Source organism: Aquarana catesbeiana, linkage group LG05 (assembly GCF_042186555.1).
Source record: "Aquarana catesbeiana isolate 2022-GZ linkage group LG05, ASM4218655v1, whole genome shotgun sequence".
Taxonomy (NCBI): domain Eukaryota; kingdom Metazoa; phylum Chordata; class Amphibia; order Anura; family Ranidae; genus Aquarana; species Aquarana catesbeiana.
The window spans coordinates 578,602,512-578,674,600 of NC_133328.1; the positions used below are offsets into that span (position 1 = coordinate 578,602,512).

General features: G+C 43.0%; 1 protein-coding gene across 4 annotated transcripts; it reads right to left on the bottom strand.

The window, feature by feature from the left end:
• Nucleotides 1-9,592: 9,592 nt before the first annotated feature.
• ANKRD46 (ankyrin repeat domain 46) lies at nucleotides 9,593-56,622 on the bottom strand. 4 transcript variants are annotated; one of them, XR_012244554.1, is made up of 7 exons: nucleotides 56,468-56,622; nucleotides 50,271-50,358; nucleotides 47,024-47,351; nucleotides 35,942-36,175; nucleotides 35,812-35,841; nucleotides 13,578-16,791; nucleotides 9,593-13,538 (listed from the first exon to the last, which is right to left on the bottom strand). XR_012244554.1 is itself a non-coding variant. In XM_073632043.1 (6 exons), the coding sequence occupies exons 3-6, from the start codon at nucleotides 47,332-47,334 to the stop codon at nucleotides 16,575-16,577; spliced, it is 792 nt and encodes a 263-aa protein (XP_073488144.1). In that variant the 5' UTR covers nucleotides 47,335-47,351; nucleotides 50,271-50,358; nucleotides 56,468-56,622; the 3' UTR covers nucleotides 9,593-16,574. The 4 variants fall into 4 exon arrangements, 3 of the variants coding, with proteins under 3 accessions (XP_073488144.1, XP_073488147.1, XP_073488148.1); XM_073632043.1 differs by having other exon boundaries at nucleotides 9,593-16,791; XM_073632046.1 differs by lacking the exon at nucleotides 50,271-50,358 and having other exon boundaries at nucleotides 9,593-16,791.
• Nucleotides 56,623-72,089: the final 15,467 nt, after the last annotated feature.

The window sequence follows — 72,089 nt, forward strand, 5'->3', positions numbered from 1 at the left end:
GCATCTCACCATCCTGGTGCTCTGTGACTGACATGTAGCCCCTCCCTTAGTATGGGATACAGGTCCCGGTGGTTACAGCCCTACCTTCCCTGGGCTTCATCCCTATCCCACCCCCCCCACCATAACCATCCTCCCTGCCCCCCTCCTCCCTTTCATATCCCCCACCCCCCTTACCCACTCTCTTCCCCCCACCCCCCCACGGATACCTCAAACGTATAATGGGCCCTCATAAACACCTCTGAGACGCTTTTATGTCTCTGCTGTAATTGAGGTAAGCTGGTCATCCGTGCCCGTGACTATATGGAGATTTCTTCCTCCCTTTTGGGGAAGGGGGAACTCTCATGCATACGAGCAGACTCTTGGGAGGTCTGGTAGGCCTTGAGCCCCTGTGTACATCGGGTTACATGTCGGGGATGATCATACCACCTGTTATAGTTAAAGTTACAGTTTAAGTTACTAGATGTGTTATTTACCACATTTGCTGCTCTTAAGTTAGGATACTGCATATGGTTTGTGCATGTTGATTTTTAACCATCAGATTTTCAGTTCAACTGTTTTCATTGATTTTCAAGGTTGGGGTGGGTAGGGACAGCCGTTCCCAGTTTTGTCTGTCCACACCCCCACATAGGCCAACGCTCAGTCTCCAGTCTCGGACTGGTGAGCGTAATAGCAATAGTTTGCTTCCATCTTAGTGATCTATTTTTTCTTCTGCTCAGTTACTACTACTCTTATTTTCTAGCTTTTCTACTCTATTTACCCTCCCCCCCTTCCCCCTTCTTTTTACCCCATCCATCCTTACCCTTGGAGGTTAGCAATGTGATTTTGCTCAATGCTAACAGACTTAATGTACCAGAGAAAAGACGGATGCTCCTGCAAGACTTACATCGTCTTAAATCAGATGTAGCTTTTGTACAGGAGACCCATTTTAGGGATGACAAATTACCCATACTTAAGAATTGGTCCTTCCCGATGGTTTACCATTCCACCAATCCGACGGCAAAGTCGCTGGGGGTTTCTATTCTTTTTTCGAGCAGAGTGCCATGGTCCTGCATAGAGTTCATTACGGACCCTGGAGGTCGCTTGCTGTTTTTAAAAGGCATGATTGGCGGTGTCAAAGTTACCTTGTCAAATCTCTTCGTCCCTAATGACCACCAAGATGTCTTTATAAGTAAGACGTTAACTAGCTTGACGGATTTTGCTGAAGGCCAATCGAGTGTAGGGGAAGACCTGAACGTCCCCTTGATCCTATCTGAGGATACCTCCTCAGGTATGTCCTCCGTCTCCCCTGGCTCTTGTAAACGCATTGCCCTTTCTTTACATAAGAGCCAACTAATTGACGTGTGGCTCTTTTTACATCCCACAGAAAGGGATTTCATTTCTATTCCCTGCCCCACAAGGTATACTCGCACATTGACTACTTTTTAATACCTCACGCTCAATTACATGCAGTACGTGCCTTCACCATAGGCTCCATTACATGGTCCGACCATTCCCCGGTATTAATGGCCTGTGCTCTCACTGACACCATGACATCCAGGTCCAAAAGCTGGAAGCTAAATGAAAGCCTCCTGCAGGACAATGAAGTGCTTGCAGATGTCACTAGGGAACTAGATTTTTACTTCAGAACCAACGACACATCAGACTGTGACCCCAGTATTGTTTGAGAGGCAATTTAAAGCTAAAGCGGCGCTGCAGATCTGTCGGAAAATATCGTATGAGTCCGGAAATAAATGCAGCAGGATGTTAGCTAGATCCCTGAGAGAACAGAAACTGGCCTTATCTGATACCACCATGCGGACCCAAGGTTATAAAGGCTCAAGATGTAGCACGGGAGTTCCAGAAATGTTATAACTCACAATACAAGCTGACAACTAGGTCCCCACCACAGAAACACATAAATTCCTACCTGTCCTCCTACAAGACCCTATCACCACAGAGGAACTCCAGGGAGCCATAGGGGCCACTAAACCGGGGAAGGCGCCGGGCCCAGTTGGCCTTACTATCCATTATTATAAGGTCCTACTACCTTCTCTTGCCCCATTCATGGTCAAACTGTTTAACGTGATAGGCTCTACCGCATCATTTGCAGTAGACACCTTACAGGCCCATATATCAGTGATCCCTAAGGAGGACAAAGACCCAACCTCCTGTGGTAAATATCGGTAGATTTCGTTGCTCAATCTAGACCTCAAACTCTTCACAAAAATCTTGGTAAATAGGATTCAATGCCTTCTTCTAAACCCAGTCCATTTAGATCAAGCAGGCTTCGTCCCCATCCGAGAAGCTAGTGACAATACCACCAAGGTCCTAAACTTGCTACATGTAGTCAACAAATCCCGCACTCAATGTATGTTCCTTAGTACCTATGCAAAGAAGGCCTTTGACAGGGTGAATTGGAGCTTCATGCTTTCAGTTTTAAAGTATGCTGGCTTCGGCACCAATATGCTTCAGTGGATTTCCACAATTTACTCTCACCCCTCAGCTTGAGTTTGAGCCAATGGGGTTCTGTCGGAACCCTTTATAATTACAAATGGAACACGACAAGGATGCCCACTGTCGGCCCTCCTCTTCGCCCTGTCACTGGAACCTTTTTTATTTACCGTACGTTTAAACCCGGACGTAACTGGCATAACGGTTGGAGATACCCAACACAAAGTCTCGGTCTACGCTGACGACATGTTATTCTCCCTCACGAACCCCTTGATCTCACCAGCGGGGACATTATTCAGCTTTCCTTAACGTTCAGTTCTCAGTTTTCCATGACTAATTTTGGAGCTGATATGTATGTAAATTTGGGGGTGTCTGGCTCTATTCCTCCCCCCTTATCCTTATTTTATTTGAGTAATTTGGAATATCCTTTATATATTTTTTTGTAGATGTGCATTCTGCATTTGCTTCTGAAGAAGTGGAACTATAGCCACGAAACGCGTCAAGCTTTTAATGCAATTTTTTATCAATTATGCAATTACATCATATCCCGCATATGGATTTCATCCACCATGTGCAATTATGAAATTTCGATTTTTTTATTGTTGTCAACTATATGCACATTAGCTCGTCATATCTGTAATGTACTAATTTTATGTGCAATTCCTGAATAAACTTATGCAATATGTATTCATTTTCATTTGTGTAAACACACATCTCATTCAAAGTTCCAACCCTCCCCCTTTTTTATTAATCAACAGGGATGGAGGCGTATGCTCGGTTTGACCATATGCCTCATTCAAAGTCCCAAACCAACCCCTTTCTATAGAATTTGAGAGCTATGGAGCCCTCTCCAATCTCCAAATTAATTTCTTCAAGTCTGAAGCAATGGGAATCAACCTCCTGCAGCCGACTCTCTCAAAACTCCAGAGCAACTACATACTTGGGCACACTTATCCCTTCCAACATATCCAAAATATTTGAATTAAACTTTCCTCCACTACTAAAAAAGTCAGAGCTCTTCTGGACAAGTGGAACACCAGACGCCACTCGTGGTTTGGCCACTGCAACATTCTCAAAATGAGTATCCTTCCTAAGTTCCTATATCTCCTACAATCTCTACCAATCCATATCCCATCTAGCTACTTGAAACAGATCAAAGAGGTATTTTTTGCATTCATATGGGCCCATAAATGCCCACGATTGAGACGCAGCCAGCTTACACTACCTAAACAATATGGGGGACTGGCAGTGCCAGACATACGCAAATACTACCAGCCTATACACCTAAGTAGACCCCTTGATTGGAATAGACATGGCGAATTCAAGTTGCGGGTTCGGGCAGAGCAGGCTCAAAGCGTCATACCCCTCTGTAAAGCACTTTGGTGCTATGTCTCTCTACCGAGGGAGGTAAAAAGCCACCCCCTGATTGGCCAAACAGCGAAACTCTGTTCGACCTTGCTTACACACACAACTCTCTCATCCCTGACCTCGCCATTATTCTCAATATTGGGGAACCCGCTTTTCACCCCGGGATTTCGGGATCCAACCTTTCGGAACGTGATGAGGTCGGGACGTTCGCAGGCCTCTCACTTCTTGATTGAGGGGCGTTGGCCGTTGATCTCAGCCCTTGCCAGTCCGGCCGGTGTCTTCTGTTTGGGATTTTGGAAGGCTCTTCAACTCACTCATATTCTCCGCTCCCTCCCGTCCCCGAGCAGCTTCAGTAGACCCCTCACAACTTTTGAGGAGTACTGCTCGGATTTGGGAGTGATGCCTCACACGCTCTCAGACAACTACAACCTACTTATCACACCTTCGGAACCCCGTTCCCTAGACTGCATCCGCGAATGGGAGCGGGATCTTGGTAACTCGTTCAGTCCACAACAAAGGCAACATATCCACCGATTTACGTACAAATCCTCTATCTGCACGAAGGTGCAAGAAACTAATTTTAAAATTTTAAGCAGATGGTATAGAACGCCGGAGAGGTTACAAATTTTTTTTCCTGCAACTTCTGATTTCTGCTGGAGATGCCAGGAAGAATGGGGCACCATTCTCCGTATTTTTTGGACCTGCCCTAAACTAGAACACTATTGGAAGGAGGACAAACGCATTGCCCAAAAATTCACAGAGTGCCCGATACCGGATGACCCATCCTTTTTCCTCTTCCATGCCTCCAACACCCCTGGGAGAATCTACAAAAAATCAATCATTTGCCATCTCCTTGACGCAGCCAAGGCATGCATTCCTCTTAGATGGAAATCCCCACAGCTGCCGACCATAGAGATGTTGCTTAAAAAAGTAGGGGAAATAAATAAGCTAGAAGACCTCATTCTCTTGGCACACCACCAACAGGACCGCTACTCCAAGACTTGGTTGCTGTGGAACATGTTCGTCTTCTCTGATGAAGGTAGAGCCCTCCTTAACTGTGACCCTGCCGACTAAACCTATCTTACTTGGACCTCGACCCCACTTGGTATTTTATAAATACCAAACCTGAATCCCATCTGCCGTTTATGCGTTCTGCGACCTCACATTTCGTATCTCTCCATTCCTTCCCTGACCCCTCTCCCTCCCCTCCCCATCTTATCCCCTGTTCCTCTCCCTCCCCCACTTCTTACTCTTCTTCCCTTTCTTACACTCTTTCTTTTCTTATATTACACTGTTTCTTCTTCATGGACCAGTGTCCTTATGGCTCATGTTACTCTTTTTCTATATAAAATCAGAAAACTGATTTGGGCTGGTTTCGATGCCTCAGCCTATCGGAACATATTAGAATTGTGGCTATGACTCACCTTAATCATGCTCGGCTACGAGGTTCAACCTTCCTCACCACTAGCCTGGCATATACAAGACACCTCGGGTAGCCAATAGACATAATGTCATCCTGGGTTTACAATGTTTCATTTTATGTAATACATATCTGTTATGATGTATAGTATACCAAAACTGTTCATAGCGTTTTGTATGTTCTTGAACCATGTCCTATGACTAAATAAAAAATTTGAAAAAAAAAAACCTATACTTGAAAAAAAAATGTTGCTACCTTTACTCCCAAGAGCCTACCTACACACTATGTATAGGGAAAGGGCTATTGGGAGATGTAGTTATGGAAAGTTAGCCCACATTATTAGGAACTGAGCTGCCAGTAACTACCAATACAAATGTGGCGATGATGTCACAAGAAGTAATACAGAACATTCCTGGTGATTTATTGTTATTATTTTCTGCCCAATAAATTTTAAATTTTCCATCGCTTTCTGTCCTGGAGATAGCACCCCCCAAAACAAATAGAGAGGATGGATCTCCCCAGCAGTGACAAGACATCAGTAACACAACAGGGGATGGTATCGTTTCATTCTCTATTCAAAACAATGAAACAGCTGGAAATCTTCTTTAAAGCTGGACTCCAGGCACATAAGCTTTCATTTACATTTACTTCTTTACAAACACGTGGGATATAAATCCACTTTGTGTGAACTATTTGCCTTTGCAAATCCAGTTATCAAAAGTAGCAGTGATATTTTTACTGTGCTGTACATAGACTGTGCAGAAAGCAGAATTGTGGGAGGGGCTTAGCAGGTCCACCCACTACAGGCTGCCTGCCAAAAACTACAGGAGGGGGCGGAGACAAGACCAGTCACCCTGCACAAGGAGAGAGAACAGCAGTGACCGGCCTGTATTTCAGGAAGATCCTGCACAGAGGTAAAGTTTCACACTGGATTACGGCACAGATCTAAAAAAAACATCATGATTCACACAATAATACCAATCATGAATGTATTTAGACAATATTTGTTTATCATGAAAATTGTATAGTGTGTATCCAGCTTTATACAGGACGTGTCCAAAAACCACACAAGTCAATCTCCTGCGCTGTGTAATGTGCTTCTACATGACCATATGCTCTCTGAGCATCTTCTCTAAAGCTCTTTTATGTTTTGTGCTTCATGTTTTATGATCTATGTATCTTTCGTTTGAAGCCCTGGATGTACATTTTACCATTTGAGTCAATATGGCTAAATATTGTTGATTTGATCATATAGCGATGTACAGGTTTTGATTATTGTGACTATGGTGCATTTGGCTAGATAGGGGTCAGTCCACACCCATGTGTTAGGGGTTAGTCCACGCCCATGAAACAGGTAGGGCATACCCCTGGGGCTGGTTCCATCAACCCAGTACACCATATAAAATCAGGAAAGATAGACATGTCTGTTAAGCCTCGTACACATGGTACAATTGTTGGCAGGAGACTGTCTGTTGACAGACTGTTGTCCTAAAATCTGACCGTTAGTACGCTCCTTTTGACAATTGTTGTCCAACTTTCGGCCAACAAATGTTGGATGACAGGCTAGTAAATTTTCGGCAGACAATGGTTTCACGTCAGATTTTTGTATGGTCAGTACACAAATCTGTCACACAAAAGTCAAAAGTACAAACACGCATGCTCGGAATCAGTGCTCACCAAACACAAAATTAGCAGAAGGGGCCCAAAGGGTGGCGCTCAAGAGCTGAAATTTCTTGTAGTACGTCAATTTGTTTGTGTTTGTGGCACGGAAATTGTGTAACGTTAGTATGCAAGACAAGATCCTGGCACACGCCCTTTTGACAAAAATCAGACGCTGGGTTGGCAAACAATCGTACCGTGTGTACGAGGCTTTAGGCTCTGAGGAAGAACGTGTTAGCTAGTCTATGCCTCCATGGAAGCAGTCCCATGTCATGTGGATAGTTTTTATGGACCTATGTAGAAGAACTTTATGATATGCCTTTACCAAGTCTATGTTTGTAAGTATGATACTTATCTTATACAGGACGTGTAATGCTGGGCAGATCATCAGGTGAAAACAGAGGGAAAAAGCCACCACATCCAAGGATTGGTAAACTGTGGTATATTACATTTTTTATTTTGGGTTTAAGGCTACATTTACACCTATGATTTAGGCCGATGCAAATTGTAGCGACAGGAGTTAGAAACTCCTGCTGTGGCTCTTGGCAGATAAGTGCTGTCCACACAGAAATGCCAGACTCCAGTGGGTGTAAAAAGATGTCTGCTTGCCACTGTATCCTTACTGTGGGCGAGTACAGGGTGTATCAAGATGGCTGTGATGGATCACCACCGTTACGAAATCTGACGGAACACAGGCAACCTGTCAAAGTAAACAGGTCCACCAGCTGCACCTAGCCACTCAGAGCAGGAATCACTGATTTCTGCCGCTACAAATTGCACGGCCCTAAATCGCCAGGGTGAATGTATCCCAATACAACTTTGGGACATATATTTTACCGTTAGTGATAAGTTTGTTGGTGCAGTACTGAAGTTAAATCCATTGTAAACAATAAAGTGTATGCATGGTAAAAATCTTATATTTAATCTCAAATTGTAATTCCATTATTTCTAGCCTGCTCTTATTAATCTCAATGTTCTTGAAGTTTGTAACCTTATTTGTAAGCATTATGAACTGAGTAGGCACTGCTGTGTAACACATTTCACAGAGCCTGCCTTCTGATCTACAGAGGTGCTGAGGAGTTTTAGGAGGCGGAATCACTGCATGCACGCAGCAAGGTACCATGGGATATGTAGTCCTTAGAATTTGGAAAGTAAACAGCAGAGGAGAAGCTGCAAAGCATGCAGGGAATACAGGAATTTGTGGAAAGAGATGGCCAGCAGACAGGCAAAACTTACACAATGAAAGGAGATTGTTTTTTATATTGGATTACCAAAAATAACCATATCTCCCAACTTTTTGAGATGGGAATAAGGGACACTTATTAGCAAAAGTGTGAAGGCATAGGACACACCCCCTTAAAGGAGCATTGTACAAAAAAAAATAAATGATTGGTTAAACCCACAGGTGCTTTTTTTTTTTACCACTTCTATTTCTTTATATTGGCTTTTAGAATTTACAAATGCAACAATTTAGAAATCAGATGAAAGGTTTAGCATAGTAAATTTTTTTTGATAGATTAGTAGTGCATTTTATATACAACTATATAGTTCAGACCAAAATGAGGGACAAATGAGAAAAGAGGGACAGATGGACTTTGTTCTGAATGAGGGACAGTCCCTCGAAATCAGGGACAGTTGGGAGCTATGAATTGCTTGTATTGTTATTATAATGCTGATGTTATAATATGAAAGTGTATGCTATGACCTTGAGGAAGACCAAAATACAAGTGTGTGTTTTTTCTTTTTTGCTTATCATGGAATTAGCTCTTGGTTGATTAATACTTTAATCTGCAGCACGATGAAAAGGATACATTGTGAATGAAATACTGTAAATGCTCATAAGAGATTTACCCCCCACTAGTGATCAATTAGAAATGCTGTATGTAGCTGAACGCCTGGCTTCCTTACATCAAATGGAAAATGTCTTCTTTAGAACATCCTAATAGAAGTCAATTTTTGACAATGGATAACCCAGTAGTTAAATGTTAATATCATCTGCATCCCCGGAGTCTAGAAGGGTTTAATTATTATCAGTGTAAATATACATTTTTTCATTGATAGCCCTGAAATGCTATTTGGAACAAACTATTAAACGAAATCTAATGTTTACTAAAGTTAGATATTACACTAAGTAAACACAGTGAGCCTTAGTAATAAATCAATTGCTGGTTTCCAGCAAATTCAGCACAGTGTGTACTGTGAGCCACCAAGACTGTCATCCCACGTACTGATTATCACATCCTTATAACACTGCCAAGCATGTCATTATTTTTGTAATTATCTACTTCATAAGTGCCTGGCTTTACAGACAAACTGTACTAAGGGAAATATAGTAGGCTGTCAATGCTTTATAAAAATGATAGTTGCCTGGCTCTCTTGGAAACCCAATATCTATAGCACTTAAACAGTGTGTGTTTAGTATCACTTTAATTTACATTGCCCCTTCTATTTCTGTATGTACATGACACTAATTATTTTATTTAAAAAAAAAAAAAACATCCGAGTACCTTTTTCCTAATCGATAAATCGATAAACAGCTGTCACATGACCCAGATCTCTCCCAGCCTGTCTGCAGGGAAACAATCAGGGGGAGCTTCTAGTCCTCTGCTGCTGGTCACGTGTTCAAAAAAAAAAAAAAAAAAAAAAAGAGCTTTTGGAATACAGAGTAAAAATAAATAAATTAATATCAATAAACCATTTTAAATCAGACAAATATATATTTGAAATCAAATCTTTATTAATAAATAAAATGGCGTGGGTGGATTTCTGACAGTCACAGGCTGTGTCATGCCCTTGCAGCCTGTGTCTTAGAATAAGAGGGAGGTGAAGCTTCTATCAATCTACATGTAATATCCCACCCCCATTCTGTTTAGCTGGTTAGTGAGCATGGAGGAAGGAGGGAGTGAGTGGGCTGTCATTTACCACTGTGTATACGCCTACACGCTTGACTTTATAGTCACATGGGATGTAATAGGGAGGGAATGCTCAGCATAGAAACTCACTGAGAACTGAGCATGTGCAGAGTTGCCACCACAGCTGCATAATCCCCAGCTGAATTAGGGACATGATAGAAGGTGGAGATAGGGAGCAGCAAATGCCATAGTGACTGAGTATGAACAGCATGTAAGACACCATTTATTGATGTTTTTTTTTTTTTATAAGGGGAGAGATCGAGTTCAGCAGTGCTGTGGGCTGGATCTGAAGCGTGGGGGGATAAAAAAAAAAATCTTCATTTTGCAAAGAATTGTGAGAGAAAATTACAACTTCAAAAAAAAAAAAAAAAAAAAAAAACTCACCATGCCTCTTACTAAATACCTTGGAATGTTACTTTCTAAAAAGGGGCCATTTGGGGGGGTAATTTGTACTTTCCTGGCTTGTTAAGCTGGCCATACATTATACAATTTTCTTGCAGAACTTACCAAAAATATAAATAAATTTACCAAAACCATACAACGTGAGGTAAAACCTAAAGACTTTCAATTTGTATGCAATCAGGCAGGTCCTTGCACTACATAATGTAAGGTAAATCTAAAGGAAATGGAATAGGAAAATTGTATAATATAAGGCCGGCTTTAGCGTCTCAAAAATGATAGGCCGTAAGTGCATCAGGTGTGATCAATTTTCAGTAATTGGCACCATAGCTTGTAGACACTATAAACTTTCACAAAGACCAAATAATATACACTGATTTGGGTTATTTTTTACCAAACATATGTAGCAGTATAAATTTTGGCCAACATTTATCAAGAAAAATTACTCATTTGCAAAATTTTATAACAGTAATTGTCATTCAATATGTGAGCACTGAAAGCTGAAAGGGGTTAGGAAAGGGGTTTAAGTGCCCAGTGGTCAAGTGGTTAAAACTGCCCAGTTTGGGAAAATTTAAATGTAATAAAGTCATGTGCGGAGGTTCACTGACGTGAGATCACAACTGAAGGATTCAACACCTTTATATATTCTTAAGTTTTTTACAGAGATACATAACATAACTGAAAATTGAAATTTGCAGCTACAAAACAAAAAGAAAATGCAAACACCTAGTAAGCAAAAGTATTTTTCATACATAAGGTTTATAGTTACAATATCAGAAAAAAATCAGGAATATATAATAACAACTAAAAACAACACATAAATAAATACTGCTGACATTTTCTATACAAAAACAGTTATCCTATATGGGCTGTAAAACTGTGGAAAAGGCTTTATATACATAATCTTTATTCAGTGAGACCCTTACCAAAGGTCCCATTTTACAGACAACAGGAAAGTGAAACCTGATTGACTATTAAGCTTCATCAAAAAATACATTTGTGTTGTAGAAGCAGCAGATCTGATTAAGGAAGTTGGAATGGGGTCCGGACACACTGCCGACCTGCAATCATGTGTTTTATTGGTATTTTCTTGCGCTCATTCAGTACTGTGGAATGGTGGAAGGATCACAAAATGTTAAAAGTCTACCTGTTCTAAGGAACACTATACAAGGTGTATTATCTTGGACAACCTATCAGAATGAATTTTACAACTTGTATAAGGTTGTGTTTTCAATGCACTGCGACTTTATTATCAGATGACATAAAACAATAAGTATCAGTCAACCCAAAAGGGCATCTCCCAAGCTTTAAAAAAGCACCACCGAAGCATCAAAAACACATGTTGAAGAGGTAGGTGCTTTCATGAGTGTTGAAGTTGAAGTGTAAATGAGCCCTTAATGCTACACTGGCCAAATCTGGGAACGATAGCAGGTAGATGTTTCTGCTGGAGACCCCAAGAGAGGCCAGCAGATAAATCGGGCCACTAAACTTCATCCACACCTAGAATACCACTTTTGGTTAGACTATTCATTTTCAGGGCTGCTATCCTTGGTCACTTGACACGTCAACTCATGATAATTAACAGCTATTGATGGTAAGTAATCCAACTCCAAAGGGTAAAGTCAGATGAGTAACACACAGCAGTCTTTTTTAATAAAAGCAGGTTTGTTAAAGCACCATGTATCTTAAATAATTGGCTTTTTTTTTTTTTTTTAAATAAAATACTTGTTTTTACCTTTCTTTCATTCTTAATTACATCATAAGTGCTGCTGATCTCCTGCAGCCTTTTTCTGCCTACATGCACTCCAGTGACAGCTGGCTATATAACATTTCTCTGGATGGGTTAACTGATGCTGACAACAATGGACCATGCCTGCATAATGTGTGCTAAACCAGCCACATGTAGTCTCCACCAGAAGCCTATTTGATAGCGTGACAACATAAGAGCACTATTGGGAGACAGGGAGAAAGTGTTGTCGCCCTAAACCAGGAAGTGCCTGAAAAAGGACTACCCAGGATCACCAGGCATTATTTTAATAAAAAGCTACAGGATTAAAAAAAAAAAAGTATTGAAAATAACTTTTTAAAACTACATAAACATTTTAAAGCTTATGTGGTATTGTAGTGATTGGGTTTACATAGACTTTAATATGATTCATTTTATATTGCTATTATTGTATTGTATGCAAGGCTTCTCTGCGGAACTGCTTGAACGTGGTAAAAAACCATCCACTGCAATATGTTGCTTTAGTTGCAGTGGATCAGTCACCTTCTATGTCATAAATCGGGGAAGAGCGACTGGCAAAGAATGCTTTAGCAGTATAAAACACTCCATAAGTCACCTAACTAATGACACGCAATGACTAAATAGAACACACCATTCCCAATTAGCTGTTCAAGAAAAAGCACACTGTTAGAATTGAAAGGGGAATTCACTTTTTGCAGGTTATCGATAGGCTGGAGACTGGGAGTGTTCTATCCCAACCCCCAATCATTGGAAATTTTCAAGGTTTCATTATTGATTATCGCTTGATGTGACATGGAGGTAAATACTCCACAAAGACCCTATGTTGAGCTGAGCCAAGCTGTTGAAATGGTGCAGGACCCTGCATGGCCACAGTCCTTCCTGATAATTACAGTAAATGGTACATAGTTTGAATACGCTAAGCTAACAGAGTACAAAAGCAGCCCCTAGAGCTGTTCGTACATACCTTCCAGGAAAATAATTAGCTGCTCAGAAGCCCTGAAGTTAGGGCATAGAATTATGGGCCTCTGATCAAGTGACCACTGTGAGAGCCAATCACAGTGGTCACGTGACCGAGGCGCTCCTCTACTTTCTGGTATTAATGTACACTTCAAGGGCCACCAGGAGATGGTAGGAAGAGGCAAAAAGTCAGCAGCTACAGTACTTGTAGCTATGGATTTATTTTTCACTCAAATTAAAAAGAGAGATACCACGCAAATGGTGAAAAATATGTTAAAATTTGTTTTCTCACAGCCAGGTGAGATTCCTCTTTAAATGAGAAGTATGGGTTTAAAAAAAAACATCCAAACTCACCCCTATGCTGCAGCTGTCCCACGCTGGCTCTAAGCCCAAGAACTGAGCAATTACATGACCGCTGATCACTCAGTTCTCAGTCTACTCTGAGCGGAGAGCAGTGACTGACATACAGAGCCAACAGTCAATCAGGCAACTAGGGGGGTCTCGACAATATTGTCAGGAGCCAACCAGAGCCTGGAGCAGCTATGCTACATCAGAGGATAGCAGGCAACAGCCCCCTATCAGCTGACTCTGAGTCACAGGAGAGCAAAAATAAGTACACTCCTGTGACCCACAAGAGAAGTATGGCCTAAAAATCTTTGGCCATACTTCTCTTTTAAAGTATAACTATAGGCAAACCTTTTTTTTCATTTTGGATAAAGTATGGGAGGGTTATAACCCAGGTCTTTTTTTTTTTGCCAGTTGTGTCCCATTGGGGTGATTCCTGTCTTATAGCCAGGTCCCCCTGGTCACCAGAACTAGTGTCCCCATTGGAAGACTTCCCCATTTTTACTGCTCTGGGGACAACCCGCAGTTTGAGATTTTTGTTTACTTTCAATGATAATGGTAAACCGGACAAATGGAGAGGGTGAATCTCCCTAACGGGGGCACAGACAATAAAACCTGCCAGATGTTCTATACTATGTCCACTTATGCAAACCTAAAAAAAAAAGTTTTTCCTTTAGTTACACTTTAGTAAATATTGACTTCAGTTTCTGAACTTGGAATCTTGGTCTCCACTCCCCAATTTCTCAATGGGTTATCACAGTAGTGGCAAACCTGAAAAGACAGGCAAGGGTGGCAGAACAGACCTCAGATTTCAGGTACCATTTCCGTATCTTAGCAACCCAGAACTCAGGGTTCCTAAGGAGCTCATACAGACATCAGAAGGTACATGTGCAGCTAGATCTAGGTGCTGCTTTCCCCTTTTACTGCTGGTTCACTCAACTGATCACCAGGCAAACTTCTAAATATATATATGAGTGCTGATTTATATGTCAAAGGATTTGTATTTTTATCCAACTAGTCCTGAGATTTTTACAGGCCTATTGGGCAGCACTGTCAGACTGATGACTTGAATTTTCTCTATTGTAGTTAAGTACTAAAGTTTAGGGGTCTCCAAACTTCAGCCCTTTGGCTGCCTTTATCTGGCCCTTGGGGCACTATTCCTCCCACTGACATCAATAATGGGGCATTATTCCTCTCCCTGACACCAACAATGGGGCACCATACTTCCCGTTGGCTCTGATGGGGAACAATTTCTCCCACTGACACCAATGACGGGGCACTATTCCTCCCCCAAATACTAAAGATGGGGCATTGTTTACCCCCACTATTGCCAGGACATTTCTACACTTACTGGCCACACTCTGGCCCCCCTAAAGTCTGAAGAACCGTAAGCTGGCCCTTTGTTTAGAAAGTTTGGAGATCCCTGTGTTAGATCAACAAGCTTCACTCAGAGAGAACATGGCTTTGGACATTTTTTCAATACAGTTGTGATTTATCTTACACTTGCTTGATTAGTTTTGCAGTTCAGATCAACAGGGTTTTTTCTCCTCATCGCTCATGGATGTGCCAAAACTGCAAGATCTCCAAGATTCTGTTCCAGTCTGACTCCTGCTACAACAAGGTCCTTCACAATTGTTTTCCATTCTTTGTTCTTAATAATATAAAATAAATTGAAGATCCAATGGCGGGAGTGTTGCCCCCATGCAACTGCTACACCAGGTGTGAAAACCTAAGAACTCCCTGACAGTCTTAAGAAAGCATATTGTGTTATTACTGTAAAATGTATCTAAAAGCAATGTATTATGCTATAAGGTTTGCTGTCCTGTATTATAATTTTTGTACAAATTTGTAAATCATCCCTCTAGTGGAGATATATATATATATATATATATATATATATATATATATATGAAGGTTATTAGCATGCACAATATTTAATCCCAAAAACAAAAAATTTACACACTGCAACTTACCAGTACTCAGCGATGCATTAGCATTGTATTGGTGTTCTTTTTCCTTTATTTTCACCTGCTAATCGTGCCAGGACCATACTTCTTGCATAGGATGACAATGCAGATTACTTGAACTGTATCTATGAAGGAGCAGTGTGGTCACACTAGACTGCTCTCCTGATATGGACTATAAGCAGCTCATCTCCATTATACAGAGGAAGGGGAACTGTAGTTCACAGAAGAAGATAGCCAAGAAAGCTCATACTATTATTTGAGATTTCATTTCAGTTCACAGGAAGTTACAAGGACTCAAGAGATCAATTGGTATTTTTCTGTACTTGCAGAAAAAAATAAAGCAAATGCAGCCACCACATTTAGGGATCGGCAAGTTGCAATATATAAAATCTTTATCCTAAGGCCTAGACATACTTTAATGACTGCAGAAAAAAAAAACTGTTATTCTTATAGGTGTGCTGAGCCAAGAAGCAAAGTTATTAAGAAGGAAGCAGAGACCGCATACATAAACAAATATGGCTGCTTCCATGTCAATATATTTAGAGACCGAGAGAAACAAGTTGTTTTTTTCTTTTTACTTTGGCCTCATTCACAAAGGCAGCAAGGGTGGTGGCAAAAACAGTTTTATTGCTCCCTCAAGAAAAACATGAGTCTGGTCAGGGCTGTACACATGCCGTGGCAAAAATGAAACCCTCTGTCATGTTTGGTGAGCAGTACCACCACCAAATACCAGTAAATGGTGCTACATTTTCAACGTTAAAGAGGCAGTGTGGAGGGGACATATCACCTCCCAGGCGTCTGTCAAATGCCCTCTGCTGCCACCCATGTGAAGAAGACCATAGTGCTAAGTTTACCTTTATATCTTCTGCTACTACTTTGAAGTGTATTATCAGCTGGGGTAGACTGACCCTATAATGCTTTCTCAGGTTTGTACTGAAGACATGTTAACAAAGATATCACAAGATTATTGATTAAAAGAAATAATAACTAAACAAAACCATTATAGAAACACAAAACAATATATAACCGAATATCAGTTTTAACACTTCTGGAGAAAGAATGAAATGTTTGTGAAAACACAAATGACCATTTACACTGGAAACCTTCAGGGCACTTGAAGAGTCAACCAACAATTTGGTTTTCCCGATGTTGCCAAGCCACCATGATATGGAACAACTCTGTTGCTCTAGATTCTTTGTTCAAAATCCAAAAGGAAGTCTATCCCTTCAATAACCTTTAGCAAGAAGCTTCCTGGAGTCCCCCTAAACAGTAACGAAGAAAGGGTGATTAAGACAAGTCCAATCTAGGAGAGCAGTGGCCAAAATCCAGCCAGTGCGAGAAAAGGATGACAGGTGGGAAGCATCACTGCTCTAATGGACGAGTTCAGGCTGATTCTCCACGAATGGCAGTACTCCGCTGACATAGTAAGCTATGCCGAGAGAAAGCAAAGCAATAACAATGAGGAGAAGGAGCACCCTCCAGAATCCCAGATCCTCCACAAATTCCTGCCAAGTGGTGCGAAAGCTGGACAGGACTCCTTCCCCCTGCTGCAAGTTTGGATTTAGGAGGGAATGGCTTTCCATAGCACTGTAAAAGAAGCAGACAAGTCAGAAAACACACAGCAAATATCCAATATATGTACACAACACATCACATGCAGGAAAAGCCTTGCCAGCCAAAGCAGGGAAAGTGGAGGTGCAGAGCAAGGGAACTAGAACTTTTTCATCCTTTGCCATATGACCACCAATCATATTCAAACCTCTGCTGGAAAATGACACTGGGTGAAAAAGTCTGAATCTCATTGGCTACTTTGGCATGTTACAGATAGAGAAAGAGAGAGAGAAACATGCCGATGAATTAAATCATGTGTGTTTTGTGACCCACAAAGACAAAAGCTAGCTATGCAATGTACAGATTTCGACCAATTTCCAAGTAAAATTTGCTCAGTGGGTTGACCTGTTGGATGCCTCCCACCTGACATTCCCCATCTGAAAAATAGAAGGAGCCTGGCGAAAAAATTGTTGTCAGAAAAGTGGCCACATCCAATCAGATGCAACAACTGTTCGGGTGTTTTGAGAGCCGGCCATCAAAAAACAATAGCCACTGCATCTACGATGTACAGTGTGAATGAAGGAATCTGTTAATTTCTTTGCAGGCTGAACAATAAAAGCTATATCAGTGTATGGCTAGCTTAAAGTGACACTAAAAGATTTTTTTTTTTTTTTAAATAAACAAACATTTTATACTTACCTGTTATGTGCAATGGTTTTGGGGAGGGGGGGGGGGATTCAGCTTTAACTTTATTGATCTGTTCAGAAAAGTGGAGCTAGACAGAAGGCCCCATTTACACGAGTGTACCTTTGCATACACCCTCTGTGAAGGGCCATCTATGCCTGCAAGGGATGCACATATAGTCCCATTCATGTCTTTTAGGAGGCAGCAGCTGCAGACACAGCTGCTTTTTCCCAAACATGAATGGCATTGCCTGTACACATGCAACACCTGTGTATCCCATGCAGGCATAGAAAAGCCCTTCTCACAGGTGTGCGCAAAGGTATGCCAGTATGGGCCCAAGACAAAGAAATCTGCGTACATCTCACTTCTGCACAAATACAGGTTAAAAAGCATATTATATGTAACTGGTCAGCAACAAGTCAGACAGCTCTAAAGAACCGTTTGATAGTGAAACCTTGAAGCTGGCCTGATTAAAATATGTACAAAAGATTTATTAGTTAAAAAGAAATGTACATTACAAGGACACACAGTGCCTTGCAAAAGTATTCACCCACCTTGGCTTTTTACCTATTTAGTTACATTACTGCCTTTAGTTCAACATTTTTAAAATCTGAATTATATGTGATGGATCAAAACACAATAGTCTAAGTTGGTGAAGTAAAATTCGAAAAATATATACATAGAACTATTTTTCAGAAATAAAAAAACTGATAATTGACATGTGCGTATGTATTCACCCCCTTTGTTATGAAGCCCATCAAAAGCTCTGGTGCAACCAATTACCTTCAGAAGTCACATAATTAGTGAAATGATGCCCCTCTGTGTGCAATCTAAGTGTCACATGATCTGTCATTACATATACACACCTTTTTGAAAGGCCCCAGAGGCTGCAACACCTAAGCAAGAGGCACCACTAACCAAACACTGCCATGAAGACCAAGAAACTCTCCAAACAAGTAAGGGACAATGTTGTTGAGAAGTACAAGTCAGGGTTAGGTTATAAAAAAAAAAATATCAAAATCTTTGATGATCCCTAGGAGCACCATCAAATCTATCATAACCAAATGGAAAGAACATGGCACAACAGCAAACCTGCCAAGAGACGGCCGCACACCAAAACTCACGGACCGGGCAAGGAGGGCATTATTCAGAGAGGCGGCACGGAGACCTATGGTAACCCTGGGGGAGCTTCAGAGTTCCACAGCAGAGACTGGAGTATCTGTACATAGGACAACAATAAGTCGTACGCTCCATAGAGTTGGGCTTTAGGGCAGAGTGGCCAGAAGAAAGCCATTACTTTCAGCCAAAACAAAAAAAAAACAAAATGGCACGTTTTGAGTTTGCGACAGGCATGTGGGAGACTCCCAAAATGTATGGAGGAAGGTGTCTGAGACTAAAATTTAACTTTTCGGCCATCAAAGAAAACGTTATGTCTGGAGCAAACCCAACACATCACATCACCCAAAGAACACCATCCATTTTTTAGCAGTCGGGACTGGGAAACTGGTCAGCGTTGAGGGAAAGATGGATGATGCTAAATACAGGGATATTCTTGAACAAAACCTGTACCACTCTGTGTGTGATTTGAGGCAAGGACGGAGGTTCACATTCCAGCAGCGCAATGACCCCAAACACACTGCTAAAGCAACACTTGAGTGGTTCAATCCAATAGAAAATCTGTGGTCAGGCGTAAAGATTGCTGTTCACAAGCGCAAACCATCCAACTTGAAGGAGCTGGAGCAGTTTTGCAAGGAGGAATGGGCAAATATCCCAGTGGTGAGATGTGGCAAGCTCATAGAGACTTATCCAAAGCGACTTGGAGCTGTGATAGCCGCAAAAGGTGGCTCTACAAAGTATTGACATTAGGGGGGTAAATGGTTATGCACATTGACCTTTTCTGTTATTTTGTCCTATTTGACATTTGCTTCACAATAAAAAAAACAAACAAAAAAACATGTTCAAAGTTGTGGGCATGTTCTGTCAAATGATGCAAATCCTCAAACAACTCATGTTAATTCCAGGTTGTGAGGCAACAAAACACTAAAAATGCCAAGGGGGGTGAATAATATAGATATATAAAAGAAAAACAACAACATAGACAATAAAAGTATGATCCAATTGGCTCCAACGGGGGAAAACAAATTCCTGCCTGATCCCCCAACAGGCAATCAGATATTCCCTGGATCAACTTCATCTACTGTATAAATATTAGTATCCTGTTATATATTTTGTGAATTTAAAAAAAATCCAGGCCTTTTTTTTGTTTTAAACAATCTACTAAGCTGGCTAAAACCAGCTCTTGAGGGAGTCTATTCTACATTGATAGACAATATACAGTACTAGCACTGGTGTGCATCCCTGGCTTGTGTGTACGCCATTCCCTACCAGAACATGACTAACTGGAGACATCTACTGGTTAGATCGGGACATGACCATGACACCACTAAATAAAGAAGAGAGCATCAAGAATACTAAACTAGAGCTTATAAATAGCTACAATTTAGACAAAACAAGTGATAGTGTTTAAATCAGATAGGAGAGCAATGTTTATAAACTACGCATCATTTTTGTGACAAATACTAATGATTTTCTGACCATTTTTGTTTTAAAAAATAATGCATGGAGTTTGCATGTTCTCCCTGTGCTTGTATGGATTTCCTTTGGGTACTCCAGTTTCCTCCCACAGGCCAAAAGACATGCTGAATGGATAATTGTCTTCTTCCCACATTGGCCCTAGTATGTGTATGTATGCATTTGAAGTAGGAACCTTAGATTGTAAACTCATTGTCGGCAGAGATTGATGTGAATGTACAATATGTAAAGTGCTGTGTAAATTGTTAGCGCTATACAAATACAGATTATAAATAACTAAAATAGCACCATGATCCATATCTGGGGCACTTGCTTGCGTTGCGTCGCTATTGTAAGCGGCGCTTTACCGTCGGTATGCGGCCACTAGCGGGGCGGTTTTACCCCCTGCTAGCGGCCGAGAAATGGTTAAAAACCACCGCAAAGCGCCTCTGCAGAGGCACTTTGCCGGCGGTATAGCCGCGCCGTCCCATTGATTTCAATGGGCAGGAGCGGTGGAGGAGCGGCATACACTCCGCTCCGAAGATGCTGCTGGCAGGACTTTTTTTACCGTCCTGCCAGCGCATCGCTCCAGTGTGAAAGCCCTCGGGACTTTCACACTGGAATAAAAGTAGCGGCACTTTCGGGTCGGTTTGCAGGCGCTATTATTAGCGCAATAGCGCCTGCAAACCGCCCCAGTGTGCAAGGGCTCTTAGGGATCTGTTTTTTGCCTCACCTATAACTGGCCTTTGCAGCAAGGCGCATATGGAAGGACAATGCATGCAAAACAAAATCAAAGAAATTTCCAGCTCAACTTACCAACCAGCCTGCAACCAACAGAATTATCCTAACAGTATGCATTAACAACACGAGTTTTGTTTGCACACATGCGTAAGCTACAGAGCCCCGTCAAGGCAGCTCTTTTGAGAGCCTCCACAGTGGATTACATGTGCTTCCACTGTGGAGGCTCTCAAAAGAGCTGCCTTGACGGGGCTCTGTAGCTTAAGCATGTATTTGCAAACGTATGCAAACTGTACCCGTTTTTAACTCATACTGTTAGGATAATTCGGTTGGTTGCAGGCTGGTCGGTAAGTTGAGCTGGGAATTTCTTTTTTTTTTGGTTGTGGATCTGTTTTTTCCCCTACTTTTATGATCTGTTTTTCGGTCACCTGTATGTTCTTGATCGAACTATGGAACGATGGTTGTTTTCCTATTTCATACAAATATGGGTTTGTTGTTTCTGATGCTTGTCATCAGGGGCGTAACTACCACCATAGCGACCCAGGCGGGCACTATGGGGCCCACAGCAGAGTGGGGCCCAGTGAGGATAAGAGCACCGCCGGCACAGTCTCCCAGCCAGGGGAAGAGAGAGGAAAGGAAGAGGGTAGCTGTCCGTATCAGCAGAGAGCTGAATTGCCGATGTAAGAGCTTTCATTAGAACTTCCAGTGTTCCCGGGGCTCACATCACATAGAGCCACCTTTTTGCCGGGTGCCTTTGATAGACAGAACACCGATCCAATGCGGGACATGTGACGTCATCAAAGGCGTCGGGCCAAGAGGTGGGGCTATGTGACGATGAGCCCCGGGAAGACAGGAAATTTAAATGAAAGCTATTACAGCGGGCAATCCCGCTCTCTGCTGATCCGGGTGGATTGCCCCTTCCTCTGCATAAGTGGGGCTGTATGGGGCACAGGTCACGCTGTATGGGGCACAGGTCACGCTATATTGGGCACAGGTCACGCTGCATTGACACTAGGGCAGCTGTGGGGGGGGGGGCTGTTTGCAGGGGGGACCAATACAACATTTTGCTATGGGGCCCTGCTATTTCTAGTTACGCCCCTGCTTGTCATTATATTCTTTACCTATAGTTACATATATTCATTTTTTAAATGAGTTTCTCTCGATTACATGACTGCCATCTCTTGGTCTTGTACTGTGAAGGTAAGGGCTGGGGGAGCTGATGTATTACTGCAGCCCCTGAATGGCTGATAGCAAGGCTCCTTGGCCGAGCAGCAATTTCCTTTCAGGCAGAAGGTGTGCGCTGGTTGGCCAGAATTACAGAATGTTGCAACACGCGTGTTGCTACAGCATTACAAACAGGACAGTGAACACTGTAACCTTACTAAAGACATGATCATTGACTGCATACAAATGAAAAGGATAAAAGTTTTTTAATCTACATAGCTGTAAAGAAAAAAAAAAAAAGAAAAGATTATACTTCGATTGGTTAAAAGGAACAAACCCAGAAATATTTAATTTTTAATTTTTGGATTTACATACACTTTAATAAAATCAGTTTACCTTCAGTGTCTGTCAGTAGACGACAGTTTTGTGGAAACACATCGGATCGGAGAGTCCTTGTAGCGCCACTCAACTGGTTGGACGAATGACATTGTCACCAGACAATTTTTTCAAGCTTTACAAGCATTTTAATAAATGTATGCGGTTTTACACTGAGGCTTTTTCTTTCCTTATATAGGATTTCCTGAATCTTGGAGTTCTATCTTTATTTAAACAGATGCAAAAGTTTACATATCATTCCCCCTGAGAAGTTTAAACTGGCTAATTGCTGCGATGTGGATGAGCTGAACGCCTATGGAAGTGAGTCAGTTCCTTTTCTTTGAGTTCAATCTTTGGAGGTGTTTGGTTGTGAAAAAACCTAGGAGAGTGATATCCACACAGGCGGTCATATTCCACAGCGAGTCTGATCTCTATAATAGGGATCCACCATATCTGGTAAGAGGCCAACTTTACTTTATCAAACATCACGTTTTAAGTCATTGGAGATTACTTACAAGTGGAATCCAGTAGACATCTTGCAAAATTTCAGCGCTTTTCAGCATAGGAGATTAATGCAGAAATCTGTCTGAAAAGATTCCACATGCTGCATCTTTCCTCATGAATATGAACTTTGTGCTATATAATTGTTTGTCACATAAGGCATAATTTTTTCATACATAGATTGTTTATTCATATGTACTGTTTTGAGCACCTTGGAGTGTCACTTATGCACTAATCTATTTAGTATCAGTCTCAATCTATTAAGGCAATTTACCTCACAAACTATTGTGTACACATCAGTCACTTTGTTCATTCAAATACATTGTGTTACCTACTTTAACACAGGGAATAGTGCACCATTTATATTATTAGTATTTATTTGTTACCTTCAGTGTCTGCCTTTCACTTAAAAAATTAGGAACCCAGCTGATTTGTGTGATATATGATCTCTTGCTGGGGGCCAATCAATAATACACAGAAATGGTCTCTAACCCCAACTAGAACAAGGAACTTATCAAAGGAGAGGATTAAAAAAAAAAATAATAATGAAGTGGATGAACATTTAGGGTGCCAAAGCAACACATAAAACATAATATAGGAATAACCACTTGACGACCGCTCACTGTATATGTACGTCATTTTTTTAAAGATGGATATCTCGGTAACGGCAGCAGCTGCTGCCACAACCGAGGTATCCATCTTTAGGGCCGGCGATTCTGTACACAATAACGGTGGTCTCTGCGGCGGGTTCGCCGCGAGATCACCGTTATCGGCGGCGGGAGAGGTGCCACCCCCCCTCCCGCCGCTCTCCCGCACCCTCCGCCGCTTACCGGAGTCGTCGGTAGCGGCGGAGGAGATCGGGACCTGTCACTGCTGAGGTACTGAGACGAGTGAGGCCAAGATGGCCCCCACCCGTCTCTATACCATGTGACGGCCGGAGCAACATCATTACGACAGCTCCGCCCACTTCTCTTAAAGGCACAATTTTTTTTGTGTCATTTTTTTAAACGACTTTTTTTTTTTTTTGCATTTTAGTATAAATCTGAGATCTGAGGACTTTTTGACCCCAGATCTCATATTTAAGAGGACCTGTCATGTTTTTTTCTATTACAAGGGATGTTTACATTCCTTGTAATAGGAATAAAAGTGATCCAAATTTTTTTTTTTTTAAAACAGTGAAAAAATAAATAAAATAAAGTAAAATAAATAATAAAAAAAAAAAAAAAAAAATTTTTAAAGCGCTCTGTCCCGACGAGCTCGCGCGCAGAAGCGAACGCATACGTGAGTAGCGCCCGCATATGAAAACGGTGGTCAAACCACACATGTGAGGTGTCGCCGCGACCGGTAGAGCGAGAGCAATAATTCTAGCCCTAGACCTCCTCTGTAATGCAAAACATGCAACCTGTAGAATTTTTTAAACGTCGCCTATGGAGATTTTTAAGGGTAAAAGTTTGACGCTATTCCACGAGCGGGCGCAATTTTGAAGCGTGACATGTTGGGTATCAATTTACTTGGCGTAACATTATATTTCACAATATAAAAAAAAAATTGGGCTAACTTTACTGTTGTCTTATTTTTTTATTCAAAAAAGTGAATTTTTTCCAAAAAAAGTGCGCTTATAAGACCGCTGCGCAAATACGGTGCAAAAAAAAGTATTGCAATGACCGCCATTTTATTCTCTAGGGTGTTAGAAAAAAAAACATATATAATGTTTGGGGGTTCTAAGTAATTTTCTAGCAAAAAAAAACGTTTTAAACTTGTAAACACCTAAAATCCAAAACGAGGCTGGTCCTAGGGGATTTACCCCACAAAATATTTTTTTTTGTACGATGCGAAATTAGGATGCGGTGCCTTATTAAATGTCCTACAATATCCTATTCTAATACAAACTAATTATCAAATGAGTAAATAGTTTTGCTATAGGATACCCAAGCTTAATTTTTTTGACAGGTTGGGGGTACCTGTTGAAGTAGTCAGAAACCCATTTTAAGTTTTGGAACATAACAGAGTATGTTCACCAATTCCTTCTAGATTGAAATAGTTAAAGTATAAGAAAAGCCTAACTAACTATTGTTAAAATGTACCCTCCACCTTCCTCCAATCTATCCTGCATACCCTGATAAAAAAGATCTGTGTACTTACCTATTTTTTTTTATCTGGTCATGTGTCATGATGCAGCAGCTCTGGCTCCCCTGTGTCAGTGAGAAGCTGCTGCAGGGGAAAGGAAGGGAGTGCCAACAACAGCTGGGCCATGGCTGCCTATGGATGGTCATGGCTTTGGGGTATTCACAACTCTGTTTGAACACTCCCTTACACAGGGTAGCCAGAGTTGCAGGATCATGTGACCAGACAGAATAGAAAAAGTTAAGTATACAGATTTTTTTTTATACCAGTGAGGCAGGATAGTTAGGAGGAGGAGGAGGGAGGGAACATTTTTAGGAATAATTAGTTAAAGCGTTTGTTACCCCAACACTTCATATTCCCGATATGTGCCTGCTGTACTATGTACTTATATGAGAAAGTATAATGTTCTCTTTATATTGCTTCCTTTGTGTGAAATCACTGGGGTTCCTGCTAGTCCCTCTGCTTTCCTATTAAAAACTGGCCACACTAAGCAGGAGAGCACACCATGGTCAGTTCTGTAGCTATACTGGGAACTCTGTGTACTCTTCTCCAATGATCAGACTGGTCCGGACACGCCCCCGTTGCACAGCCATTCACTGGAAAGCTCAGTGTGCTGCTGCTTCTCCTCCCCCAGCTTTTATGCAGTTGAGAACAGAGGGCATGTGATCACTTATTAAAAAAAAAAAAAAAAATGACAAAAAGTATTTCTAATGTTTTTTTATATTTATACAAAAATGTTTTACCTTTCATTTCTATTTTAAACTGAATAGAACGTTTTACAAGGTGATCGTTCACTTTAAGCTTTACTATTGTGTGTTGTGTTCCTAAAGTGTTAGTAAAGCATAAAATGTTCAGATGCCAAGGGGTACTTGAGAATACCAACCCCACACAGGGAGGTTCTTTGGATAAAACGGAATTGCTAAGAACTGCATCTTATGGCGTGGATAAAGACTAAAATAAGAGGTAGAGAAAGGATGACCAGTGGCCTTCTAATGGCAGTGTGTGCTGGGATTTTTGGTGCTTCAGCATGGTTGACAGAACAATGGCTAACCCATAATGCCATACAAGTCACTAAACATTCTTACTAAACATCTGCTGCAAGAAAACTGGTCACATGATAAACCTCTCAGCTGCTTCTTCTCTACAGATTTGCACTGCTATGCTGGACCACCACTTGCAAAACATAGCATGTGAATGGATAACCCAAAGAACACACAATTACAAAACATGTACAATCCTTTCAGAGCAACGCATTCATAAAATGACTTACTGTATAAAAAAAAAAAATAAAAAAAGACACAAGGTATCTGTAACAAAGTAAAAAAAGACGTGGGAACACTCAGATGGAAGTAGCCATTGTCCACACTCCATGCGCTAGGTGTGGGGCAATAAAACTGATCTTAGTCATGTAATCCCAGCTTCCATCTGAACCTAAGCACACAGGTGTTTTAGTTTATATTGTAGTGCCTTTTACAGCCAACGTTAACCTTTGACAACATGTTCCACTCCTATTTAGGGTGTAACATATTACTAAAGGGCACCTGCCCGCACCCCCAAGACAGTGGGTGGTGGGACCTTCTCCCCACACCAGCTATGACAATTTAAAAATAATGCAGTTGTGCGGGGCTCCGCCCACACAGCCGCATCATTCATTCATAGCTATCTGTGAATGAATGAACTACAAGTCTCGTCTGCCACCGCAGCAGATGGCTTGTAGTTCTCTATGAACTGCAAGGGCACTGGTGAACACCCTCATAATTCATTGATTCTTCCTGCTCTTCAGTAGATGTCTGTCCATACATGAGGTACGGACAAAAAGTTGTACTCAGATTCTGCAGGAGCATGCCATTGCACCTGCGATCTGCTAATCATGGGTGCAATGTGCTGCATAATCCTAAGAAAAATAAACTTATGCACTTTTTTTTTTACCAGCAAATATTTAAAAAAAAAAAAAAAAAAGTGCTATATATATATATATATATATATATATATATATATATATATATATAATTTTAAGTGATCTTATTTTCTTAACCACTTAAGGACTAGCCTCGTTTTGAGATTTTGGTGTTTACAAGTTTAAAACAGTTTTTTTTTGCTAGAAAATTACTTAGAATCCCCAAACATTATATATTGTTTTTTTTCTAACACCCTAGAGAATAAAATGGCGGTCATTGCAAAACTCTTTTTCACACCTTATTTGCGCAGCGGTCTGACAAGCGCACTTTTTTTTGGAAAAAAAAATCACTTTTTTGAATAAAAAAATAAGACAACAGTAAAAGTTAGCCCACTTTTTTTTATATTATGAAAGATAATGTTACGCCAAGTAAATTGATGTCACGTTTCAAAATTGCGCCCGCTTGTGGAATGGCGTCAAACTTTTACCCTTAAAAATCTCCATAGGCGACGTTTAAAAAATTCTACAGGTTGCATGTTTTGAGTTACAGAGGAGGTCTAGGGCTAGAAGTATTGCTCTCGATCTAACGATCGCGGTGATGCCTCACATGTGTGGTTTGACCACCGTTTTCATATGCGGGCGCTACTCACGTATGCGTTCGCTTCTGTGCGCAAGCTCATCGGGACAGGGCGCTTTAAAAAAAAAAATTTCTTATTTAATTTTACTTGATTTTATTTATTTTTTTAAAATTTTGGTCACTTTTATTCCTATTACAAGGGATGTAATCATCCCTTGTAATAGAAAAAAGCATGACAGGCCCTCTTAAATATGAGAACTGGGGTCGGAAGTGACGTTTTGACGTCGCTTCCGTCCTGCTATGGTATGGAGATGGGTGGGGGCCATCTTAGCCTCACTCATCTCCATACCCAGCCACGGATAGGACCCGATCACCTCCTCCACTGCCGACGGCTCCGGTAAGCGGCAGAGGCCGCGGGAGAAGGGGGGCCCCTCTCCCGCCGCCAACGGGGATCTTGCGGCGAATCCGCCGTAGAGACCACCATCATCGTAAACACGAGCAGCTGCTGCCGTTACCGTTATCCATCTTCAAAGTGCCGACGTATATATGTACAGAAGTCGGTCGGCAAGTGGTTAAACTATATACCAAAATCTTGACACCTCTCTGACAATATAACTGAAGCTTTATGTTTGACAAGGTTCTTGCATAATAAATTAATCATAATATGAACTCATTAAACTGAATGTTTTCCATCAATTTTCCAACGGCTAAGAGTGCATGTATGTCAGGGGTGCTCAACCTTTTGAGGAGCGAGGGCCACTTTATCGACTTGGAAGCTGGTCGCGGGCCACAATGAGCGTAAAGGGGGATGGCAGGTCTGTGTCCACTCTGCATATGTAGAGCAGACACGGATGCAACTTGCTCTTACCCTAAGGGCCCTCCGATCCGCCCAGACAGAAGGGGACAGATCCCCTTCTGTTTTTTTTTTAAGGAGATCGGATTGCAGATAGGCGGGTGTAAAAAGGACATGAGTCCGTTTACATCTGCCGCTCTATGAAGGTGAATGGAGAGTCCGTTTGAGTCCACCTGAAAAACAGACAGGTGGACCCGATCGGACCGATCATGTGGAAGGGGCCTAAGGCTGGTACTGCTGGTGAGTACTGGTACTGATGACTGGTACTGCTGGCGGCTACTGGTACTGCTGGCTGGTACCGATGACTGGTACGGATGGTGGGTACTGGTACTGCTGGCTGGTACTGATGACTGGTACGGATGGGGGGTACTGGTACTGCTGGCGGGTACTGGTACTGATGACTGGTACTACTGGCTGGTACTGGTGTCTGGTACTGATACTGGTGGCTGCTGTCCCAGATCACAGGTTCCTGTGTCCCGACCCGCCATCCCCAAGCATAATTGTGACAGAAGCATGCAGCTGCAGTAGAGAGCAGAGCCGATGCTTCCTGTCACAGGTGGAGTACATTTGGTATCACTCCGCCTGTGACGGAGCTGGCGCTATACAGAAAGCATCGGCTCTGCTTCCCCTAGCGGCGGCTCTGTTCTTCGCACTAATGCTCGGAGATGGCGGGTCGGGAACCTGCGATCTGGGCTTAACCACTTAAGCACCGAGCCTCTTTTTGAGATTTGTTATTTACAAGTTAAAAACTGTTTTTTTGCTAGAAAATTACTTAGAACCCCCAAACATTATACATTTTTTTCTAATACCCTAGAGTATAAAATGGTGGTCGTTGCAATACTTTCTGTCACACCGTATTTGCGCAGCGGTCTTACAAGCGCACTTTTTTTTGGAAAAAATACACTTATTTGAATTAAAAAGATAAGACAACAGTAAAGTTAGCCCAATTTTTTTTTATATTGTTAAAGATAATGTTACGTCGAGTAAATTGATACCAAACATCAAAACTGCACCCGCTCGTGGAATGTCGACAAACTTTTATTCTTAAAAATCTCCATATGCGACGTTTAAAAAATTCTACAGGTTGCATGTTTTGAGTTACAGAGGAGGTCTAGGGCTAGAATTATTGCTCTTGCTCTACCGATTGCAGCGATACCCCACATGTGTGGTTTAAACACCATTTTGATATGCGGGCGCTACTCACGTATGCGTTCGCTTCTGTGCGCAAGCTCAGCGGGACGGGGCGCGTTTAAAAAAGAAAAAATGTTTCTTATTTATTTTACCTTTTATTTTTACACTGTTCTTTAAAAAAAAAAAAAAAAAAAAAAAGGTGTCACTTTTATTCCTATTACAAGGAATGTAAACATCCCTTGTAATAGAAAAAAAGCATGACAGGACCTCTTAAATATGAGATCTGGGGTCAAAAAAGACCTCAGATCTCAGATTTATACTAAAATGCAATTAAAAAAAAAAAAGGCCCTTTAAGAGCTATGGGCGGAAGTGACGTTATGACGTCGCTTCCGCCCTGCAATGTTATGGAGACGGGAGGGGGCCATCTTCCCCTCACTCGTCTCCATACCCAGCAGGGGGCAACATCCTCCTCTCCCGCCGCCGATAAAAGTGATCTTGCGGAAAATCCACCACAGAGACCACTCTTATCGGAAACCGAAGAAGAGGATAGCGGGGTTATGGCAGATAGCTGCTGCCATAACAACGATATTCCTCTTCAAATTGGGACTTATATTGGCGTGCGGCGGTCCGTAAGTGGTTAAAGAGGAAGTAAACCCTGATGGGTTTTACTTCCTCTTTATTTCCCTGCAAAGGTAAAGCATAATGGGCTCCTATGCAGCGCATAGGAGCCCATTATGTGTCACTCACCTGAAACCGAAGCCTGCGATGTCACCGCTGTCCCCACTATCAGCGAGCGTGCACCTTCACCCTTCTGCCTTCCGGGGCCGCGAACTCCGGCTCTGTGACTGGCCGGAGTCGTGTGATGTCACTCCCACACATACGTGGGAGCCGTTAGCCACAGCATGACCCCCTTAAGAAACGGCACGATCTGCCCTTTCTAAAGTGTGCATGCGCCGTAGACATCGGCGCACGGCTTTATTGTAAATATCTCCTAAACCGCGGAGGGTTTTTTTTTTTGCACTTTTCAAAACAGATATAATAAAAAATTTTGCAATGCTATAGCCAACAGGGAGCAAACAAGAGAAAATGTAATGTTAGAGTTTACACACACTTAAAATGCATACCCTCTTGGATTGATAATAAACTGAAATATATGATTAACTTTAACTCATCCACAAGGTTTAGGATGAGGGTTACACATTAGCCCAGGAGATGTAAAATCAAAGGTCACCTTCACTATGAACTATGAACACCAGCATAGACTGGTATTTCTGGTTTAGAAGGTGGACTTTTATATTAGCAATAGACCAAGGTCACCTTCATTAAAAACTGCATTTTTAAAATAAAAATTTAAAAAACAAAAACATTCAGAGATACAGGCTGTGCAAGTTGTATGTTGTATCTAAATCTTAAAGTGGAGCTACACTGTCTGAGCACCACAAACTGAAAACGCTTATCAATTCATTTTAATATTCACAGCAAACTCCCCCATCCATCCATGTTTCCATGCTTTATTTTCTTTAGAAATTACTTTGACCCCCCCCCCCCCCCCCCAGCATTTCTAGCTGTGGCCTTTATGAGTAAAAAAATGCAAATTATTCATCTAGCGTTTGCTTCTTGGAATTTATCAGCCCTCAGCTCAGACAGGGAGTCAGGAGGGTGCACTTAGCCAAGAAAGAAAGAAACTTCTCCAATTGAAAGAATAAATGTCCATGAGAACTCCTGGGATGTAGGACATAATTTAGGACAAATGTAGGACAAAAACTGGAAAGTAACTGAAGAAATGTAAAAAAGAAAAAAAAAAAAAGTTATAACTGGTGACCTCCGAACCACTTTCAAACTTGGGCTGCTAATAGGGGCGACCTTAATCCTCCAATCGATCTTCTCCTGGACCCTTCCAACAGCCCCATTTATTTACCATACCATGCCATGCCATGCCATACCTTACAGCAAATCAAATCTCATCTTTCTACCCTGACTGTTCATGACGCTTGGCAAACAGCTAAACGTAAAAAAAAAAAAAATAGTAATAAATAATAATAATAATATCACACGTTCTTTTCCCTGCCACACCAAACATACTCTAGACTGGATTATTTTTTCCTTTCTTAACCTGCCTTAATTTATCTACAATGGTCAACAATTGAACCCATGTTCATGTCTGATCACCATCCCGTTACGATGACTCCTCCCAGATTGTCAACACCATACCATATTGTGGCAGTTTAACACTTCTTTACTGAGTTATCCCCTTAACCTACAGACCCTCAAGACTAAACTACATGAATACTTTTTTGAAATTAATGTTACTCCAGACACCTCCACGCTTAGTCAATGGGAAGCTTATAAATGCATCATCAGAGGCAAACGTATCGCTTTGTCCTCCAAATGAAAAAAAGAGTAACAGGCACAAATAGCTGCCCTTACGACCCGGGTTGCAAACATTAGAAGCAGCTCACAAGAAAACACAGGCCAAAAATACCCTTTTGAATGCAAACAGGGGGACAGCTCACTGTAAGACAACAGATATTGCCCAGCAGTCCACTGGTTATTAAGAAACATTCTATTACCTGACGACCACTCCAACCAGATAAAGATCCCACACATTGATGACAAATTACAGACCAATTTCCATTCGCAATGTTCACTTGAAAAACTGTATGCAAAAATCTTAGTAGAGTTTAACCCTAGTAGAGAAGCCCACAATAATACCATGAAATCTTTTAATGTTCACCGTTAACTGACCACAAACTCTAAGAGGCTTCTTCTTCTCCATCAATGCCGAGAAGTGGTTTGACAGAGTGGCCTGGGACCACATGGCAGCAATTTCTTGTGGCTAGTGGATTGGGTACAAAAAAAAAAAAAAAAACGTGTGCTCGAATACAAGCCCTATATATGTCCCCACAAATCAAATCAGACGCCTTCTCTACAAGGAACAGGACCAGACAGGGATGTCCTCTTTAGTTCACACTTTACATAAAATATACAAATTGTGGCCTACACAGATGATGCTGAAACCCAGGACCACTATCCCTAACCATATAAAGGAGCTGAAGCTCTTTGGCTTGATTTCCAATTTGAAGATAAATTACTCCAATATTCACTTAACGTCACTTTGCCTCCTGAGGTGGTTTTACACTGCCAGTCCCATTTGCTCTTCACCTGGAAATCTGGAGCCATTACAAACTTGGGAATACAGTTTGCCTTTTCCTAAAACCTTGCAACAGGACCTTAATAGTTGAGACAGGTTCTGTTTTTCGTGGTTCCGAAGGGCTGTGGCTTTGAAAATGACTGTGCTTCTTAAGTTCCTGTACATAATTCAAACTGTCCCGAATAAGCACCCTGCAACCTTTTTTACCCATTTACATAAGGCTTTTAGTTACTTTGTTTAAAAAAATCAAACCCCACAAGAATAAAATGGCCAAATTTCAATCCATCTATGGGCAGATTGGTTGTACTGAAGTCAATCTGTATTCTGTGTATTCTGACGAAGGGGGAAGGGGGGGGACCTTGCAATGCCAGAATACAATAGCACAGCATGAGGGATTCACCCATCAACACTATGTTGATGGGGGAATCAAGTGATTTGCTTTCCTTCAACCCATGGTTGAACCTGCAATAGAATTGCACAAAGCGGCCCTGATCCTCCTCTTCTGGGGTCCCCTGCCGGTACGTACTTCTGGCTAATCCACTTCATGGTGTGCCACCATAGAAAGACGCTTCAGGCCCACCTGTCTAGGTCCATAGACACAGAAAGCTGCTAAAGATGGGCAGGGCACAGCGCTGGATCAAGTAAGGGCTTGGGTAAGTATAAGTAAAGGTAGGGGGGTTATATTATTACCTAAACATTTTTTTACCTTAATGCAGGGAATGCATAAAGGTAAAAAATGTTTAGGCTTTAGATCTACTTTAATTTCTCCCAAGACAGAATGACCATGTATCATAAAATATGGATGTGTTGGATTCACAATAAAATAACTTCTGCTTACTTGGATATCATGAACACAGACAATGCCTAGATTTTCTGGCCTTGAGTTCAAACTACCGTGACTGAAGGAAGTTTCTTTTGAATTTTTTTTTGCACAGTACAATACACTAATCTGTTGATCTATTACCCTGCCTTTTATCTTCAAGGTACCCCACAGACTAGTAAGGTGGTATGAAATTTTTCCCTTCTTCTATCTTAACCCTCTTTGCCACACTCAATAGGAGACTATTCCATCTACTTATGAATGACACACGGTACCTTTTTCACCTCATCTCCTAAACTTCACTAATAGGTAGCTGAGGCTCTTGAAATCATAATTGGCAGCTCTGGTTGTCAGTTGGCTCCGTCTGGATGCTTACCTATAGAATTAATTTCTTGAGGCGTTATAGTATTTACTTTACTGAACGGTATGAAAATGTTGATTGAGAGAGATTAGTTTCGCTTAAACCTTTTCTGTAAATTCAAGCTTAGCTCCACCAGACTGACTCCTGAGATGTCCTACTGATCAGTGAACCTACCTATCCAGTTAGAGGACCAAGAGGCACCCCTGGAAGGAAGGGCTAAGCTCAAAGTTTGGAAGAAGGGTTGAGATCTGTACATATCTTTCATTACTGATATCTCTGGATCTTGCAATCATTCTAACATGCGTTTTTTCTGGAGGTAACTTCAGCTTAGCCATTTTTTTCATCACCTGCTTCGTTTACATTGCCAATGTTTGTGAAATGTTCACTATAAGCACTGCAAAGTGGAAATTTAAGAGGCAATAGTGTTTTATGGTGCCATTTAGCTAAAAGAGTCATAACACAACACAAGCTGCAGGGTGATTGTGAACTACACAAAGCCTGATAAAAGGTTCACCTCAAAGGAAACCTGTTATGGATGTAGGCTGCCCTTGCTTTAATATTTTTAAGTCACAACCCCGTATTTATATGTTTGTTCTGCATGTAAATAGGGACTTGACTTTTTTTTACCTTTCTGATCTGTCCACTTGTTTTGGGTTGGTAACTCAGAGTTACCAAGGTGAAATCCAACAAAATTAAAACTCACAGAAAAGGGGGGTTGGGACTGTTCTATAAAGTAAATACGTGCATCAAGCAGGGGGGGGGGGGGGGGGTTAAAGGACCCTGCTTGTATGTGATAATTTGATAATGTGCTATATGTAAAAACATTAAAAAATAAGGTGACGTGTGCTGACAAAAAATGTGAATAAAAGACTTCAGCTGTGAACATATTGAGATTGTTGATGTGGATTTTTTTGCCAGCATAACTCACTTTATATGTTCACAGCTGAAGTCTTTTACGCACATTTTTTGTCAGCACTCGTCACCTTATATTCAACCAGACTTCATTTTTTGATGCCCCCCACCCCTGCTTGATACACGTATTTACTTTATAGAACAGCGCCAGCCCCCCTTTTCTGTGAGTTTTTACTTGTGATGGCGCATGCCCAGGTTGAGTGCTCGGCGGTGCAGAAGAGGCCATTTTGTTGGTTAGAAAAATATTAATGCAATTCCAGCTTATCAACTCTCAGGATCACAATACAGGCCTGTTAGGATTAGGATTGTTCACCTCTTCCTATATCCAATTCTGACTAGCAAGCTTTGCCTTCTGGTGGGGTAAAAGGTGAATATAGACATAAAATGGCCATCTCTCCGCCTGTTTGATTTCAGATAATTCAGGTGACATCATCCCATGGTTGAACCTGCAATAGAATTGCACAAAGTGGCCCTGATCCTCCTCTGGGCAACGGTAGACTCAACTACCTGGCCAATATTGATGCAAAATGGAGAAGTAAAAAGGTTTAAAGATCTAGTCCAATTGTTTTTGGTTTCCCCAACCAAGACATTTCCAGGAGGCATAAACCCATTGGTCTGGGTGCTCTGAACATGCATGTCTATGGCAGAAACTTGGCAAAAGACATCTCCCTGAATTCAAACCTGCCATCCTGATTCTATAACTAGCCTTAGATTACCCTCCACGTCCTATCTTCACTCTCTGGGCCGAATTAATGATCTGCTCCAAAAACAAAGTGACTTGTATCACCTATATACAATTTCCAAATTCTTTTTTTAAACTAGCCACACATGGCTCTATGGCTTCATAAGTCACCAGCATGCAGTGCAGGAGCTGGAATATGCACAATATTGGCTGATCATGCAAACAAGCCAGCGCACAGCCAACTAACATTCTGTGCTTCCTAAGTTGACGATGCTACGTCTGCAGACACTGTTGGCATTGTCACCTTAGGACAGCAAGTCTCTTACTGGCAGGATCAACAGCTCAAAACTGAAGGAATAAAAAGGATATTTATTTTTTTTGGGGGGGGGGGTTGAACAACTGGGCACTAAAAATGCCATCTTGCTTACAATCTTTTTTTTTTATTTATTTTTTATTTTCTTTTTTTACAAATCAATCGCGTTTGCTAAATGTTAACCGTCAGAGATAATACATACAAGCCCTGTAGTGAGATGAGGCTTGAGGCACTGAAAGGAAAGTTAGCACATTAGCAATGTTGTGTGCAAGCATGAAGTAGTGGTTAAGCACAGAGCAATTAGGTAAGAATATAAAGAGAACCCAACGTACCAATCTTCCTCCGTGGATCCTTCTGACATAGTGCTGTGTCCCTTTTCCATTAGCAGCTCAGAGCATTGGATATACCTTTCGCTTTCAGCCGTCTGCATAGTTTCCATCTTAGAGTGAGTGCCTCTGTTAAAGCCCTTCACTTCTTGCTCCTCCAGAGACTCTAACATGCGGATGACTTCTTTATTCACCCCTCTGCGTTTGGCCAGGACAAGTGGAGTGGCCCCTTGGTGATTGCTGGGAAGATATTCAGAACAAGTACATTAAAAAAGGAGAACTCTAAGAAGCACCATGTCGCCAAAACAAAATCCCACAACCATTTTAGAACCAACGCCTGCCTTTGTGGAAACATTTAGGGGCTTCCAGGATGACCATGGTCACCAAGCCAGAATGGGAAATCCCAACTTTTACAGCTGTCATTAGGACAGGGATGGAAGTCAAATCTTCCAACACTTGGTTTCAGTGACCACTGTTTACCTGGAGATTTCCGCTCATTTTGGAAAGATTTCCTTACTTTCCGTTTTGTCTTTGGAACAGGAAGTTAAGAGAAACCTCTCCAATTAGATACAGATAGCACAATAAAAAAAAATATTATAACATTGTATTTTCACATATTTACAGGTTATATTTATGTTTTAAACTACAGGACTGCAATCAGTAGGGAGTGTTTCCGATTGCAGCTTTGCAGCTCTAACCCTGTGCCTAGTCTCAAAGTTGTATATCTGTAGGGTGAGATCATCTAAGGCAGGGCTTGACAAAATTTGCTTTGAATCTTGCAGCCAGCTAAAAAAGTTAGGAGCCAGTTTGAGGGGACTGGACCTGAGCATGCTGCTGGGAGGTACAGCTCTCTTACTGGGTGGTTTCGGGGGATGAGTGTTCCTTTGGGGCTCTCAAAGTATGGGGATTTGACACTTGAGGCTGTTGGGGTTTTTGATGTGTGTGTGTTGTGATGTGTGGTGTGGTGTGGTGTATGGCATGCTGTCTGGGCTGGACTCTACTCACCTTCCTGCTGGTCTCGAGCGCCACACGTAGGGACTTGCAGGGAGGAGGTGAGGTGGGCCACAGTGCGCACAGATTGGCTGGTGCTGAAGGAGAGGGGAGTGTGGCAGAGCCTTTCCGCATGACGGTGGCAGGGGGTGGAGGGTGCATGGGGGGGCTCCGGTGTGTTGAGAGGAAGAGAGAAACTTTGGCTCTGCTGTGGGTAGGCAGCAGAGCTGAAATTTTTTGTTTTTGGATGTTGGAGCTGGATCGGCTGCTCTGTGCCCGGAGCTGCGTGTCAGGGCGGCAGAAGCCCAGGCGTTGGGATGGGGTTTCTGTTTGCCATGGTGACCTGGCGAGCCCTGCCCCCCCTCTTTATACACACTGGATCCGGTCCCCCCCTCCTTATATACACCCTGTCCTCCCTCCACCTCTGTATACACACACACACACACACAGGTCCTGTCTTCCCCAAGTACAGGCGCCGGGTCCAGTCCCCTCCTCTAAATACACCTCGGCCCTGGGTCCCCTATATATTCAAAACCACAGAGACCAGTCCGACCAGCTGGGGGGGGGAGAGAAGGATTAGCTGCCCAGCCCCCGGAGCTGCATGTCTGGGGCGTCGGCAATGTGAATTGCAGTGAGTGGGCTGGTGGAAGCCCAGGCGCCGGGACGTGGTTTTGGTCGCCATGGTGACCTTGCGCCTAGGATTTGTCGAGCCCTGATCTAAGGGACTGCTGCGAGTGCTAGTCTCAGTTGATTTGGACATCTGGTGACATCACTACTGTGCTGCTCACTGTTCTCCTTGCTGGACAGGAAGCTGTACCTGGGCACCTGCAGTATAAGGATCTTCCTGCCTCTGCTCCATTCATTTTGTAGATCTGTGCTTTCTGCACCTCTCCCCCTGCCACCTTCCCATCAGATAACCAGTCATCAGGGGGCAGGACAGGCAATGTACAACATGGGGACTAATATAACCAGGAGGTATTAATTTCTGAACCAGAGAAACAACCTGAACTAAAACACAGGGCATAAACCAGCTCATGATCTACATACAGTGCCTTGAAAAAGTATTCATACCCCCTTGAAATTTTCCACATTTTGTCATGGTACAACCAAAAAAGTAAATGTGGGGGCGTGGTCTGGACATGGCCGAGTAGAGACGCGTATCCTGTGAGCTCCTGGTCTTCTCCCACCCCCTCCACCCTATTCTGCTCGTTCTCTAGCGGTATGCTCTCAGAAAAGAGAAAAAAAAAGACAAAGACTAAACGCCAAGACAACCCGTGGGACCCATACAACTATATCTGGTGGGGGAAATACAGCACTTTTTCCCCCCGAGTTTTCAGATGGCATGTCTTGATACCAAGATCCCGGAGCCATGCGGCTCTCACCATGGGGCCTTGGACTCACGTGAACCCCCTGCCTCTCCTACCTCTACTGCCTCTGATGCTTTTTCAGAGACCCCTGCAGCATTCCGACCAGACATACATGGCTCCTCTCCACAGCCTTTGACATTCAGAGCAGATGACGAGCTCTGGGTGCTTCTCCAGGCCCTCCCGACCAAGGCGAATATAGAAGCTCTCATTGGTAGACTGAAAGATGCCCACCGACAAGAGCTACAGGCCCTCAAATCAGACATGCAATCTCTATCGGATCGCTTGTCTTCCGGGGAAACAACGGGTTACGGGGCTGGAATCTTTGCAAGAATCGCATGTGGACACGGAGATGACTCTGCAACTACGCTTGGAGGACTTGGAAGACCAGGGCAGCCGCAACAATCTGCGGCTCCGGGGTCTCCCTGAAACCACTGGAACGGAGAATCTGCCAGACACAGCTGTTGCTATCCTGCACAAAGTTCTGGGTGATTCACCCCCTGCAAACTTAGAATTTGACCGTATTCATAGGGCTCTAGGGCCCCAATCTACAGACCCCAACAGGCCACGCAATGTTATTTGCCAACTGCCTCAATATACCCACAAGTAGGTCATCCTCTGCAAGGTGTGGGAATCTGATGCCATAGATGTTGATGGGGCGGAATCAAGATTCTTCCCGACCTCTCGAAGGCGACTCTGCACCGCCGGGCCCTGCTCCGCCCTATCCTGCATCTGACCCACAACTAGACTTCACTTATAAATGGGGTTTTCCCCTCTGGGTCACATTCAGCAAGGGCTCCCATTCCTTCACACACTGCACGCCAGCGGACCTACCTGCTCTCTTTACTTTTCTGGACACCAACCTTATCCAAGTTCCCAATTGGTAGCAACTTGTCCCATGGCCACTCAGTTGTTTGGGAATGTCAACCGCTTGGAGGAGCCCTCAGCCTCGGCCACAGAGGGTCAGATGGCGCTACGGGCACCAAACCCAGAGGGGTCATGTGAGTCCTAACAAATACCAATACTGGGATTCTGATGTCTTTTCCTGCTTGACAATCTGTGCCCCTTCAACACTTTGTGGATTCTTGTCACTTGTAAATTAATGGTTGCCATGCCTTCCTGAGAAAACAATGGCAGCCTGCTGCTTCATCACTACGAGACACTCATCCCCTAGTCGTATGAACCTGCCATAGCCCGATACCTTCATTGCTACTCTTGGAGGTGTTGCAAACTCCCTGACTCTACCCTAGAAGGGCTTTGTTCCCTAAGTGATTACGCACTTATTGCCCCCCTATACCACTGCTTAAAGTTTGCATGCTCTCCTCATTCTCCAAAAGCAGCATGTTGTTTTGTGTGTTATTTCTCACTCACTGAAGGACCCAGAGCCCTAATATTTGTATCACTCTAGATGATGGAGTGCCAATATATGCTTAAACTGCCTATTGTATTCATTCTAGAGTATATATTTTTCTTTGGATGATAATAGCTCCATGGTTGCTGATCTCAGGCATGTCTTCTGGTAGGCAGATGCTTACCTGACAAGGAATATTGGAGACTTGCGTATGCGGCTACCCCTCCTTTTCTCCCTCTAGTGGGGGCAGGAGGGGATGGGAGTCCCCAGACTCCACAGGGGTCTCCCTTACTGATGCTTTGGTATGGGGGTGGGGTTCCCCTTCTTTTACAGAGAGCTGGGCTTGATCCATTTGAGACTGCAGGCTGTTAAGGATCCACTGATGAGATCCTGGGGGCAGAGTACCTTTGAACACTTAGGTGGTATCTGAGTGATATTACGGCCGTCTGTGGGGACCTTGCCCCTTTGAAGGTAGGAGTTTTCCCAGGGTTTGTTCTAGAGGAAGCCCCTTGGGCACAGATCGTGTATATGTCATGGTGGATATTCTCCCTTTCGGGACATATGTCAACCATACAGTAGGTTCAGTTACATGCAATGCCACACATATTCTTAATATAAGGGTGAACTGTTTTATGCAACGGTTATTGAAATTATGTTGCTCTTATACTTTGCAATTTTGTTCTTTTATTCCCTTTTTTTGGTTCCCATCTCGTCCACACGGACGCAACAGAATTTTATTCATGATCTCCTCTACCTCAGGCCTGCGTGGTCCCCCACCTCCCTTCTTCTCTATATTTTGGAGGACAGAGGGGAGGGCTGGGCGGTGTGGGAGAGGGGACAGAAATGTTCCTTTCAATACATGTTAAACCAAATGATGTCTATGCTCTTACCCGGGGTGGGTGGGATGGCCTGGAGCTTTTTGGACTTGTTCCAACTGTCCCCCCACTTAGGCCGGCGCACTTTTCTCTGACTGCGCTCTTGCAATATTTTGCAACATTAGGTTCAGAGGTTCTGCTCTGATAACCGATTGAACCTTACTTTCAGTGTTATCTTACTACTCTATCTTTCCCCTTCTTTGATCTTTCTATCCTCTTCTTCCTACCTACCCATCCTTGACCCCCCTTCTTCAACCTACCCAAACCCTTTACCCCACCCCCCTTTTTTGTTTTTTTTTTTTAATTCCCCTTCGGCCCTGCTAGAGATGGATGCTATAAAAAAAAGTAGTATCACTGAATGTTAAGGGACTTAACGTCCCTGAGAAAAGACGTATGCTATTACATAATCTGAAACGCTTACATGCTGATGTAGCGTTTATTCAGAAAACTCACTTCAGAGATGACAAGCTTCCTGTTCTTAAAAACAGGTTTTACCCTTTGACTTATTCTACTAATAGAGCTGCTAAATCTAACAGGGTTTCCATACTACTGTCTGGTAGGCTCCTGTGGACATGTCAAGACACCCTTGCGTACCCTGATGGACGTTTAATGTTTATTAAAGGCATGTTTGGTGGCGTTAAAGTGACCTTAGCTACAGTATATGCATCTAATGATCATCAGGACCTCTTTATCAGCTGAAATTTTGATAGTCTCGAGTTTGCTTAGCGCTAGTTGACCATGGGGGGGCGACTTCAATATTCCCCTAATCCCATCTGTAGACACTTCATCAGGCTCCTCTATCCTTCCTGGATCCCACAAGCAAATAGCATAGGCTATACACAAGGCCCAGTTGGTGGCTATTTGGCGAGTACAACACTCGGGAGAGGAGGAACTACACGTTCTACTCCTCTCCCCATAAAATATACACACAGATAGACTACTTTTTCGTTCCTCACTGTCAATTGCATGCCGTACGGGACTCCTCTATAGTCACAATTACATGGTATGACCATGCCCCTATAGTACTGACATATCACTCTCTGATGTTCCTTCCTCCAAAACCAGATTTTGGAAATTAAATGAAAGTCTTTTACAGACTCCAGAGGTTCTGGAGGAAGTGGGCAAAGAATTAAATTTCTACTTTCAAACTAATGATAACCCGAACTGCGATCCGGGGATTCTTTAGGAAGCCCACAAAGCGGTTATCAGAGGCACTCTCATTAAACATGGGTCATGGATTAAGAAACTACGTGAGGAAAAACTTGTGTCTTTGCTGTCTGGGATTCCTATTCTGGAATCCAGACATAAACATGCTCCGACCCTGACACTTGAAGGAGACCTTATGACTCTTTGCAGACAAGTGACTGACTTACTACACTATAAAGCCAAAGCGGTTTTATCAACATGGCGCAAAATGCACTATGAAACAGGAAATAAAATGTGGCCGATTGCTAGCCAGATCAGTTAGGGAACAAAGGTTGGCAACCTATATTCCTCAAATTTTGACTTCCACTGGCCAAAAAGCCGTCTTACCCAAACAGATTATGCTTGAGTTTAGCGTTTTCTATCCCTCTCTACAACTGACCAGAACAATCTTCCTCTCAGGCTCAACTAGGCAACTACCTCTCCGTGCCCCAACTCCCTCAACCAATTTTTTAATGGAGATGTCGGGAGGGAAGCGAAACACTAGTTCATATCTTTTGGCTCTGCCCCCAAACTTGACCACTTCTGGAAAAAGGTCAGGAGGATCATCAAAAAATCCACTAGATTATGAGATTCATGACGATTCTGCCTTTTTCTTAATACATGTTTCGACCATTCGGGCAAGAATTTACAAATAATCGATTGTACGTCACCTCCTGAATGCTGCCATGTCATGTATTCCCCTCAATTGGAAACTCTCACACCCACCGACCATCAGTTGTTCGCTTCATAAAAAGTGGAAGAAATAAATAAGATGGAAGACTTAATACACACAGCACAACACAAATGTGAAAAATACACCAAGACTTGGAGATTATGGGATAGGTTTGTCCTCTCTGAAGAAGGGAAAGCTCTATTCAGAACATGACTTTTCCCCCAATTAAACCTCTTTTCTCTGGCAGCCTTGCTGCAACATCCCATCTCAAACCTCCCCCCTTTCCCCCTCACAACTTGCCCCTCCCGCCTCATATGCTTTTTATTTCTTATTTCCTCTCTTTTAAGAAAAAGACAAAAAGGGATGGGCAGCCCCGTGTCTCCCTTTTAGTAATTCACCTGGTGTGCTCTTTGACGTTGATGAATATATACCGATTTCTATCCTTTATTGAAGTGATTTGGTGCTGCCTTTCCTGGTTTAAATAAAATATTTGAAAAAAAAAAAAAAAAAAAAAAGTAAATGTATTGTAACTTGAATTTTATGTGATAGACCAACACAAAGTTGCACATAATTGTGAAGTGGAAGGAAAATGATAAATGGTTTGCAACATTTTTTACAAATATCTGAAAAGTGTGGTGTGCATTTGTATTCAGCCCCTCTGAGTAAATACTTTGTAGAACCGCCTTTCGGTGCAATTACAGCTACAAGTCTTTTTGGGGATGTCTCTACCGGGCTTTGCACATCTAGGAGAGATTTTTAGCCCATTCTTCTTTGCAAAATAGCTCAAGCTCTGTCAGATTGGATAGAGAGCGTCTGTGAACAGCAATTTTCAAGTCTTGCCACAGATTCTCAATTGGATTTAGGTCTGGACTTTGACTGGCCATTTGAACAGATGAATATGCTTTGATCTAAACCATTCCCTTGTAGCTCTGGCTGTATGTTTAGGGTCGTTGTCCTGCTTGAAGGTGAACCTCCACCCAAGTCTCAAGTCTTTTGCAGACTCTAACAGGTTTTCTTCTAAGATTCTTCTAAGATTGCCCTGTATTTGGCTCCATCCATTTTCCCCATCAACTCTGACCAGCTTCCCTGTCCCTGCTGAAGAAATGCATCCCCACAACCAGTCTTAATTTTAATCTTAGGACTAAAATGGCATTTTGGGTTTAGTCCCATTTTAGTCTTCTGCAATTGTTTTAGTTTTAGTCGTATTTAGTATTTATTTTAGTAATTGCAATTTTGTTTTAGTCATAGTGCTTTGACTAAAATGCCATTTTAGTTTTAGTCTCATTTTAGTCTTGACTAAAATGGCTTTTAGTTTTAGTCGTATTTTAGTCATCTCAATTGTTTTAGTTGTAGTTTAGTTGACTAAAATAGTATTTATTTAGTCGACTAAAATGTTTTAGTCGACTAAATTAACACTGCCCACAACATGATACTACCACTGATGAGCAGTGGTAGTTTTCCCCCCACACATAGTGTTTTGCTTTTAGGCCAAAAAGTTCAATTTTGGTCTCATCTGACCAGAGCACCTTCTTCCCCATGTTTGCTGTGTTCTCCACATGGCTTCTCGCAAACTGCAAAACGGGACTTCTTGTGGCTTTCTTTCAACAATGGCTTTCTTCTTGCCACTCTTCCATAAAGACCAGATTTGTGGAGAGCACGACTAATAGTTGTCCTGTGGACAGATTCTCCCACCTGAGCTGTGGATCTTTGCAGCTCCTCCAGTGTTACCATGGGCCTCTTGGCTGCCTTTCTGATTATTGCTCTCCTTGCCCGGCCTGTCAGTTTAGATGGACGGCCATGTCTTGGTAGGTCTGCAGTTGTGCCATACTCTTCCCATTTTCGGATGTAGGATTGAATAGTGCTCTGCAAGATGTTCAAAGCTTGGGATATATATATTTTTTATAACCTAACCCTGCTTTAAACTTCTCCACAACTTTATCCCTGACCTGTCTGGTGTGTTCCTTGGGCTTCATGATGCTGTGTGTTCAATAAGGTTCACTAACTAACCCCTGAGGGCTTCACAGAACAGCTGTATTTATACTGAGGTTAAATTACACACAGGTGGACTATTTACTAATTAGGCGACTTCTGAAGGCAATTGGTTCCACTAGATTTTAGTTAGGGGTATCAGAGTACAGGGGGCTGAATGCAAATTCACGCCACACTTTTCAGATATTTATTTGCAATAAAAATTTAAAAAACATTTATCATTTTCCTACCACTTCACAATGATGTACCACTTTGTGTTGGTCTAGCACATAAAATCCCAATAAAATACATTTACATTTTTTGGTTGTAATATGACAAAATGTGGAAAATTTCAAGGTGTATGAATACTTTTTTCAAGGCACTCTAGACAACACAGAGGTGAATGACTGGTCTGAAGAACCTGATAAAATATATTAAATTGTCACACACAATGGTGTATATAGGAAATTCCCTTCATCTTTCAAACTGCAATCATCTATGACCTCCAAATAAAATGCAAATGTGTGTTTACTGCCATTTATTGCAACAGTCAGGAAGCCCAGGCTCAAATTACATGCAAACTCTCATCCCTATGGTAATTATAGATGTAAATTGGTGCGCTGAATAAATGCGAAAGTAAAAAACTCTCTGAGGTCCCAAATTTCTTAGAATTAACCCTGCTGTCTCAACCAGTGGGCTCCAAACTGTGGTCCTTTGCTTGCCTTTATATGGCCCTTGGGCCACTGTTCTTCCCACTGATAAGAGGCACTATTCTTTTTACTAACAACAATGGGGCACCATTCCTCCCACTGACACCAATAGCAGGGCACCATTCCTCCCACTGACACCAATAGCAGGGCACAATTCTTCCTACTGACACCCACAGTAGGGGCACAATTCCTCTCAGTGACACCAGCATTGGGGCACTTTTGCTCCCACTGATACTAATGATGGGGCATGATTCCTCTCACTGACACCAAGAATGTGGCATGATTCCTCCCACTGACACCAATGATGGGGTACCATTCCTTGCCCTTCTGTCTACAAGCGCTATTTAAATTACTTACTGCCATTGACCCCCAAACCGAGGCACTGTTTACCCCAGTGATGCTGGGGTATTTTCTACTCCAGAATAAAAAAAAATAAAAGAAAAAAATACCGCGCTAAATAGTGTATGGAGCAGCAACTAAAAACCATACAATATCTCCATGGTGAAAGTCAGTTTAAATAAATAAAGTTGCGCTAAAAATCATATGTGAAAATATCTGAAATTACATATGCATAGATATGAAACATAACGTGAACAAGATACATGAAAAAATAATCACAGCGTGCAATAAAGTCCAAAAATGTATGTCATAAATGAATGCACACAGCCAGTGTGTAATAGTTCCATGGTGGAGAACAATACAGTGAAAGATAGGGAACTCCCAAGAACTTGAAAGATGGATGAATGAATCACAATGACAGAGCGGCAATCTGTGTGTGTGGACCCTTACCAGAAAAGGTGGACCCCCTATAGCACAGGGTCATGTAAGCAGACAGTTGTTTCTAGCTCGTAAATTGATCAGTTTACGAGCTAGAAACAACAATCAGAGCCTGAGAGACCAGTATATCGGGTTTTTGTTCCGCTTGATATCTCTATCAACCAGAGAAAAACGAAGATCGGAGACACCGGATATCTACATACCTGCAGCTCCTTACAGAGGGCAATCTGTCTGTTTACATGACCCTGCGCTGGAGGGGGTCCACCTTTTCTGGTAAGGGTCCACACACAGATTGCTGCTCTGTCATTGTGATTCATTCATCCACCTTTCAAGTTCTTGGGAGTTCCCTATCTCTCACTGTATTGTTCTCCACCTTGGAACTATTACACACTGGCTGTGTGCATTCATTTATGACATACATTTTTGGACTTTATTGCACGCTGTGGTTATTTTTTCATGTATCTTGTTCACATTATGTTTCATATCTATGCATATGTAATTTCAGATATTTTCACATATTTTCTACTCCCACTGGCCACGTTCCAGCCCCCTAAAGTCTGAAGAATGATAAACTGGCCCTCTGTTTAGAAAGCTTGGAGACTCCTGATCTGGACTATGGGAATTAAAGTATTTTCCTATGCTTAACCAACAGTACCTCTCTAGCTGCTTGCACTGTGAAGTAACCATAAAAGATCACAACAAAGACTCTGAAGTTGGTTTCAAACATCTCATAAACACCTGCTGTGTGTTTACATTAGAAGACTAGAAAGCTGTCATGATTCTGCTCCAAAAGCACCCTCACAGACAGTTTGAGGCTTAGAAACCTGCTGTAGCAAAAAAAAAAAAAAAAAAAAAATCGCAGCATCTTTATCTGCCCATTAAGCTGCAAGTGGTCCTTTCATGCATCAGGCTAAACACATGCATGCGTGTATGACATTCCCAGAATGCTGAATTCCTGCGTACAGGGAATATGCCCTATGTGCATGCATACATTTAGATGACCTGATTTTATGGTGATTGTCAAAGTCACAATGTCACCTTTTCTATCCTTCCTTTTGTTTAGAGGCAGGGGACATAGTAACTATAATGGAACTTGTGATTTTATTTACAGTCCTCCTTTGGAAAATGGGTCTGCTCAGTAAGAATATTTGGTAGAGAAACATAGAACGCAGATGTTCCTGCAACAGGCACTTACCATATATCAATCTTAAGGCCATTGGAGACAAGGAACTGAATAGTGTCAACGTGGCCACATAAGTGAAGTGCTGTGTTCCCTTGGTAATCTGTTGCCAGAAGATCTGCTCCAAACTTGTGCAGGAGCTGACAGATGTCTACGTTTCCTCTAGCCGCGGCCAAGTGCAGGGCAGTGCGGCCACGACTGTCCCGGATGTTAGGGTCAAAGCCACTTTCAAGGAGCCGCTTGGAGTAGTTGAAGTCCCCATCAATGCAGGCCTGCAGCAGGGGCACGTTGGTCTGGGATGAATCATTCACAAACACATAGGACATGGTTGCATGTGGATGTGCTGTAACATTCAAAAAGAAAGAAAATGTACTCATAGAATAGATCCACTATGTAAAAGTTTGTTCCAGCATAAATGATTTGTCTCAACCTTCTAACTTCTACATCTGCAGGACACCTTGTTCTGTTGAAAAACAACAGACTTACTGGCCAGATCAACAGGTGAAAATAAAAGAAAGCCTAAAAAAATAAAACTATTGCAGCCATCTAAAAATTGGTAAGCCGTAATATAATAAATATTTACTTTTGAGTTTAAGACTGCCACTTTTGAGTTGAGTTTAAGTTTACTTTAGAGTTTAAGACCAGGCCTTTTTGTGAAACTTTTTGTTTAAACCAGTATTTTTTGCTAGAAATTACTTAGAACCCCCGAAACATATTTTTTAGCAGAGGCCCTCGAGAATAATAGTGGGTTTTGCAATTTTTTATGTCACACAGTATTTGCGTAGTGGTTTTTCAAATGCAAATGTTTTGGAAAAAAAAAAAAAAACAAACACTTTAATGAATTATAATGCACACAAACATAACACCCAATTTTTAGGTAAAATATAAAAGATAGAGTTATGACGAGTAAATATATAACCAACATGTCACGCTTTAAAACTGCCCCTGCTCATGGAATGGCGACAAACTACATAGCCATAGGCAATGCTTTAAAACCCTTTTCAGGTTACCAGTTTAGAGTCAGAGGAGGTCTGGTGCTGGAATTATTGCTCTCGGTCTGAAGTTCCCGGCAAAACTTCATGTGTGGTGCAGTTGCCATTTATGTATGCATGGGGGACCATGGGGGTGCGTTAAAAATTTTAATCACTTTTATTGCTGTCACAAGGAACGTAAAACATTCCTTGTGACAGAAATAGCCAGTGCCAAGTACTCTATATGGAGAGATCTGGGGTCTATTAGACCCAAGCTGTCTCCTCTGCCCTTAAAAACATCTGATCAAGATCAGTGTTATCAGGTACTTTCCAAATTTAAAAATGGCGCTGTTTGCATCAGGGAAACCGGAAGTGAGGAAAATGCTCGTCGTGTCCAGTTTCCTATACCAAAGATCATCAGGGACCTTCCGGTCCTCGATGAGCTCTATGGTAAGTCGACAGAACTGACGACTTGCCAGTGGGATGGTGGAGCTCAGAGAGGTACTGGAAGGCAACCACTCCTGCCGCCTGTAAAAGTCATCCAGCTGCTAATCAGCCTCTAGAGTGGCTTTTACATAAAAGCCGGTCGCCGGCAGAAGAAAATATTGGGATGATGCCTGTAGCTGCAGGCATCATCCCAGTACAACCACTGAAAGTCAAATGACGTACATGTATGATTTGGTGTTAAGTGAAAATCTGATGTGGCCCTTAGCAAAACTGTAATAGTCAGCTGCCCAGTGGTTGCAAATACAGTAAAACCTTGGATTGCGAGCATAATTCGTTCCAGAAACATGCTTGTAATCCAAAGCACTTCTATATCAAAGCAAATTTCCCCATAAGAAATAATGGAAACTCAAATGATTCCTTCCACAACCATTTATTCATAGGTCCTTCAGTTTATAGTCCATATAAAAAGATTATAGCAATTTGACGAGGTTGTGTAACCATAAAATGTCCATCCAAAAATGGAGGCCTCCACAAAGGGATTAGAAGCAAAATCCAGCAGGAGCTACAGAGTATAAAAGAGTACAGAGGCGCCTCTATTTGTAGCAATATGTTGCTAAATGTTGTACCTTCATTAAATGTAACTATATTGCTACACTTAGAGGCGCCTCTCTTCTCTTTTATACTCAGCTGTGACATGACGCCACTTGTATATCAAGTCAAAATGTATTTAAAATTTTTGCTCGTCTTACAAAACACTCTCAAACCAAGGTTTTACTGTACATATAAAACCACCACAAATCCTTTGCATCAGGATCTGAGTACCGTATTCTGTTTGTACCATGCATGATAATGCCCTCTTATGCCCTGTACACACGTCGGATTTTCTGATGGAAAATGTGTGATAGGACCTTGTTGACGGAAATTCCGACCATGTGTAGGCTCCATCACACATTTTCCATCGGATTTTCCGACACACAAAGTTTATGAGCAGGCTATAAAATTTTCCGACAACAAAATCCGATCGTGTGTACACAAATCCGACGCACAAAGTGCCACGCATGCTCAGAATAAATTAAGAGACGAAAGCTATTGGCTACTGCCCCGTTTATAGTCCCGACGTACGTGTTTCACCGTGTTCAGAACGATCGGATTTTCCAACAACTTTGTGTGACCATGTGTATGCAAGACAAGTTTGAGCCAACATCCGTCGGAAAAAATCCATGGATTTTGTTGTCGGAATGTCCGATCAATGTCCGACCGTGTGTACAGGGCGTTACAGTATCTCACATTTTCCTGTTATAATGCAAAACTAGAAGTAGAAAGTCCCACCACAATCATCTCCAAACTAACACAATTATACAGGAAGTGATATCGAGATTCCAAGCTCTGACTTTGGATTTTCATACTGACAACAGAAAGGACCTCTTATCTGAACCAGACAACTGAAAAATGGAGATAATGCACAGACACCTCCAAGGGCAGGATGGCCTATATAGTGTTTTTCTGACAGTATTGCTCTAAAGGATAAGTTCACCTTTACAAAAAAAAAAAAATATATATATATATATATTAATAATAATAATAATAATAATAATAATAATAATAATAATAATAATAATAAATGCACCATATTTTGCAGGTAAAAAAAAGGGCATTTATTTATTTTTTCCCTAAGGAGCCTGCAGAGCAATGCAGGGATTCTGCAGACACTCTGCCTGTACCTCTAATACGGGCAAACATTTACATGAAAGTAAGAAGATCAATGGACCCCATATGCCAATAACAAAATTGTAGTTTTCCTTTGAGTAAAGTAGCATTCACGCACAAAAAGAAAATCGACTTACGTGTCCTTCAGTTCGTTAATGGAATCCGGTCTATGTCTTTACTCCGTTTGGTTTGATAACTTGCAGTCCAATGTATTTACTTTTAGATCTGGAAAATAGTTTTAGAAATACTCAGACCAGCCCACCTGGCACCAACAACCATGCACGTTCAAAGCGAGCAAAGTCCTTTCATGTATTTAGAGAGATATGGACAGCAGGGAGAGAGACATCATTTTACCCGCAGTTCAGTTTTGGGCACCAAAAAAAAGATATCGGGGAACTGGAAAAAGTGTAGAGAAGGGCAACCAAACTGATAAGAGGCATGGAGGAGCTCAGCTATGAGAAAAGATTAGAGGAACTGAATTTATTCTCTCTTGAGAAGAGGAGAATAAAGTGATTGTAAAGGTAGAAGGTTTTTTTATCTTAATGCATTCTATGTTTTGCATTGCCTGCTTGGTGATTTTTACCTACAGGTCTGCCTATAATAAGACTTACTTGTAGGTAAAAAGAATTTCCTCATAAACCTGCAAGGTTTAAGAGATATTGACCCTGCATGCAGCCGCTGACGTCAGCGGCGCATGCGCTCTGCAGGTGCAGGGTATCCTGACGGAACTTCCTGGATTGAAGGGACCAGCGTGGCTCCGGCCACTCACAGCGCCAGCGATCCCAGAAGAAACGCAGAGGGAACATGTCAGCTCCCTCAGCAGTGACCGGGCAATGCTGCAGGGCTTCGGTCTAATGTAAGGATTTCATAATGTGCTAGTATGCGATGCGTACTAGCACATTATGCTATTGTCTTGCGATTTGTTTGTTTTTTCAGCCGTTTACTACCACTTTAAGATAAAAAGTCTTCTGTGTGCAGCAGCCCTCCTCAGCCCCCCTAATACTTACCTGAGGTCCCACTAGATCAGTGGTTCTCAACCATGTCCTCAAGTGCCCTCAACAGGCCATGTTTTGGGAATTTCTCGTACATAAAATAGCTGTCCAAAATACCAAGCCATTGACTCTGATTTAAGTCACCTGTGCAAGATAAAGGAAAACCTGAAAACATGGCCTGTTGGGGGTACTTGAGTACAGGGTTGAGAACCACTGCTCTAGAACCAGCAATGCTGTAGGAGTGTCTCAGCTGCCCGGGACACCCATTCTTATTGGCTGAGACAGCAGCGCAGCGCCATTGCCTCCCACTGCTGTCAAAGTCAGCCAGCCAATGAGGAGAGAAAGGGGGCGGGGCCTGCCTGCGGCTCTGTGTCTGAATGGCCAAAAAGAGCTGCAGCTAGGCTCAGGTACCCCCATAGCAAGCTGCTTGCTGTGGGGGCACTCAACAGGAAGAAGGGGCCTTAGAGGAGGATCTGGGCTGCTCTGTGCAAATCCACTACACAGAGCAGGTAAGTATAACATGTTTATTATTTTTAACTTAAAAAAAAAAACAAAAACAAACAAAAAAAAAAAAAAACACAAGACTTTAGTATCACTTTAAGAGGGGGGATATATGATCAACATGTATAAATAAATAAGGGGTCCATATAGAGCCCCGTATTTCCCTCGCCGGAGACACACTCTTCCCCTCTGCTCGTTGTTTTGGCTCTTGATTGGATAGACTGATAGCAGCACAGCCATTGGCTCCCGCTGCTGTACATCAAATCCAATGACGCGGGTGACGGGGGTGGGGCTGAGACCTGCATTCGGCGTCTATGGAAGCAAATGCTGGACTCGGGAGTGCACCCGCAAGGTAACCCCCTGGAACAGTTTCTCCTAGGGGGTTCTTTGATGTGGGGAGGAGCTACCAGCGCCATTGGGGGACCCAGAAGTCAAGGATCAGTGCCACTCTGTGTAAAACGAACTGCACAGTGGAGGCAAGTATGACATGTTTGTTATTTAAAAAAAAAAAAAAAGAAGCCTTACAATCACTTTAAGGTCATCACAGAGGACAAGGGGAGGAAAAGGTTTCTTCACCGTAAAAGCTGTGAAAATGTGGAATAGACTCCCTCCAGAGGTGGTTCTGGCCAGTTTAGTAGATTGCTTTAAAAAAGGCCTGGATTCTTTCCTAAATGTACATAATATAACTGGGTACTGACATTTATAGGTAAAGTTCATCCAGGGAAAATTCGATTGCCTCTAGGGGGGGGGGGGGGGGGGGGTGGAGGAATCAGGAAGGACATTTTTCCCCTTCTGTAGCAAATTGGAGCATGCTTTGCTGGGGTTTTCGCCTTCCTCTGGATCAACTGTGGGTATGGGATTGTGTATGTGGGATCTTATAATTTTTTTTCTCCCTTTTATTGGTTGAACTACATGGACTTGTGTCTTTTTTCAACCAGACTATGTAAAGTCACCTAAATCTCCTTTCTTCCCCAATCTGATGCTCTGTTTGAACTTCAGCAAGTTGTCTTCACCATGTCTAGAGGACTAAATGCATTTAGTTGCTGCCATGCGATTGGCCGATTAGCAATTTGTGCTACCAAGCAATTGAACAGGTGTACCTAATAAAGTGGCCAGTGAGTGTATATGCCACGGCCTACCTAAGTATTGTTGCTGACCATGTCCATCCCTTTGACTACAGTGTACCCATCTTTTGTGACCTGTGACGTGTCCCGAGTCACCTAGGCGGCCCCTGTCAAAGCTAGGTACCCGCTCCCCCCCCAAAAAATGACCTGCCAAATGTGAAAAGAATGGGTTGAGGAGTGCTTTAAGCAGAACTTCCACTTTTGGGTGGAATTCCACTTTAAGGCCGTTCTGAAGGGTAAAAGGAGTCCAACCCGGTACTAGCAAGGTGTACATAATAAAGTGGCTGGTAAATATATTTATACTGAACACCTCTATGTGCCTAATGTCAAGAGGAGCAGGCAACTTCACAATCCCACAGGTTCACCTCCATGTGTTTATTTACACATTTGTAATACCAACATTATTTGCCATCTTCTCCAGGTCAGGACTAACACCTCTGTGTTGCAGTAAGGCACATATTACACCAATGTATGGTACTGTACCATGCTCATGTTGGCATGCCATTCGTTTTGATATCACACCATGTATAGGTTAGTTTGCTGTGGTGCCATTTGGTTCGATTGTCATCCCAATGCAGTAAAGCAATACACCTATGTTGCAGCGAGCCCCAACCCTGAACAATGTACTACCATGTGCTGTATTCCCAAAAAAGGATTTGGCTTTCTTATGCACTGGGGTGCATTACCAGCTTGTTCAAACAGAATGGGCTGCCTTACTGCAACACATCAATATGCAGGTGTAAAGCCGGCATTACATTAAATACAAAGCCAAAACCTTTTGTTCTTTTAGTTGAGAATACAGCAGGGAATAACCAAGTCATCTGTATCCCATTGGGGAGATTTCCCTGCACTTCCTGTACTGCAGACACAAAAGGTGGGGGGGGGGGGGGGGGGAGTTTTGGCTCTAGATAGAGATGGCAAGTCTTGTGCAAAAGGTAGCACAAGTCAGACCACCACTTTAGCATATTAAACTTAGATGGTTATATACATTCTTCCTTCTTCATCATTAGAGCTCATTATTCTACAAAAATGAATCAAGGGAAAAAAAAAAAAAAAATCACTCTCGCTGTTAGGGGCAAGCCCCCGGTGTAAGCTACGGCAGAGGGGCGAGTCATCTCCCCCCTCCGCCACAGCTAGGGTAACATCTGAGCATGTGCCACAGCTACAGCAGCGCCTCAGCCTCCTGCCGCATCGCCTCATCCCCCTGCCACAGAGCCTCGTTCTCCTGCCGCAGCTACGGCAGTGTCTCATCCTCGTGCCACAGCTACGGCAGCGCCTCATCCTCGTGCCGCAGCTACGGCAGCGCCTCATCCTCGTGCCGCAGCTACGGCAGCACTTTAGCCTCCTGCCAGAGCCTCAGCTACGGCAGCGCCCCAGCCTCCTGCCGCAGCTACGGCAGCGCCTCAGCCTCCTGCCGCAGCTACGGCAGCGCCTCAGCCTCCTGCCGCAGCTACGGCAGCGCCTCAGCCTCCTGCCGCAGCTACGGCAGCGCCTCAGCCTCCTGCCGCAGCTACGGCAGCGCCTCAGCCTCCTGCCGCAGCTACGGCAGAGCCTCAGCCTCCTGCCGCAGCTACGGCAGAGCCTCAGCCTCCTGCCGCAGCTACGGCAGCGCCTCAGCCTCCTGCCGCAGCTACGGCAGCGCCTCAGCCTCCTGCCGCAGCTACGGCAGCGCCTCAGCCTCCTGCCGCAGCTACGGCAGCGCCTCAGCCTCCTGCCAGAGCCTCAGCCTCCTGCCGCAGCTACGGCAGCGCCTCAGCCTCCTGCCGCAGCGCCTCAGCCTCCTGCCGCAGCGCCTCAGCCTCCTGCCGCAGCGCCTCAGCCTCCTGCCGCAGCGCCTCAGCCTCCTGCCGCAGCGCCTCAGCCTCCTGCCACAGTGCCTCAGCCTCCTGCCGCAGCGCCTCAGCCTCCTGCCGCAGCGCCTCAGCCTCCTGCCACAGTGCCGCAGCTATGGCAGCGCCTCAGCCTCCTGCCGCAGCTACGGCAGCGCCTCAGCCTCCTGCCGCAGCTACGGCAGCGCCTCAGCCTCCTGCCGCAGTGCCTCAGCCTCCTGCCACAGCGCCTCAGCCTCCTGCCACAGCGCCTCAGCTACGGCAGCGCCTCAGCCTCCTGCCTCAGGGCCAGAGCCTCCTGCCGCAGCTCCTCAGCTACGGCAGCACCTCAGCCTCCTGCCGCAGCTCCTCAGCTACGGCAGCGCCTCAGCCTCCTGCCGCAGCTCCTCAGCTACGGCAGCGCCTCAGCCTCCTGCCGCAGCTCCTCAGCTACGGCAGCGCCTCAGCCTCCTGCCTCAGGGCCAGAGCCTCCTGCCGCAGCTCCTCAGCTACGGCAGCACCTCAGCCTCCTGCTGCAGCTCCTCAGCTACGGCAGCGCCTCAGCCTCCTGCCACAGCGCCGCAGCTACGGCAGCGCCTCAGCCTCCTGCCACAGCGCCTCAGCTTCCTGCCACAGCGCCTCAGCTACGGCAGCGCCTCAGCCTCCTACCGCAGCTCCTCAGCTACGGCAGCGCCTCAGCCTCCTGCCGCAGCTCCTCAGCTACGGCAGCGCCTGAGCCTCCTGCCGCAGCTCCTCAGCTATGGCAGCGCCTCAGCCTCCTGCCGCAGCTCCTCAGCTACGGCAGCGCCTCAGCCTCCTGCCGCAGCTCCTCAGCTACAGCAGCGCCTCAGCCTCCTGCCGAGCTCCTCAGCTACGGCAGCACTTCAGCCTCCTGCCGCAGCTACGGCAGCACCTCAGCCTCCTGCCGCAGCTACGGCAGCGCCTCAGCCTCCTGCCGCAGCTACGGCAGCGCCTCAGCCTCCTGCCGCAGCTACGGCAGCGCCTCAGCCTCCTGCCGCAGCTACGGCAGCGCCTCAGCCTCCTGCCACAGCTACGGCAGCGCCTCAGCCTCCTGCCACAGCTACGGCAGCACCTCAGCCTCCTGCCACAGCACCTCACCCTCCTGCCGCAGCTATGGCAGAGCCTCATCCTCCTGCCACAGTGCCTCATCCTCGTGCCGCAGCTACGGCATCGCTTCAGCCTCCTACCACAGAGCCTCATCCTCCTGCCACAGAGCCTCATTCGCCTGCTGCAGCCACGGCAGCACTTCAGCCTCCTGCCGCAGCTACGGCAGCGCCTCATCCTTGTGCCGCAGCTACGGCAGCGCTCCATCCTCGTGCCGCAGTGCCTCAGCCTCCTGCCGCAGCTACGGCAGCGCCTCATCCTCCTGCGACAGCCCCTCAGCTACAGCAGCACCTCATCCTCCTGCCACAGCGTCTCATCCTCCTGCCATGGCAGCGTCTCAGCACTGTGCCATAGCTACAGAAAGCACATTTCAGCTCTTGGGCACATCTAAACCCCTCACCGAAAATGCACAGCTATGGGCCATTATTTCTCCGATACCTTTTGCTTTATCTGCTCAAATTCTCCACCTTATGACCCGTCCCTGGACACCGGCCTACGGCAATGTCTTGGCCCCCCTGTCACAGCTATGGGAAGAACATTTTAACCCTTTATCAACAATGGCAGCTCCCTGACACCGGCTATGAGATGTCCTATACCCCGGCCACCTAATGTCAAACCTTCTGAGCCACATCTGTAATGCACTGAGCTCCAATCATATGCCAAACACATGATCACAACATCCACCTTCTTGTGGGCACAGATGTCTCCTCCTCCCCCCGGAGATGTCACTCCAGCCTGTCCCCTCACCATTACATCTAGTACACAACTGCTTGCAGCCTCTTACCTACAATACAGCTCCACGGCCAGTAACCCCGGACACAGTACAGGCCAGTCCGCTGCTAACCATCCATCAGACAACCGGAAGTGAGGGAACCAGGCAGCAGCAGGAGGAGGGGGAGCGAGGAGAGACGCGCGCTCCCGGACAAACACTCGCAGGTACGCGGAATATGCATAGCTGAATGCAACGACGTCATGCGCGCGCACGTCGAGGTCTGCGTGAGCGCGCCTTGGTTGGAGTGACGTCCTATTGGCATTCAGTGGGCGATGTGCTGCAGAGTCTGGGCTACACACAGGGATAGCATAAGCTGCACAAGGTCTTACCTGTGGGACTAGAAGTTCCAGCATGTGTCCACTGCATGCTTCCTGACATAACTTTGTGGGCTGCCATTTCTCACACATTTTTCCCCAAGAAATGCTTCAATAACTTCCAAACGTAGGCCCTATTCCCATTTCCTCTTCACGTCAATGTGGATTTTCACACAACTTGTATCTTGTCCGTTTCTTTGAATAGGCCACCATATCCGCAACAAAATCGCCAAAAGTGTATTCAAGTGTTGAGCTTTTTTACCGTTTCTCAGGGTATCATTAACATTTAATGGTCCGAAAAAGTATGAGGTTTGTTTTTCCTGCATTCTGGAATACGCATGCTGGACTGTATGTGTTACCGCAACGTGCAGATGTGAATGGGTCCTCAGGGGAACGCCTGCTAAAATCGCATTCAATGGGAGGTCAGTGCCCCTTATGGCTCTTTCACACTCGCTGTGGAGTGCGGTGCCCCCTGAAAGGCGATCTGCATTTTGATCACTTTTGTCAGTCAGTGAGAAGGCATTATATTACCTCCTTACCACTTTTTTTCCCCCCTTTATTGTAAGCTTTTTATTGGATCCTTCCACAGTAGCGTGCAATACACAAACATAAAATCTGATATCAAGAACCAACACATTGCCAGTTACATGGAAAAAAAAAGAATGAACAGCATATCCTCAAAATATTACCAACCCATAGTCTTCTTATCACTTGATTTAACCCTATAATGGTGCACTACCGCGCCGCAAACACTTGTATTGCATGCAACTGTACTGCGGCCCTATTAAACTTTATGGACGAGTTTGACAGTCAATAAGCACCTGTTGGGACAGCTCACGTGGACATCTGGGGGGCTGTAAAACCACAGCTCAACTGCCCCTTTTTAACCCCCCCCCCTTTGGTCACCCATCTGTAAAAGGATTCACATTGAAGGTCAGGATGAAGAACGCGCCCCTTACAGACAGATAAAAAGATCATCAGTGTAATGTTCTTGGCTCTGCCATGTGGGGTTGGCACTGGGACTATGGCAGCACCATCAGATGGGAGGTCAGTCAGCCACAGCTCAATGAACCGCCAGCAACCTCTGGAGTAGGGATGAGTTCAGGCGGGTTCAATGATGAGCCATCTGAGCTGTCCTGCCAGGACGCTGTTAATGGCCTCAGTCTCACAGGTGTATTACAGCATATGGTATAAAGTGCACTACTCTTTTTTTACATCTACATTTGCTGGATATATCCAAAAACAAAAAAGCCTAAATAAGTAATGAAGGTATTAAATAAATAAAATGATACAAATATCATTCAGGTAAAATGTGGCAGAAAGTGCCAGTGCCTGAAATAAAAGTGCAATCCGTGACTTCATAAAAATAATATTCATTAAACATTCAAGCAAGAAAGTCCATTGTGATAAGCAAGTGCAAAGTTTTCATTGAAAAAATTGGTTGGTGTATAGATCGATCACATCATGTATAGATCAATCACATCCTCTATTGGTGGATTCCAGTGCTCTTAAAGTGACAGTGCAGTGCTATTTCACTCCATGTGCGCCGTGCCCCAACCCCAGTGGGTCCAGACTCACCAAATGTAGTTGACCTCTTATGGCTTATGCCAAAAGGGATCAAAAGAAAGCTTTCCACACTTCCACTGTGCATGGCTAGGTGTCCCTAATGCTGTTTCTTTTTACTCAGACCAGTTGGAGCTCAACATGTGTATAAAGCAGAGAGGGATATCTTCTTGCAAAAATGTCTTTATTAAAACAAATCAACACATCATAAAAAACTACTCACATTGTCCCTCCCCGGCACCCAGGGATCATCTGCCTGTAAATATTATAACTGCCGCTGGCCGGCACTCTGAAAGCGAAAGCCGACTCGTACAGGTTTCGTCTCTCAATTAGATATTATCAGGAAACGTCTCCTGATGATGTCTAATTGAGAAAGTAGTCTCTTTAACCACTTGCTTACTGGGCACTTATACCCCCTTCCTGACCAGGCCAATTTTAAGCCTTCAGCGCTTTAGCAACATGCTTTTTTGATGCTTCAATGATGCTTTGGATATGTTTTTTGAAGCTTTAATGAAGCTTGGTAAATGCCTTGTGTGTGCTGATCCCCACTTAATGGTAACCCCCAGCTCTGCTGATCCCCCACTCAGTAGTAACCCCCAGCTCTGCTAATCTCTGTTTTGCTGATCCTTCTCTTCACTCTGGTCCCCACTCACCTCCTGCTATATTGCTATATTGTTCCCATGCTGAGCAGCACATGAGATATTGCTAGTTTCTCCTGCTCCGATCTCCCAGCTCTACTGATTCTCTGTCACTCAGTCCTCTGTGTCCGGTCCCCACTCACCTTCTGCTACAGTGTTTTCCCATGTTGCATACCACATGTGCCATCTGTTATTTGTTCAGCTCCAGTCTGAACTCCGCTCACCTTCCTGCTGCTCCACACTGTACACCAGATGTGACGTCTGCACCAGACACTTCAAGAATACATACACATGAATCAGAAGTTACTGCTGATGACATCTTTTTTTGTTCACTTGTTGGTTTCCCAGTGCATCCTGGGCTCATAACTGCAATACCTCCAAAACAAAGCAAAGCTAAAGCTGAATAAAAGCCTCCTAAAAGCTGCAGGTGGTGTTAGCGAGCTTTGTCATAGACTTCTATGGAGGCTTTGGAGACAATTTGAAGCACCAAGAAAGCGCCATATATAATATATAATTTTCGAAGCAAAGCAAACGCAACATGTAAACTGGACTGTGAGTTTACTATTTATGTAGGAGCTTTGATTGGCATTCAGAAAGCTTTACAAAAGCATGTCCCATGCCACAGTTTGAAGCAGAAAAAAGGACATAGTGGACTCCAGATCCTGCGCCCCCTGCTTTCTTAAGGAAAGGTTGACTTGGCAACCAATGATACAGATCCCCGTAAATCCCAGCACTGGGCTACACTTTGATAAATATTCACTGTGCCGAGGATAGGCTGAAAGAATTGCCACAACTTAAATAGATGGCCTTTTTTCTACCGTGAAGCATAAAATAAACATTGTTGGCCCATAAAGGAGAACATGAGGGTAGGGCTCTCAGATGTCTATGAAGACTAGGTAAAGCTACCAAATGCAGAGCTGGGTAGACTAAGGGATTCCAATCTACACAATGCATACAAAGCCTGCAAGTCTAGAAGGGGGAAAATACCCGCTTGGGGTTTGAGAAGAGTGATGAACTCTGAATAACCCCAAAACTACTCTGAAAGTGAAAAAAAAGAAAATGACTCCTTGGTCTAATAACACTCATGGGGGATGACATGAACCCACAAATAGCTAAGAGGCTCAAGGGTTCAACCAAGCAAAGAGGCAGGAGAAAATCTTTATTGTGTACCCCTGAGAGATATTCCAGAGTTAACACGTGTGGGAACTGAATCTTCCAGGGACTGTAAACAGCAACAGCTCTCCCCTGACCCTAGCTGAAGCAGATGGGGCCATATCTTTAAGTCGCAGATTAACCTGCATGTGAGCAGGAGCAGGTTGTAGTGTGATGGGGTAGTCATCATGTCCTCCATGTTTCCCTCCTTGTTGGATGCCAAGCAAGGGTCACATGAGAGGCTTACCCCAGGGGGTGGGGGTTCTTCTGGGCTACACTAGGCACTTTATATAGAGTCGGAGCATTACAAATGGGGTACCTTTGCTGGAATAGATGACTGACTTGAGTAAACTCTCTCTATGTACTAAACATCTTCATGGTTACTTATGCATTTAGGAGGGCCACACAGAGCCCTTGCCCTCTCCACCTGTCCAGTGTATCACCGCTACTTCACTCCCAGTAACGGAATGGGGTCCCGCTGTGAATCTAACATGGACTCCATGCGTGCACTTTATCCAACTCTTGCTTTTCCTGGGGGGGCCCCGGCAGTGTGGATCTGCTCCTGTTGCTATGGGAGACAGATCACTGCAGAAGGAGTGCTAACAACATCTCCATCACTGCAAGAGGCTATCTCACCTGTCACAGGCTGCTAGAGAGACCTTTCTTACCCTTGGTAACCACTTGTTTATACTTCACACTTTATTAATTCTTTTACTGTTATCTTCATACCTCTATGTGCACTTAATGACCCAAGCTGTAGACTATATGTATGTATATGGGCAGAGGCAAAGTTTTAAAAGCTTTACTTAAATAATTCAGCATGATGAGATTAACAAGATAACAATTCAATATAAAATGCAGTCTTTTTCTAACATCCCTGGTCCCTAACTTCAGGCTTGTGGCTGCCCCAGCATACCTGCACAGGATGAAAGTCCATGCTTGGTGGAGTCCACAATAGGCTTCTTCCAGGAGTCAGTATTTAAAGGTTTTATGTCCACCCTTTCTCTTCTTTCCTCAATACAGTACATATTAATTTTCTGCAGTCCCTTCTCATACGTTTTATTCCCTAGACCCTTCACTATTTTTGTTGCACGGCTCTGGACTTGTTCTATCTTTTCAATATTTTTTTGTAAGTGAGGTCTTCTAAATGAGGTCACTTCATTATATAGAGGAATCAGGACCTCCTTCGTCCTGCTGGCAATCCCTCAAGTGATGCACTTCAGAATTCTTTTTGCTTACCCCACTGCCTGCTCATTTTGCAATCACCTGAAATAAACACCCCCAAATCATGTTTCCACTGTAGTTCTGGTGGAAGTAAATCCCTTTGGAAGTTTAATAAGCCGGTCAACATCTAAGCCAGCATACACTCCACACTTTGATGGCAGATTATGTGATATAACACACAGCATACGTGTATTCAGCACAATGTCATGATAGGGATCAAAGTCAATACCATCTGAACAGCACACTCTAATTGCTGGTCAGCACCTGTAGCAGATGAAACCCTATGCAGGGATCTAGACCAATCGGATAAGTTCTGGGCCTTTTACATTTGCACGATACATCTTACAGGGCGGATCCAAACAATCTACATTGAATGGGATAGGCGTTCCAACCACTTATTGTTGGGATACTGAAAGGAGGGTCACTCTCCACAGAAAGGTGAAATCTTGGAGCCCTCACTCACAGACTGGTGAACCATTAATCACTTCTCTACCAGTGCCTTTTATAAACAGTCTGAGGACCAGCGTGGCAGATAGAACCGCCCATTTTCCCATTTCCCCTCCAGTAAACAAAGACTGAAGCGTTGTGTATGTCACTTTCTGGTTCGGCTGTCACTTTCTGGGGCTGATGTGGACAGGGAAGAAACTAATGGAGCATGATCATATCAATACATATCACCGCAAACGCCAGAGTGAGGACAGTAATTCTTGGGCCATCATCAGTGGTTAATTTTTAACTGATAGCCTGTATAGGCTTTTAAAGCAAATGCATTAGGACAATTTTGATTACCAAAATTTGCTACTATTTTACAAACATGCGAAAATTTAAGGCTTGGGATTTTGGTTATCCATTTACTTATCGTAAACTAATTTTTTATATTTTACCAAAAATTAAGCAAAATATTTTATTTCTGTGCACTAAAATTAATTTTGGTGTATTTCTTATTGAGAGTTCATCTTCAGGCCCAAAATGTGCATTTTTACTTGTGTGCAAAAATAGAAAAAAATGGCTCTAGTGTACAAGTGGTTAAACAGATACCTAATAAATGATTAGCGAAAAAAAATGATGATGCCAAAAATTCTGTAAGGATACCTAGGCCAGGAAGACCCAAGGCTAGCACAGCGCTAGTAGGAGCCACAGGTGTATTCTCAATCCTAGGAATGCTCCAAAAGGCAATTAGCCATCTCCCTCTTCTTGGGCAGGACCGCCAAGTGCTGCTGTTTACCAGGATGGGCTCCATTACCCAGTCTCTGAAAAATGATCACCCTCAGGGGCACTGAAAATACCAAAGATAGCTGACAGCTCATGACAGAGACTTCTGGGGAGGGAAAGGTAAATGTTTAAAACACCTCTATGCTCAAAACTAGCCACCAAACTGAGCACAATCTACAATTTTGAGTGTACAGAACATTCACCAAATACAGTGCAGTAAGCAGTCATGATCTGGAGCTGGCACCCACACAACCCCTTTCACAGCACTGCATGGGTTAGAGTGTAGTTGGACAGATCCAGCCTCCATCCTCTTCATGCAGGGGTGAACGGACCATCTGACAGACAGTCTGGACTGACAGCCACAGACAACCAGCCCCTGTATTTTTTCTCCCATCAATGGACTTTTAGGGACAGGATATTTTTTTTTTTCTTACAAACTGTCAGTGATAATACGGACACGTTGGCAACCCTGGAGGTTATGACAAACAAAGCAGGCCAGCGCAAAACAAAGCAGCAACCCTCAGCACCCGCGTTGCTGTCTAAGATATCATAACTGGCAGTCGTGGACAATAGTCAAGCAGCTAATCAGATATGCTCCTCACTATCAGCATTTCTCCAGTTCTGTGTTCAGAAGCAACATCGTGCGATGATATAATGTGCTAGCATGGGTGCTTATACAACTGCAGCAATTCCTGAACCCACCTGCACTCTTTGCAATATTTACTCCTGACCCCTGCACTCTGCTATGAAGTCAAAAAGTACAGGTTTTTTAGTACAGGTAATTTGAGAGTGCACACTCGCCGCCTCCATCTTTCCCTTTTTTTTTTTGTTTGTTGCATTTCTGGTTTAATAAATTTAGAAAAAACTGAGGCGTGAAACACGGGGATACGTAGGGCAACAGGTTATAAGCTGATAGAACTACTACTTAAGTATGATGAAACAATGATTCATGCTTTTCCTAATAATAGGCTTGATGTATCTATTGGGAATGGCTGATAGGGCCAGTCAGTTATATATACTTGTATCTTGAAATGTTAGTTCTGACGGGCAATGTTAGCTCGACATATCTGAATTTTTGGTTATTTCTTGTCTTTATATACGTGATAATGTCATGTTCTGTGTTTTTGTGTCTCTTGAAATAAATAAGGATTTGAAAAAAGTACAGGTGGATATTTATCCAACATGCAATATCTAACTGGTCCCAATCTGCAGCAGGATAATGACTCCAAAGTCATAAAGAACTATCTTCAGTCAAAAGAAGAACAAGGAGTCCTGGAAGTGATGGTTTGGCCCCCACAGAGCCCTGATCTCAGCAGCTCAGAATCTGCCTGGGATTATATGAAAAGACAGAAACAACTTAGACTGCCCAAATCCACAGAACCATGGTTGGTTCACCTAGATGCAGAGTTCCTTATAAAATGTTGTGCAGGTGTACATTGTAGTTTAATAGTTTAAAAAAAATTGATCGACTTGATGTCGCATTTTGTTCCAGTTGATTTTTGTATGTTTTGTAATAATGAATCATGTGTTGTTAATATGATAGCTTTCTGTTTATTGTGGGTGTCAATTTATTATAAAGGCCATACTTGTAATTAGAGTAGTTGTTAAATTAGTGTTGCTTTTATTAAAACATTATTGATTTTTATCCCGGCTTACTCTGTTTGAAGTGGTGTATTATACCTAATATAATAAATATTATTGTGGTTTACATGAAGCAGCAAGTATTTGTCACAGCACTGGTTGCTAAACTAGTATATTGTGAAATTATTATGCTTATTGAAAGATTTGAAATGTATGAAAAAATATTTGCACTAAATGCTTACTGATCTGTAGATAAAATCTATAATGCAAAAACCTTCTATCCCTCCTTTGTGGTTTTCTGACTTCTGATAGAAATGTGTACACACTTTATAACAATTGATCATAATCTCAGATTGCCTGCTTTTGCATTGTGTGCAGTTCCCCTTTCCTTATAACATAAACCCATACTGCTGCATTTCCACTGCGTAGCCAGTGTATTGCTTGGTACTAGACATTTAAACTTTTATTTTATGGTGTTACTACTATCCCGGTATTTCTATCACCGTGGGGTCCATTCTTATGTTTGTTCTGTCCCCAAAGCAGCCTCTTTCATGAGCTTGAAGAGCTCCCAAATTTTATGACAGGTGTTGTACTAGAAACTCTTCAAACCGAGATCTTCCAAGTTTCTTTTTTTTTCCTGAATGAGTTAAATGTTTTGTGCTGCATGCATGAGATGATCCACCAACGTCACTGGTAGGTTGGTCAAGAAGAAGGAAGAAGAAAGAGGAAGAAGTCAGCTGTCAATGAGATTTTAAAAAAGGCAGTGCAGGTTTACAAAAGGGGGGGGGGTTAGTAATGGAAGACAGAACGTACGGACTGGGGAAACAAAGCAAAAAGGAGGCAGGTGAATACTGTATTAGTTTTAATAAATAGAGTGTTACTAAACCCAGGACTCCGCATTCACTATATCTGGTCTCCCACAGTACACAGAACATGGAAGTGCAATTTTTTTTTTCAATATTTTTTTTCATTTTTTTTTTCTCAAAACAAAGTGTACAAACTATTTGAAAAGAACATGTACAGTATAAAATATATGCTATAGGGATGGATATCCGAACATTTTTAGGCAGAATGTTACACCTACAGTAGGCATTCCTCCAAATGGAGACTTTCGTTGGCGATATAGGTTATATTAACTGTGTCTCCATGGGGGAGCCCCCATTCCCATTTATTATTCTTAATGCGACACCACCTTAATGTACATATGCTATCGGTGGTAATATCTCCACCTTTAACAAAGTCAAAGTAAATGTTACCTTAAAACTCTCCGTGGGTTGTAGGTGCCCGTATGATTCACCATATGTGCAAAAGGAGAGGATCCATATCTCCTTAGAGAGTGGACCTCCTCCCTCACCACATCAGACTCAATCCCAGATAAGGACAATCCCCATTCAGGATTGTTAGGGACTAGGCCCAAAAACCCTCGTTATACTGCAACAAAGACTAACAAGAAGAGAGAGGTCAGAGAAAGAGAGAAGAGAAGTTGGAAGAAGAGAGTAAGGAATGACCCGTGCTCCGAGTCCCACAGCTCAGAAGTCACTCTAATCAGGCAAAGATCTAGGATCTCCAGACAGATACCTGACCCATGGGTTTCAAACTTTCTCGAAAATCTTCATTCTATCATTTAAGATCACTGTCATACGCTCGTTAAGCAATATCCAGGAAAGTTTATGTTTAAGCTGTTCGAAGGGCACTACGGCCGATTTCCATGATCTTGCGATTATAATTTTGGCTGATATAAAGATAAATGTTATGAGACTTCTCTGAGATTTTGATACTGTCTCTATCTTACAGCCTAGCAGCGCCTGTCTCGGATATTTGACAAGGTTTATTTGGGTGAGAGTGTAAATAAAGTTATACACCCTAATCCAATACCGCCTTACCTTAGGGTATCGCCACCATATATGGTACACTGTTCCCTCCTGTCCACATCCTCTGAAACACAAAGGAGATGCGTCTGGTACATAGGATGCCAGCCTAGTGGGGACCATGTACCACCTTAGAATTACTTTATAATTTGCTTTTATAATAAAAGAAAAACCTTTCTAGCCATAAATGGAATAAGGGTTCAGTCAGCGCAAAACCAAAACTAAAGTTCTAACCTAAGCAGCTGAACACTCAAGGTCAATATAACAATCCTTGTACAAGTACATAAAATAGAAAACAGTGCAGCTCTAAATGAAACAACACTAAAATAACACTAAATCATAATATAGTCATATATGGCAAAAGAGAACCGTAAAAAAAGTCTGAATTCATATACGGTAAGTAAAAAAGCCAATCGGAGGGATGAGAAATGAAAGAACATGCAGAGCAGCAACACCAGGAAGACAAGATTAGTCCACTTCAGTAGTGACCAGGGTGCTCAAAGATATATCCTCTACGTGAATCCGTATTAGTACTTCCACCACCGTAAATGCAGGCCACTCACCTCAAAGTATGGACCTCTGAATCAACAGATAGGTCAATCAAGCTTTCCCACATGGGTATTCAACCACTTGCCGACCAGCCACTGCAGTTTTACTGCGGCAGAATGGCACGGCTGGGCGAAACAAGGTTATGTAACGTTGCTTCCCCCTGTGGCCACTAGGGGCACGCGTAGCCGATGTGAGTGGGGCTCCCGCGATCACTCGTGACACACCGAGAACCAGGATCTGTGTGTGTAAACACACAGATCCCGGTTCTCTGAGGGGAGAAAAGACTGATCGTCTGTTCATACAAAGTATGAACAGCGATCTGTCATCTCCCCTAGAAAGTCCCATCCCCCCTTCAGTTAGAACACAGAGAGGGAACACAGTTAACCCCTTGATCGCCCCCTAGAGTTAACCTCTTCCCTACAAGTGACATTTTTACAGTAATCAGTGCATTTTTATTGCACTGATCGATGTATTAATGCCAATGGTCCCAAAAATGTTTCAAAAGTGTCCGATGTGTCCGCCATAATGTCGCAGTCCTGATAAAAATCGCAGATTACCGCCATTACTAGTAAAAGAAAAATAATAATAAAAATGCTATAAATCTATCCCCTATTTTGTAGACGGTATAACTTTTGCGCAAACCAATCAATATACGCTTATTACGATTTTTATTACCAAAAATATGTAGAAGAGTACATATCGGCCTAAACTGATATAAAATTTGCTTTTTTAAAAAAAAAATGGGGATATTTATTATAGCAAAAAGTACAAAATATTGTGTTTTTTTCAAAACTGACGCTCTTTTTTTGTTTATAGCGCAAAAAATAAAAACCGCAGAGATGATCAAATACCACCAAAAGAAAGCTCTATTTGTGGGGAAAAAAGGATGTCAATTTTGTTTGGGTGCAGTGCCGCACGACCGCGCACTTGTCAGTTAAAGCAACGCAGTGCTGCATCGCAAAAAATGGGCTGGTCATTCAGCAGCCAAATCTTCTGGGGCTGAAGCTGTTAAAGATGATTAATGCCTTGCCGACTGGCTCCTGTACATATACGTCGGCAGTTTAAAGATGGATATCTCGGTAATGGCAGCAGCGAGGTATCCATCTTTTGAGGCGGCGGTCCTGTTTACAATAATGTTGGCCTCTGCAGCGAATTCACCGCAAGATCACCGTTATCGGTGGCGGGAGAGGGGCCACCCCCCTCCCGCTGCTCTCCCGTGCCCTCCTCAGCTTACCGGAGCCGCCGGCAGCAGCGGAGGCGATCGGGACCTGTCTGTGGCTGGGTATGGAGACGAGTGAGGGGAAGATGGCCCCACCCATCTCCATACTATAGCAGGGCGGAAGTGATGTCAAAACGTCACTTCCGCCCATACGTCTTAAAGGGCCATTTTTCTGTTGTAATTTTTTCAAATTTTTTATTGCATCTAAGTCCAAATGTGAGATCTGAGGTCTTTTCGACCCGTATTTAAGAGGACCTGTCATGCTTTTTTTCTATTACAAGGGACATTCCTTGTAACAGGAATAAAAGTGACACATTTTTAAAAAAAATAAACTGTGAAAAAATAAATGAAATCAAGTAAAATAAATAAGAAAAAAAATAAAATTTTAAAGCACTCCGTCCTGACGAGCTCTCGCGCAGAAGTGAGCGCATACGTGAGTAGCGCCTGCATATGGAGACGGTGGTCAAACCACACATGTGAGGTATCGCCGCAATCGTTAGAGCAAGAGCAATAATTCTAGCCCTAGATCTCCTCTGTAACTCAAAACATGCAACCTGTAGAATTTACTCGGCATAACATTATCTTACACAATATAAAAAAAAATTGGGCTAACTTTACTGTTGTCTTATTTTTTATTCAAAAAAGTGTTTTTTTTTCCAAATGCGCTTGTAATACCGCTGCACAAATACGGTGTGACAAAAAGTATTGCAATGACCGCCATTTTATTCTCTACAGTGTTAGAAAAAAATGTATAATGTTTGGGGGTTCTAATTAAAAAAAAAACTTGTTTTTAACTTGTAAACACCGAGTCTGAAAAAGAGGCCTGGTCTTTAAGTGGTTAAGGGATCCAAGTGCTGAAATCCTGCCCTTCCATAACAGCAGCGGGATACCTCACTCACAGATAATAGGTGGGAACGTGACAACCATGAAAGATCAATAAAATATACATAGTGCTCTCTGGTTGCCTAATATCATCATTTATTGGTTAATAAAAGATTTACTCACAAACAGAGCACTGATATCCCAGTGCTAGGATACAAACGTCTCATCAAGACAGAGAAAGGTGGCTGCGGATGATGTCACGGAGTCATCCCGTCCTACCGGACGTGTATCGTCCCTATGGACGATACACCTCAGCGGTGGCCATACACACCAAATCTGAACATGTGCAGCTTGACTCCAAAGGCTCTGTCTTATCCAGACTTTTCCAGGGGGACAGTGCAAGAAAGGGAGGATTTGTGCATACAGGATCAAGCAGCGTTTTTACACAATGCGGAGGATTAACCATTTAGGTTCCACAGACTGATTTTACTGTTGTGGATTTAGTAACACTTTAATGGTCTGCTCTAAAGACTAGTTTACACTTGCAGTTGGAAGATGGTAAAAAATGTGTGCTTTACCACCCCACAACTGCTGCAAAAGCAGTAGTGGGGGGTGTACTGCCCACTGAATAACTTTTCTCATCAGCAGTATATAGCAGTCCTGTGACTTCTATCAGTGCCTGTTTAAAGCTTGTTGGAGGAATTTTCATTCTCCTCTGATTGTCCTATGAGGCTGCAGGACCCCCGACCCCCTGTCTGGACAGTGCTGTTTGGCCCTGTGCTGATCACATGCACCCTTCTACGAGAAAAAAAAAACCTCTGTAGCAATACACACCAAAATGATAATGTGCAGCTTGTCCTGAAAGCTCTGCTCTATTAGCAGACAGATCAGGGACTGTGGAAGAAGGGGAGGATTAGAGAAGAAAGGATCAAACAGCCTTTTTACACAATGCAGAGGATTAACACCTAGGTTCTAGGCATGTGCAATTCGTTTAGTTCCGAATTCGTTAATTCGGAAATATCCGAATTAACGAAAACCCGTTTAACGAATTTTTCCTAATATTCGTAAATTCTAAAAATTTGTACATTCGTAAATTCATACATTCGTAAATTTGTACGTTTGTAATTTAGAAATGTACATTCGTACATTCGTACATTAGTAAATTAGTGAATTCGTAAATTTGTAAATTCGGAAATCTGAAATAATAATTAACTAATAATAACTTAACTACTATTACTAGTAACTATTAAATTATAGGTATTGTAATTTCCTTTCAAATTTGGCTGTTAGTGAACGTAACACATACAAATTTATCCGAAGGTTACGAATGATCCGAAATAACGAATGCCGTATCCAAACAGATGGAACGTAATCAATTAATAATAATAAATAACAATAATAATAATAAAAACTTTTTATTATTATTATTTATTATTAATTTGTTCCGTTCCATTTGTTTAGATGCAGCATTCGTTAATTTCGGATAATGCATAACTTCGGATAAATTCGTATTTGTTTTACGTTTACTGACAGCCAAATTTTAAAGGAAATTACAATACCTATAATTTAATAGTTAGTTACTATTTCAGATTTTCGAATTTTCGGGTTTTTGGATTTTCAAATTTCGAATTTACAAATGTACGAATTCACAAATGTACGAATGAACGAATGTACGAATTTACGAATGTACGAATGAACGAATTTACGAATGTACGAATTTACGAATGTACGCATTTACAAATTGCGATCATAACGAATGACCTGAAAAACGAAAAAAAAAAAATAAACTAATGAAACGAAAACGAAAATGAAGGAATTTTTTAGCCGTGCACATGTCTACTAGGTTCCACAGTGAGTATAACAAGCATGCTTTACTGCATATACAGACTGATTTTACTGTTGTGGGTTTAGTAACACTTTAAGGTGAAAAATACTGATAGTGTCATATAGTCAAAACTATGGTATTCCCAGTAGTAACCTATGGCTGTGAAAGTTGGACCATAAGGAAGGCTGAACGCTAAAGAATTTATGCTTTTGAACTATGGTGTTGGAGAAGACTCTTGAAAGTCCCCTGGACGGCAAGAAGATCAAATCAGTCAATCTTGAAGGAAATCACCCTGAATATTCACTGGAAGGACAGATCCTGAAGCTGAAACGCGAATATTTTGGCCACCTAATGCAAAAAGAGTACTCATTGGAAAAGACCCTGATGCTGGGAAACATGGACAAAAAAAGGAGAAGAGGACGACAGAAAACAAGATGGATAGATAGCATAAGTGAAACAATGAACATGAAGTTAAGAAATCTCAGGGAGGCCATGGAGGATAGAAAAGCCTGGCGCGCTATGGGCACGGCTAAACAACTGAACACGCAGTGAAAAAGGTGAAAAACCTTCTGTGCTGCAGAATCCCCTCCAGCCTCCCCTCCTCATCCTTACCTGATCCAGATCCAATCCAGCGATATGCAAGAGAGCTCTCGCCGCTGTCTCCCCCCTCATTGGGCAGATTGGTAGCAGCGGCGGCTGGTCCATAAGGGGTGCAAGGGCACGACCCCCTAATCTCTATTCACTGGCCCCTAAGCTTCATGTGGGGCTCTGGACGCATAGATTTCTACTAGTTTTTTTTTTAAGCACATGATTAGAGCCTGAGGCTGTATTGGTAGATTAACCAGAAGTCGGACTTTAACGGCATGGAAACAATGGAGAAGTAAACATAGAAATAATCATATTGGTATTTATTGAAAGAAATTCATAGTATGACACAATGTTCAAAAAAGGTTAAAAACATGAATAAACAATATGTACAGTGAGCCCTTGTGCGTCTATGCATTTCGCCGTGAGGCTTCTTCAGGACACAATCAAGGTTCAAAGATGTAATATATACAAGAAAAGAGCAAATCTCACTATCTTGAATGGAGTGGGCCTCCTGTACAGGTTTATTATAATAAAACAATTTCCCAAAATTGTAGGATATTATGGTAATTTTTTTATAATGCTGAGAACAGAGTAACAGGGGCAAGTGTGTATCCTGGGTTCCAAAGGTAAAAATGACCACCAGAAAGACACTATGGCTGGAAGATCCAAAGTCCAGAGTAAAAAAGAGAAAGACCTTGAGTAGGGTTCAACAAGGCTAGTGGCATACAATAGAGCCCTGGCCAGCATGTGCTGAATGGACGTTGGACGACATAAGTATGCCCCTGGGAGACAGCCGGTGGTGTACTAGTACGTTTCTATGTTTACCTCTCCATTGTTTCCATGCTGTTAAAATCCAACTTTTGGTTCATCTACCAATACTTTTTTGTCTCCCTAAATTTACGGATGTGGCTTTAGAATTGCTCTCCCCTCCCTCCTTTTTTTATTAGAGCCTGAGGCTCTAATTGGCTTCAAAATGGTTGGGCTCGGGGGGGTGCAGAGCACTCCACCCTGAGCCCACCCACTTTTGACATTAGCGAATCAACATTCGCTATTGTCTTCCTGCTTCTCCTCCCGGCTAA

What these genes read in the sequence shown, in the direction of transcription:
- ANKRD46 (XM_073632046.1), bottom strand. Translation starts at nt 47,334, where the DNA reads ATGTCCTATGTGTTTGTGAATGATTCATCCCAGACCAACGTGCCCCTG. An exon ending in GGCCTTAAGATTGATATATG is followed by an intron (nt 36,176 to 47,023) that starts GTAAGTGCCTGT and finishes ATATCTTCCCAG; the next exon opens with CAATCACCAAGGGGCCACTC. An exon ending in CTCATCTCACTACAGGGCTT is followed by an intron (nt 16,792 to 35,811) that starts GTATGTATTATC and finishes CTTCTTTTACAG; the next exon opens with TGCTATGGAAAGCCATTCCC.